General features: G+C 37.8%; 3 protein-coding genes across 3 annotated transcripts; 2 read left to right on the forward strand and 1 right to left on the reverse strand.

The window, feature by feature from the left end:
• Window positions 1-17,021: 17,021 nt before the first annotated feature.
• LOC139732209 (uncharacterized) lies at window positions 17,022-24,769 on the forward strand. Its single transcript, XM_071643087.1, has 2 exons — window positions 17,022-17,814; window positions 22,408-24,769. Exons 1-2 carry the CDS (start codon window positions 17,743-17,745, stop codon window positions 24,427-24,429), a joined length of 2,094 nt encoding a protein of 697 aa, XP_071499188.1. The 5' UTR covers window positions 17,022-17,742; the 3' UTR covers window positions 24,430-24,769.
• A 2,851-nt stretch (window positions 24,770-27,620) lies between these two features.
• LOC139732210 (uncharacterized) lies at window positions 27,621-37,389 on the reverse strand. The gene is made up of 2 exons (XM_071643088.1): window positions 36,473-37,389; window positions 27,621-31,055 (listed from the first exon to the last, which is right to left on the reverse strand). The coding sequence occupies exons 1-2, from the start codon at window positions 37,301-37,303 to the stop codon at window positions 30,729-30,731; spliced, it is 1,158 nt and encodes a 385-aa protein (XP_071499189.1). The 5' UTR covers window positions 37,304-37,389; the 3' UTR covers window positions 27,621-30,728.
• An 11,870-nt stretch (window positions 37,390-49,259) lies between these two features.
• LOC139732219 (piggyBac transposable element-derived protein 3-like) lies at window positions 49,260-50,183 on the forward strand. Its single transcript, XM_071643096.1, has one exon. It carries the CDS (start codon window positions 49,260-49,262, stop codon window positions 50,181-50,183), a length of 924 nt encoding a protein of 307 aa, XP_071499197.1.
• The last annotated feature ends 1,467 nt before the right edge of the window (window positions 50,184-51,650 follow it).

Below are 51,650 nucleotides of genomic sequence, written 5' to 3' on the forward strand. Positions count from 1 at the left end.
TGTTTTTGTTTTTTTACAAAATTAGTCAGCATCCAAAGTAATGATATCTTATCTTGTTTCATGTTAATGAGAAAATGACTAGTATTTTTTTTTCTGGTGTCGGTAAAGTAGTCAACTGTATGAAAGATGAGCTCTTAAAAAATAGAAAAACCAGCAACATACTTCTTTACTTGTTATTCCAATCTTTTACCATAGAATAGTATACCGGTATTATGATATAGATATTTTTTTAGATCATCATGATTGTGTCATTCATTTTCATGTGCATGTTTGTGTAATGATTTTTGTACTTCATAACTCACTTTTCCTACTGCGCCTTGAGCACGTTAGTCATGTGGAATTGGCACATTAAATGTATACTGTATTATTATTATCATTATTACCGATGAACTCTATATGGATGAAATGTTAATGTTCGATTTGATTTCTGTCACAGTTCATGCTCTTTTTGGAAGTGTAGTTACAAAGGTGAGGGGATGTTTTAGAGAATATGCCTACCATTCACTCTCCTACTCAAACCTACTAGATCTATGTATGTAAAGTATAATGTAATCCACAAACAGCCCATAATAAACTCACCCACATACTGTACTCCCAGCTATGGAAAAACAAGAGTAGCATTTTCACTCTCCACAACATGTGTTTTATATTATGCATGGGGAAGAAATTAATGGCAGTTTTGCATCCTCTTAGAAAAAACAAACAAACAAAAACAAAAACTACACAAACAAAAACAAAAACTACACACACACACACACACACACACACACGATGTCAGTTTGGATTTCAAATTCATACATCTGCATTACACCATCAAATCTACGCTTTCAGAAATCTGGATAGCATTTTAACAGACAGTCGATTTCCAAGTGAACCACACAACTGTTGGGTAAAGTGATTACCAAAAGCCAACTGAGGTCGGTTTTATCTTAAGCAAGTTTTGTGGAATTGCACTAAATCTTTTCTTCGAAATTTAACCACCGAATGAAAACATTAGTTAACAGGAATTTTAACCAACTTATGTCGGTAAATGACAAACATCACTCGAAATACACATCAAACAATGTACATACACTATTACAAACCACACATGTCAAATTTAGCACTTGAGACACTAATTCAGGACAATTGTTCCAACATACAATCTCATTTGATGTGATCTAATTTGGCAGTCTGTTACACAAATAAAGTACAGTGGTATACTGTTAACATTTGCGAAGGGAAGTAATATAGCACATTCACATGTAAAATGAAAATTCACAAGATCTGACACTGTATGAGCAACTTTGTAAATCTGAATGGATAGACACGAGTTGTCAAAACAATACAGTAATGGTAGTATGGTACTGGATTTATGAATGATTGAAGTACATGTATGATAATTAACACCAATGTAATTTGTATCTTGGACCAATTTTCTATAAGCACATTATTCTCATCTCCTACATCTGAAAAAAAGAAGAATTAATTCAGTGCAAATTCATAGCAGAAATGCATACTTTACAACATGAAACATATCAGTTGTTTACATTTCACTTTCAAACCTCATAAGGACCAATCTATCTAAGTAATTAGAAACAAAAAGTACTTGTATTACATGTACATGGGTCTAGGGCAATTACCCCCTGGGCAATTACCCCGGACCCTTCCCCTGGTTCTAATCCTAATCCTGAACCTAATCCTAACCCTAACCCAAACTCCTAACCCTTGACCTAATCCTAACCCTAATCTTTACTCTTACCTTACCACTAACCAGTATTTAGCCAGGGGGTAATTGCCCTCTGGGGCAATTGCTCGGATACGCGTGTACATACATGTAGGACAGGAAAAATATAGGACAGAATAGGATTGAGAGAAAAGAGCAGTACAGAGTTCATCAAATGAAGTGAGCAAGAAAGAGCGGATACATAGGTATGGATGAGGCTTGAGATTTACAATGATATGGACATGTATTGAAGTTACAAACACAAACATAAGCAAATCGGGATAAGCAAAGGAATATACAACAAAAATGGGCACCTAGGTGCTTACATGGTTCAATTTAGCTAGTCAGATAACAAAATCAAGTAGCAAACAGAATAGCAACATATTACGCATATAATGCAATGACCCGTTATGAGTTATCTGACATCAAATACTAATTTAATGCAAGGAAAGTACAAACTGAGTGTTCAAAATTGTACATGTAATGAAAATAATATTCGATGCCATGTCAACTTTATAGATTTGGGTTTCCAAGATAAACCTGAAGCTTTCAAAAATCTGTAGTAACATGCTTCAGGTACACTATAAAGTGCTTGTTCTACTGCTAATTATTTTACTCATTGCAATGCAGCATAATACAATATTGCATCCATACTCCAAAATCAAATACACACATGTGACAGGTACTATGTAGGTGCATAGTGAAAAGGTGGAATTTCATCACATTTTTGAATATGTAGTATGTTGGCTACTGGCCTACCTGGGAGCAATGCACAGAATTCTTGTGTTGTGGGCCTGTAAATGTATATGCTATCACATTTCTCCTGAGTCGAGTTCTAACTGCGAAGTGATACACAATAGCCTGCCTTATATGATAATCATGAAGAACTTGATCACTTCTTACGAGCATAGATGAAATTGCTTGGGGGTACATCTTCACTACTCAAGTGATACATGAAGGATGCCAGTTGAAGACAATTATATCTTGCGTTTTCAAATTACCATTCACATTATAAAGATTGAAAGTAGTTTGATCCACAATATTTTGGTTAAATTTTCTATAGATTTTTTTTCCATTACCATGGAAACACATTAATTACATACCACATTACCTGTAATAGTGGCCACATATGCCAAGTTCTAGGTCAACTCCTCAAAAAAGCAAGAGAGTTGTTGTAACTTGGGTTGGAGCCAGGTGCAAGCATGGTTAGCAACAATAGTGTTGACAGATATTTGGGTCAGGTGAGGTCATTTAGAACTAGTTTCCATGGTGATGTCACAGTTTGGTGCTCTATACATCCCTTGTCAACTTGTACACACTATGTGTGGGCGTGGTGTGTAATAATGGTATTAGCAGCTTTTTACATATTCCATACTTGTCTACATTATCATAAGTAAAACTAACTCCTTGAAAAGTGAATACATGTTTCAAAGAAGCATTGACCACTAATAGTATCAATATAGATGTACCTTATCATTCATACATGGTACAGGTGTATAGTCAAAATACAACAATATCCATCATATGGCAAATGGCTTGTAAAATAACATGGCCACTGTTATGAGGAGACCACAATTAAAGGTCAGTGCCTATTTCCCTATAACATTGTACTTCTCAAGCAAATGCTGTTTATTATGCAGACTTGATACAGGAAGGGTGGAGATAATAAATAAATGGTTGCATTATGGTTGACTCAGCAAATTTAGAAAATAAGGGATGGATGCCAAAGTTTCAAATCCTCCTTGTTTGTACAGGAGTCCCTTTTAAAATGGTCTCACTGCCATGCAATGTGGCCAGCAGTTGCGATTTAGAACTAAGATCAACTTAAAGACAAGATCAGCTGCACTCACAATGCCTTGAGGACTGTGCCCTGTGCTCCACAACTGCAGATACATGTACCTGAAAAGGGTATAATTTGCTTTCTCCAATAAGGAGGATGAAGGGCTGTGACCGCGGATGTTCTGTGTCGACCACGTATGAGCAGTTAAAACAGTCCTTCCTGGAAGCATGAAAAAGGCAAGCATATATGGAAACAGCGTGTAAACATTTTGAAGACATATTGATGTGCACTATTTTCTTATGCCCTTATACACATGATATTTCCAGTAATTTTGTATCATATATTTACTAGCAACTCCAGCAAACTAGAAGCAAGAATGACCAAGATCAGAAGGTCATTCTTCAAAGCTGAAGATCTACTATGCACATACAGGAGTGAGTCAAACATGATATCTGGAAACAGGGGGCAAAATTGTATCAGAAGGGAATGGGGAGGTAGTACAGGCCTGTAAGAAAGCTACAGATCACAACAGAACAATTCACACAATTCTGGCCTTCATGGTGCTATCTGTTTGTTTGTTTGTTTTTTCCCCATGTCTACCTTAATCACACACCAGAACTATCTTTGCAAAGAGGTGTAACTTTGTCTAAAGTCAATTTTTTTGACCAACCCCCCCCCCCAAAAAAAAAATAAATAAATAAATAAAAGTGACACACAATTGTACATTCAAAGTTACATTTGACTTGCATTTTCATGTCCTCCGAAACTGATTAAATTGGTACCAGTACGGGCCAACTACTAGACCTAGGCACCTATGGTACACTATAATAATATTATACACTATTGAAATGATTGATTGGTCCACGCTGCATATTGTGATACATATACCTGTCAAATGTATGGGATGTTGCCATATACATTATAAAGAAAGAGAAGAATCTACATACATGTACATTTCCTTGGAATGAAGGGGCAGGGTAAAGATTATAAGATGTGCCTTCACAGAAATTTCACTCTTAAGTTAAGTTCACTCTTTAGTTCTAGGTGACATACAAAATATGTACCTGTGTTGTACATTAGAATTATCTGGTACGGTACAATACATGTACCATCACTTCCAAAAAAAAAAAGTTTTTTTTTCCTCCCACAGGAGTAAGGTCAAGTTCTGAACAATGGTTATGGTATAAATGTACCTGGAATGTCAATCTTTTGAATAATGCACTTTCAGTAAATCCTGAAAGCTGAAACTCACAGCTTTCCAGTCAATGAGTGAGCTTGCATCAAAGCCTGGTCAGAGATGCAGCCTCCTTTGCATGGTCTTTCCGCATTCGCTGAATAGGAGGGAAGCAGATTCAATAACTGTTTACCTGAGGGTAAGTAATATTCATACAAGTGAGGTGTTATACAAATGATGTGTTATACAATGCATTATTACGTTATTTCCTTATATGAATAGGGGGAACTTTTTACTCAGCACAAAGAAAATGTAATATAAATGGGTCTCTTTTAAAAAGCACCTTAGCCCTTCACTCCAATAACCAACAACACATGCAGGAATTGATTGCCTGAACTTTTGGTATCTGATTTTTGCTCTTAAATTGCTCATTTTGCAGTACAGTGTAAGTGCTACTAAAATGCCAAGTGCTTATATCAATGAAACTATTCATGAAAATATACATTTGGTATTGCTACCAACACGAATTAACGCACTGAATTACCTGCAGAACACAATACAGAGGTTCATCTTTCCTACCGAGGAACACAAAGGACTGGCACAGCCTCCTAGAAGAAGTAGTGGCTGCTTCAACCCTTGATACAATATGTCAAGGGTCAGCAATTAACCAACCACTGCATCACTGGGAATTTTTGTGATTGACGGTACCACCTATCGGCACCCTATGAATTTGCAGCTCGTTTATTCCAAAAGTATAAAACAAATTTGCCTAAGTTTTTCCTCAAATAAGCTGTAAATACTGCAGTTTCAAATCTCGTGACTGTTCTGTTGATTCTGAATCTCCGTTGTAAAATTAAGCAATTTTTCTTCGCGTGGCTGAAAAAAGGGTACCTCACGATCTGCACCCCTTCCCTCCATAGGTAATACATGTGAATTTCATAGTCTGCGTTGTTACTGAGTGGATATGTAATTGAAACATGTTTAGTTTGTTTTGTTGGCTTGATTTTCGTTTCTTTGTTACTGTTTTCATAGCTATAAAATGGCACTTAATCCCACGCGTACCTTTTTGTTCTATACGCAAACAGCCATGATACGCAGGGTGTCGATGTACCCTGCCGATAGCTGTAGACCGGGGGCCCAGAAGATTTATTCAGCTGAAAAGGGTCACACTTTTTAATGGTCTCATCATATAGGGATGTGTCCAAGGGTCAATAAAATGCATTGCTGGCAAGTCACATCCTGTACCGTAAGCCTAGGGACCACAAAAAGGGACCCCGAAAAATGGATTTATTCAGCCGAAGGGGGTCACGGACAAAAGTTGGTGGATATTGTTCCTTTGGGTGTACTTATCATGAAAACAGCAATGCCAGCTATTTTATCCTGTACGGGGCCCCAGACAGTAGCCCCAAAGGGCCCCAGAAATATGGTGTTATTCAGTTGAAAAGGGTCATAGTTGTTTTTCTTTTACAATCGAAGTAGGCCTTAGTTTACATCATAGATACCCAAAACATCAAAGCCAGTTAGGTTTTCCCAGCCAATTTCGCACTTTTGTTGGTTCATTAATTTTGAGAGAAGGTTCGAATTCGTAAAATGGGTATTCAAATTGGCTGGTACCCTACGTTCATTCAAATTCGCCTTGACTTGCCGAAAAGTGTATTTCAGTCATTAAATTTCGCAAAAGACAGTCAAATTCCAAACGTGTTCATTCAAATTCAAATCATGCTATTTCTTTGTTTCAGATCTTTTTAACATGTCTTTCTATGTGTGTTTTCGTTTCATCTATAAATCACTGTTATAAAGCAGTAAAAGTGTCATATTTCTTATCTAGTATAACTGGATTTGGTTGTTCTGTAACCAGATTGGTAACGCTCCTTCTCTTTCAAATACATGTCATTATAGGCCTATACGTGTACCAGTAATGCAGCTTAACTTTTTTTTATAGTAATGACAGCACAATATATACAGACGTATATCTCTAGAAGACATACAAAGAATTATTAAAAAAAAAAACATTTGAGGATCATAACCTTGACTTCTTGTAACTGGCCGACCGCTCGTAATAAAGCGCTCGTAACGGCCAGATAATTTGTGGCTTCTTACTTCTTTGGATTCAAAAAGCACGTTAAAAAATGGTGTCAAAGTCTCTTAAACGAATACGATAACATGAAATGCTATGATGCTTACAAAACAATAACTACGACGAAAGAAAATAAGGAAAGAGGCCAAGCATGAACATATCTGTTTAATTGACTGCAGAACATGTTAAATTAGATGGCCAGAAATCAATTTGAATGAACGAGCGCAGCATGCAATCACGTGACTATATCATTATGAATTTATGAATGAACGGATAGTGGAATGGTACTTGTCTTATATATGGATTTCAGTTGAAAAAGTGTTATTTAGAATAAGGTTAGAGGTAATGTGAATGTTTCAAAATAAATTTGAATGAAGAGATTAATATGACATTGAACTACCATGTCATCTAGGCGAAATTTTTGCTAAATTTAATTCAACATTAAAGAATTCGATTAAAAGAGGTGCGATATTGGCCCGGATGCAGGGCCCTTGACAGGTATAGCCCCAAGGTATTCCCACCCCATATGAATTAATTGTTTAAATATTTCTGGGGCCCTTTGGGGCTACTGTCTGGGGCCCCGTACAGGCTAAAATAGCTGGCATTGCTGTTTTCATGATAAGTACACCCAAAGGAACAATATCCACCAACTTTTGTCCGTGACCCCCTTCGGCTGAATAAATCCATTTTTCGGGGTCCCTTTTTGTGGTCCCTAGGCTTACGGTACAGGATGTGACTTGCCAGCAATTCATTTTATTGACCCTTGGCCACATCCTTACATGATGAGACCATCAAAAAGTGTGACCCTTTTCAGCTGAATAAATGCTCTGGGCCCCCGGTCTACTGGTACCCTTACCACACATTGAAGAAACCGTCCAAGTCTATTGATTGTGGGAAATGTGGGCATGTTTGGAAAGGCAAGACAAGATAATGCACATGCTTAACAGCTACAGTACAGTTACAGTTAAAGTGATTTTAAAACATTACCCTTAACTAGGTCAGACTCAGCCTGAGAGGATTTGATTCACTTTCTAACAAGACAAATCAGTCCTACTTCACTGCCTGTCTGATGATGCGAGACTGAACGCGAGTAAATTCAAGTAGATCGGCTTTGTCATGCCAATGTCAATGGACAAAGTTGTGGTTATGTGTACGCATTTATACCAGTGCTGTGACAGTATGGCAGTACAAAAAAAAAAAGACTACGTAGTACGTGACCTAGATCTAGGCCTGTATAGAGGCAGAGTCAATACCCAGAACATACCTTTTAGGGCCTAACGCGCGTTAGGTCTAGAAACTCGAGACTAGAGTCTAGAACTATGTCTAACGTTAACAGTCAGAGTATCAGGCCTAGAGGCTAGGTGTTTCTGTTGTTGTTTTTATTTGGATCTATTTGCCGTTTACCATTGATCATTTTTTCCCTGTATTAATTTACGCCAAAATTTTACTTATGAATTACTTTAGAAACTTCTTCGAATTCCAAAATTTTCCCTAGGCAGGGCCTGCATTATTTTAATTTTATTAGAAATAATTCAAAAATACCAGGCTGTACTCTATGATATCAAATATAGACTATCTAACGTTAGAGCGTCTAGTCTACTAAGAAGCATATTATAAATAGGTTGTATACGTCTACACCTTACGTAACCTTTTTTTTTTCTAATGAGGATGTTACTACTGTTAGGCCATACCGCCTGCCTGTATACAATTGACCATATTGTGGTCCATTTATCATATGAGAAGTCCTCCCCATTTATGGACCCATACATTACTGGTCATTAGTAGGTGTGGGATTATTTTTAGTCGGACAGTAGGAGTGCTCCTACTGGACCTAGTAGTTCTAGATCTACTCTAGAGTAGACTTCAAGGCTTCAGCACCACGTTGGCAGAATACTATATCAGACATAGATAGGCATATATGGGACTGTGATATTGATAGACTGCTTTCTTTCGCTGGCGTGTCTGCGTCTATGGCAAAATACGTGCAAGAGAGTGACCGCTGTCAAGGGTCGAAACAAATGGCAAAACCTCGAGAAAACCAAACGAGCAACTTACCATTTAGCCCGATTTCATCACCAATGGTCTCCAATTCGAAATTTTCCTCAGGAGTGTTTTTGTGAACATAATTGAGTTTATTGTACAAAAGTTATCTTTTCTGGACGTCTTCGTTCCGCACCTTTTGGCCGGCAAAAGAGAGGAACGTATTTTTTTGATCAGAGTGAAATGGTTTTATCAGAGTGAAATGGTTTTATCAGAGTGAAATGGTTTTCTGCAGTGAAATGGTTTCGTCAGAGTGATATGGTACGCCAAAGTGAAATGATTTTTGTAACGGAAAAATGAAATGATTTATTTTTTTCTTGAAAAGTGAAATGAATTTTGTGAAAAGTCAAATGTTTTTGGTTAAAAAGTGAAATACATTTTGTAAAGAGTGAAATGAATTTTTATTTGAAAGTGAAATGTATTTTTGTGGAAAGTGAAATGTATTTTTATGGAAAGTGAAATGTATTTTTGTGAAAAGTGAAATGAATTTTTATTTAAAAGGGAAATGCATTTTTGTGAAATGTGATATGAATTCCTATTTGAAAGTGAAATGTATATTTGTGAAAACTAAAATGAATTTTTATTTAAAAGTGAAATGTATTTTTGTAAAAAGTGAAATAAATGTTGGTGAGTGAAATGTATTTGTTAAAAGTGAAATGAATATTGGCTGGAGTGAAATGAATTTTGTATTGTTTCCCTAATGGCGTTCCATAGTGGAGATTGTTGCAATATTGCTGTTACACGTTATATCGTTGTCTCTTGTCTCAATAGAAGAAACATAATGTTATTATGTATATGATACGTATTGTGTTACGACAGAAGAGAAGACATCTCAAGTCTCATGGGGACCGCCAACCGCCAGTATATAGGGCAAATACTAGGTTGCCAAGGGCAACTCTAGGAAGGATGAATGTATGATGTCGGCTTCCTCGTCTCATGACACTTTTGTAATCCTGTTTATTTGCTGCTGTTTGTGACCGAGTTTGTATGTTTGTTTGTTTGTTTGGATGTGTGTGTCTGTCATTGTCCCATCGTTTTAGTTGTACCTCTTTCTCTTATCCCTCCTGCATCTTTATGTCCACTCCTTCATGTATAATATATGCACATAAGTAAAGACCCTTTTCGCTGTTTTTTTTTCCCCTCAGGGAACTTGCTTTTTGTACACGTTCTGTTTTTGTGCAAGTTCCCTCCATATCCATATCCCCCATATTTCTGTAATATCCGTAATTCTGTTCAAAGGGTCTTATCAACAACTGGAAGACGTTTGTGTTCTATAGTTTTTACCAAGAGACTGGTCAAACTCTTTAACTCTCACAGGAAAATCATAATGCTTCAAAACCTTGTACATGATCATGTTGCCGACAATATTGGCACAGTAAATAACGAATACATACAAGATATTTTGGGTAGCACGATAAGACAGTAGAATCAAGCTCTTATAAATTTGTGTAATAAGCAATAATACACATGGAAATGCAAAGTGTAAATATTTGATTTATAAACCGACTCCTATTCGGAGCACCAGTTTTCTACAAAACCAAAAACTCATGTGGGATGCTTCGGGTGAGGCTGCGATAGGGGAACTCAGGGAAAGATGTAATTACCTTGTGAATTACCTGGCTCCTTTTCTTTACAGTACACTAGTGAGTGACTGCTAAAGCCAGGCATCTGCTTCTTAGCGAGTTCAAAGCCTCCCTTGTCTTCACAGAGCATTGGTAGACAAGATCCATTTACAGCACTTGGATGTATGACGTCACCTGCCCTCGATTGTTCTACATAAAGGCGATTGATAAAGAGATAAAGCAAAAAGCTTAAACTGAACTGCGTGTCTTCCTTATATTAAAGTTTTCTTGACAATCGCTCCATTTGAATGATCACAATCACACACTGTCATGACGTGAAGGCCTACGTCTACTATTCAGAGGCATAACACTTCATTACAGAGAACGAAAGACAATATTTTTCCTTATTCTAAAAATCGTCAAAATTATTTAGATATATGGCATAACTAAGAACTACATTTCCAGTGTTCCTGAAAAAAACAACAAGGAAACAAGCAAATTTTTGTGCATCACGCATGAAGAGTGAACTCTTCAGATCAAGGATATTAGAAATTGAACGCACTGTTACATAATATGATTATTCAGAGCATAATTTAAAAGTGACAGAAGAGGACAACAATGTATCCTTTTAAAAGTAATAATACAAAATAATCTAACTAATAGTTATTTATCTAATAATATTATGTATCTAATAATGTTATGCTATGTACAATCAATAATGAACTTGCAGTTGCTCCTGTAGATTTCATGAAAGGCCTAGGCAAAAGGTCATTAAAGGTGCAGTTTACCATTCGAAGCAGTGATTTTAAAAATGTTAAAATGTTAAAAAGTTATAATTAGATACATATGTGTAGGCCGGTTGTATCACAAAACATCTTGCCATATAACAATGTTGCAGTGAAACCTAAAATATAAGGAGATATCACAATTCTTTTTGTCAGTAAACCATAACTGTAGATGCTTCAGTCTAAAAACATTTTTATTACAACTATTGTTCACATTTTGATTATTTAACAATACTTAGCATTGATTACCTAATTAGAATCTTTACGTTGGTTGTATCTATTTTTACATTTTAAAACTATTTTGAAGCACTGGCGTTTGGTTTTTGTTATATCTGCTTATGGTTAATAATGCCTTTAACTAAGCTAATGGCGTATGGAGCCGTCTATGTACACGTACATGTTGCAAGGACATTGAAGAATGTAATTCTTAGAATATGGACATACCTGTTATGAATACGATGACTACAAGTTTCACTATTGTCGACGTCATCTTGCAAATATTGGTGGGCTCTTTTGTCGAATCCCCCAAGTCATAGAGATAAAACAGTTAAGAAAGATTAAGAAAAACCTCGACAAATGATATATACGAAGTGCTTAATTGTCAATGATCACTCTATAACGTGAAATCACTATCAAGAAAACTTTTAGATACAAGGTGAACAGACAAAGCAAAACCAGCAAAACCATGATGATGCTATCGCAAAGAGAGAGAGAGGGGGGGGGGGGGGGGGAGAGAAAGATTTGGTAGGTTTTCAGAGAGTTACAGAGAGTGGAAGATTACTGAATGTACATAAATGAGTAAAACACAAATCGACATATAATCTATGCAAGAACAGTCAGTGACGAACGGGTAATAAAACCATATGACATTGAGAAAGATTGAAGTCACTCATGAAAGCGCGAAAGAGGTAAACCGGCACTGGACGAGATAAAATCGGAATGAAAATAACATGGAATTGGGAGAGGATAGTTATGACCAAGTCGAACACATATAAGAATCGAAACATTTGTGACCCGCGACAACGGTTTCATACGAAAGACCATTAGTGCCAAGGAGAAAAAAAAAACTACTATTTCTACTAATCTGTTTAAACAGATTATAATCTGTAATAACAGATTACGGTATTTCTACTAATCTGTTTAAACAGATTACATTACTTCAACTAATCTGTTTAAACAGATTATAATCTGTTATAACAGATTACGGTATTTCTACTAATCTGTTTAAACAGATTACGGCATTTCTTCTAATCTGTTTAAACAGATTACATTACTTCAACTAATCTGTTTAAACAGATTATAATCTGTTATAACAGATTACGGTATTTCTACTAATCTGTTTAAACAGATTACGGTATTTCTTCTAATCTGTTTAAACAGATTATAATCTGTTATAACAGATTACGGTATTTCTACTAATCTGTTTAAACAGATTACGGTATTTCTTCTAATCTGTTTAAACAGATTACATTATTTCAACTAATCTGTTTAAACAGATTATAATCTGTTATAACAGATTACGGTATTTCTACTAATCTGTTTAAACAGATTACGGTATTTCTTCTAATCTGTTTAAACAGATTATAATCTGTTATAACAGATTACGGTATTTCTACTAATCTGTTTAAACAGATTACGGTATTTCTTCTAATCTGTTTAAACAGATTACATTACTTCAACTAATCTGTTTAAACAGATTATAATCTGTTATAACAGATTACGGTATTTCTACTAATCTGTTTAAACAGATTACGGTATTTCTTCTAATCTGTTTAAACAGATTATAATCTGTAATAACAGATTACGGTAATTCTACTAATCTGTTTAAACAGATTATAGTAATTCAACTAATCTGTTCAAACAGATTATAATCTGTTATAACAGATTACGGTATTTCTTCTAATCTGTTTAAACAGATTACGGTATTTCTACTAATCTGTTTAAACAGATTACAGTAATTCAACTAATTTGTTTAAACAGATTATAATCTGTTATAACAGATTACAGTATTTCTACTAATCTGTTTAAACAGATTATAATCTGTAAAAACAGATTACGGATCCTAGTTTTGTCACTTCCCCTGCGCTGCATGCGCGTTTTATAGTGGCTGTGATCACGTCACCCGCACATTTAGCTGGCGAGGGGCATGCCCGTGGCATAGCTCATGTCTTGTGAGAACTTGGACTGGACAGCTTGCCCTGAGTTTCGGGTAGGACATCATCGGAAGATTCGTAGTCTGTCATATCGTAGATATGCCTGCTTTTCATTGTGTAAGATTACTCCCCCCAATTAATCAATGATTGAATGATAACAATAATATTGGCATTATCGTGGTTTCTCTCACCACGCATTTCATACTCCATTCATTACCGTTCATTTCGTCGCTGCTGGTGATTAACTCCCACCGCTTTGCACACAGTGAAGACGTGCGCGCTCGTGAGTGGTGACAGAAACCACGATCTTACACTAACAGTTAAAGTTTGATATATCTTAATTCTTATCTAATGCAGGCGTAGAAATAGACCTAGATCGATCTAGTCTAGATTCTAGACCTAGATGATCTGAAGTTAGTCCTAACGTTAGTTCCCTAAACTTTACGTTAGTCCTAAAGTTAGTTCCCTAAACTTTAGCCTTTAGTTTTAGGGGACTAACATTGGGACTAACTAGGACTGTAGCTCTAGAATTTAGACTAGATCTAACAACTGTTGGGTCTATGTCTACGTCTGAATTAGATAAGAATCAAGATAGGGGACTGGGGTCTAACACTATCAGTGACACTAGTAACAGCAACTCAGATGTAGATCTAAATAGACTAGACTAAATAGACTAGTCTAAATTAGACCTAGAGACCTAGGCTGGGGTCTAACTTCATTACATCTGGACCTAATCAGAAAAAAATCTGTCAGGTTGGATGAGTCTTTGAACATTTTATTTTTAAGCTCTCTTCGAGAAGAATACGGCGAAGCCAGATGTAGAATCTAGTCTCAGTGGAGCAGATATAGAAAGTGGTCTAGGGTCTATTAACGTTAGTCTGTAAATCTAATAGTTAGAGTCTAGGTCTATTACTTTTAGATCTATACTGTAGACTATCGCCGAATGAAATCACCCTAGTCTAGGCCAGGGTCTAGTTCTATATTGATTTGTGTGTGTGTGTGTGTGTGTGTGTGTGTGTGTGTGTGTGTTTATAAGCTGACTGTATATAGACCTAACTTAGTCCGATTGCAAGACACCCCTTATGGAATAGGGCCGCCTAGGGCCAGTAGGGGGTCTCATGACTCTGGATGGTCTCTGCTGCTAGTGCTATTTTGTGCAAACGTTAATTATCAGATCGCACTGGGTCTGGGAACTGCATATTATTTCATTTATTCTTAAGTTAAACTGCAAAACAAAATCCCTAAAACCTTACTAAACGAGTTTTATTAGGCCTACTCTTTAAAAAAAAAGCAACAACAACAACAACAGCAAATGGATCACTCAGTTTTGTTGCTCCTCTTGACTTGAGATAAGAGAATAGGAACAGCAACAAAAACAACAAAATAACTTTGATTTTTTAGCGATATTTCCATCAAACTGGATAAAGTGCCCGTCATTCGACCGCAAATAATAACTTCACATTTTCACACGCAAGGGCACTTAAGTATCAAAAAACACATGCAAATCAACACATCACATCATTGGTGCCGGAAGCGGGGGGGGGGGGGGGGGGGGGGACAGGAAGAGGAAGAAAAAGGAGAAGAGTTGGAAAGAAAATGTTGTATTAATGTACACTGTAACTTAGAAAAATGTGTTATTTTTTTTGCTCGCTCCCTTTGCTTGCTCACAAAATGAAAGATTATATGTGTAATTTATGCCAGTGCTCGTAACCAGCTCATTCACTTCGCTCCCTCGCTTTCAAATTTCTTTGAAAATTTTTACGCGTCGTATCGCCCCCTGTGTATGCCACTGAGCCCCCTCCCCTTCAAAAAAGGGAGCCCCCTGGGATGTTTGCCCCCCCCCCCCCCCCCCCCCCAATCCAGAATTGCTTCCGGCGCGCCTGCATTACACACAGAGAAAAAGTCACTGACGGTGATCTAAGTTCAGTAGTGAAATTCCAAAACAATGTCAACATTTAAAAATCTAGCTTCCATCGTCAATATGGGGGCTTAGGCACAATATTTCCAGGCCAAAGCATGTGGTGCTTAAGTCTGGTCTTTGAGAACCGGTCGGCTAAAACGTGCTAGGACTTATATTATTATTAAGGGTTAATGAATGGAGCAGCTAATAATAATATATTATGCATGGGGTTTGACATTATGGTCTTCAAACGTAGTAATAGTTTGTATATGTATCACGGGTAAATTGCATTTAGGCAAAGTTTCATTTTGTCTTAAGTGATAACCACTTAGGCTACTTATCAATTAGTCTACTGACCAGTTAGTCTAAAGTCTAAAGTACATTTGGTGTAATGGCCATTTGGTCTAAACTCTATGACCATTTGGTCTAATGACCATTCAGTCTAACGTCTAATTGGTCTGTCCATTCAATCAAGTCTAACACCACTTAGTCTGTTTGCCAGTTGGTCTAGTCACCAGCTTGTCTAATATTTGATTCGTCTAATCATCATTCTGTCTATTATTCATTTTTAGCTCACCTGAGCCAAAGGCTCTTAAAAGTGAACTATTGCGATCGCCCTTCGTCCGGCGTCCGTCGTGCGTCGTCCGTCGTGTGTAAACTTTTTACATTTTCATCTTCTTCTTGAAAACCCTAGGACCGATTTTCATCAAACTTGGCAGGTAGCATCCCTAGGGGGTTAGGAACTTAATTTCTTAAAATGGGCACCATGCCCCACCCAGGGGGCCCCCAGGGGGGCCCAAACCCCCCAAATTAAAGAAATCTGTAAAAATCTTCTTCTCTAGAACCAGAAGTGATAGAGCTAAGTTAATACTATGAGTTAGTACATTGATGACTGTAGTTTCAAGTTTGTTCATGACAGAATCAGGGGTGCCCCCCTTGGGACCCAGGGGAGGGGGTGGGGAGGGGTCCTAATGGGGCCTAAATTGTACATTTTCATCTTCTTCTTGAGAACCCCATGACCAATTTTCACCAAACTTGGCAGGTAGCATCCCAACGGTTAGGATCTCAATTTGTTAAAATGGGCACCATACCCAACCCAGGGGCCCCCAGGGGGGCCCAAACCCCCAAATGAAGGAATCTTTAAAAAAATCTTCTGTAGAATCAGAAGTTATAGAGCTAAGATAATACTATAAGTGAGTACATTAATGACTGTAGTTTCAAGTTTGTTCATAGCAGATCCAGGGGTGCCCCTCTTTGGGGACGAGGGGGGTGGGGGGTTGGGAAGGTCCAAATGGGGGCCTGAATTGTACATTTTCATCTTCTTCCTGAAAACCTCATGATGGATTTCGTCAAACTTGGCAGGTAGCATCCCTAGGGGGTCAGGATCTCAATTTATCAAAATGGGCACCATGCCCCACCCAGAGGGCCCCAGGGGGCCCCAATCCCCCAAATTAAGGAATCTTAAAAAAATTTGGGCCCTTATTGTACATTTTCATCTTCTACTTGAGAATGCCTGGTCAAATTTTAGTAGAGCTGTGAATAATTTAGATTAGTGACTGCGTGAAAGGTAAACTTGCGATACTCAGGTGAGCGCTAGACCCGCGGGTCTCTTGTAAGTTTCTAATTACCTTTATGTCTAATTCACATTTGAGCTAAACCCACTTTGGCTAATATCCACTTAGGCAACTTATCACTCTGTTGAATAGGCCTAACCATTTAGGCAAAGTTTCATTATGGGGGGTTGAGTGATGCCGAATATCCTCGGCCACGGAGTAAAGGACTGAGCAGGGAAAGGGTTTGGGAGGTTCCAACATGAAGGATAGACTAAATAAGCGGGGGGGGGGGGGGGGATGTAGGACCTGTTTTTTTTGCTGCCAGTTAACCACAAAAAATGTTTTCAAACAATACCACAGAGGTACATCCTCATTACTTGAATGAAAACTTTAGGCGATTTGAACCTTTACTCAGAGTATGAACCATATTTCGTTTTTTTATTTTGCGAGCAAGTGAGGCAAGCCAGCTGAAAATTCCACCTTCTAGCTATAAAAAAAAAAATGTTACTTGTCCTCAAAGTACACTCAAGCAATGTAGATAGCTATATAGACATATCTGTACTTAGTTTCTCTTGACATAACAGCTGTCATCCACACAACACTTGTTCACCTTAGTTTGTGTTTATTATTGTGTTTATCTATATCTGAACTTAATTTCTTTTGACATAGCAGCTGTCATCCACAGAACACTTGTTCACCTTAGTTTGTGTTCATTTATCATCCATTTGGTGTCTATTTTTGTCATTTCTTGATTGTACAGAGTCGATGAAGGCCAGGGGCCGAAAGCTTGTATAAAATAAAGAAAGGAATTAAGCGCTACGTCAGTTCCCTTATCTCATTCTTTCGCATATATATTACTTTGATTTCGAAATACACATTTCTGTGTGATTTGGTAGAATAACTTGGCAACATAGGCCTACATGTATAATCATCTAATTTTTACAAGCACCTCCATGATTATTAGATTAATGTCTAATTAACACTTTTTTGTTGTTTATTGTAGGTTTATCAAGATGGATTTGTGTGCATTTATGGAGGAAAGAGGCATGGACAGAAGTGTTATAGAACGGATGAGAGAAGAAAAGGTGAGATCAATTTTTGAAATAGTTGGGGGGGGGGGGGGCACTGTCATTACAAGTTGGACACCATGCTCGTACATGAACTTTCAAAATGGACCCTAAACAAGTAATTAGACTTCATCTCAGAATACCCAAACAAGTATTAATTTTGTCAGGTTTTTCCCACTCTAAACAAGTAAATTAGCTGTTGTAAAAGTATACCCTTTTCCCCGATTTTGTCAAGTTTGATATCCTTTTCACTGTATGCGCATACATCATCTGTGAAACACAACCCCTTTTATGTTCTTTTCTGTACGAGCATGGTGTCCGCCTTGTAATGGAAGTGCCCCCCCCCCCCCCCCCCGGGGGGGGGGGGGGGGGGGGGGGGGGATAGTGTCCTAAGGCTTGTATAGGGGCAGTTATTATGAGAGTGGTATGATATATCTTATCCATGAAATAAACATGAAACATTTGCATTTGTATAGCCAGGGCTCCACACTAACTCTTTTGGTTAGAGGTCCAGACATCCCAGGCTCCCCTTGTATTGGGCTCTGTATTGAAATTGTTCACTTTTGGGCTTCCAGACCTGAATTTTAGGCGCCCATGTGTTCCGGGTGCCTGCTGATATCAAGCCGTGGTATAGCTAAGGAAATCGTAAAGCATAAAGGTAAAGCTTTTTATGCCTCCGCCACGAAGTGGTGCCGGAGGCATTATGTTTTCGGGTTGTCCGTCCGTCCGTCCGTCCGTCCGTACATCCGTCCACATTCGTTTACGTGAGAACTTGAGTAATTGTATCCCCCGAACAGAGTTCGGAGGATACTATGGATTTGGCCTCGTTGTGCCGCCGTCTCCGCCGCAGAGATTTTCTTGTGAGCGCTCTACCGGCTGCAGTTCTTTTCGGATCATCTTCAAATTTGGCATATAGGTGTATCATGGTAAAACAAAGAAGCCTATTGTTTTTGGTGGTGGCGCCCTTGCTTGTTCCGTCTTTATACATGAAAAGGTAAATTTTTCAGGGTCTGCTTTTGTGCACAATACTGGCCATGTTTCTTATCCGATTTTTTTCAAATTTGGTATGTAAATGTGTCATAGTCAAGTCTACACACCTATAGGGCTCACACCCATAAATATTTCCCCATAGGGATGTGTGTTAAAAATCAAATTTCAAAAAATTCTGTAAAACAGCTGGGAGAAATGAGGTGTTTCAGCTTCACTAACCTGGATAAGTTAGATATACCCTTTCATCCATCAAATTCTCAGGGTGGATAATTCAGTTCAAATTCTGTCCAGGGGTCCGCAAAGCCAGACTACGAGTTCTTATCACTCAAAAAATCACCCATTTTCCGTACACGTACCCAATGAAATATAGTCCCCTCAAATTCCACCAGAAAATCTTTCATCTTCCAACCAAAATGCAACTTGTAGAGGAATTCATACTCAATATCTACAGCTATTCAGTTTTTTGCCAAACTACATCATTGATTTTTAATCAATTTTTTTCTTCATTTATTTTGGTATCTTTGGTACGAATTTGTGAAGGGGCCTGGGGCATTCCCTTGTATTTACGGGTGTGAGCCCTATAGTGGAGGTCATATTTCTCATTTGACTTTTAAACATCATAAATGTGTTTTTGATGAGATTTGCACCTACATCATATGGGAAATTACACATTCAAGGGTCATAAAGCTTCTCAAAGGGACATTTTTGAAACTCATGCCCTTTTGAGGTTTTTAAAAAAAAATAAAACTGTAGTGTGGATCAGTTCTTCATAAGATGAATACCTAGAGGCAGGCAGTAATCTTTGATTATGGGGGTGTCATCATCACATTATTGCCTACAAAATACTTGAAAAGACTCTGTTTTGTCAAACAGACTAACTTTATGAATTTTGACCTGTTTCAGTGGTAGCCAAACAAAGAAATACATTAAAATAACACAGTCATTCAAAGTTGTGTGATACTGATGCCTGCTATGTACAAAGATCTATCTATATAACAACAACATCATAAGAAAACAAATTGTAGCCAAACAGAGTTGGGGGGGGGGGGGGGGGTAGAGGAGAGAGGTGGGGGGGGGGGGGGGGGGGGTAGGAAGGGGAAGGGGGGAGGGAGGAAGAGATCTGACACAATAGATCAACATAAACCAGCAGAACTATAGGGCTCACACCCATAAATATTTCCCCATAGGGATGTGTGTTAAAAATCAAATTTCAAAAAATTCTGTAAAACAGCTGGGAGAAATGAGGTGTTTCAGCTTCACTAACCTGGATAAGTTAGATATACCCTTTCATCCATCAAATTCTCAGGGTGGATAATTCAGTTCAAATTCTGTCCAGGGGTCCGCAAAGCCAGACTACGAGTTCTTATCACTCAAAAAATCACCCATTTTCCGTACACGTACCCAATGAAATATAGTCCCCTCAAATTCCACCAGAAAATCTTTCATCTTCCAACCAAAATGCAACTTGTAGAGGAATTCATACTCAATATCTACAGCTATTCAGTTTTTTGCCAAACTACATCATTGATTTTTAATCAATTTTTTTCTTCATTTATTTTGGTATCTTTGGTACGAATTTGTGAAGGGGCCTGGGGCATTCCCTTGTATTTACGGGTGTGAGCCCTATACCTATTGGTAATGCTGCCCCCACTGTTCTACCTTTTACAGGGTCAAAGGTCACCCTGATCAGGTCAGAATTTGGAAAAGTGCTTATTTATGCAATAACTTGATTATTACTCAATGGATTTTATTTAGACTTGCTAAGGAGGCGTGTGGGTGGTCATTCTACATGTAGGACACAACAGTTTGTGGTGAGGGCGCCCTCAGTGTTCCGACTTGGATGCCATATCACATTTCTTATGTGTGTTCTATCAGCCACATTTCTTGTCCGATTTTCTTCAAATTTGGCATGTAGGTGCATTATGGTGAAATGAAGACACCTATTGTTTTTAGTGGTGGCGCCCTCGCTTGTTCCGTCTCTATACACCAAAAGGTAAATATTTCAGGGTCTGCTTGTGTGCGCGATCCTGACTGTGTTTCTTGACCGATTTTTTTTCAAATTTGGTATGTACATGTAAATGTGTCATAGTCAATTCTACACACCTATACCTATTGGTAATGCTGCCCCCACTGTTCTGCTTTTACAGGGACAAAGGTCACCCTGTTCAGGTCAAAATTTGCAAAAGTGCTTATTTATGCAATAACTTGATTATTACCCAATGGATTTTATTCAGACTTGTAAAGGAGGTGTATGGGTGGTCATTCAACATGTAGGACACAACAGTTTGTGGTGAGGGCGCCCTCAGTGTTCCGACTTGGATGCCAGATCACATTTCTTGTATGTGCTCTATCAGCCACATTTCTTGTCCGATTTTCTTCAAATTTGGCAAGAAGGTGCATTATGGTGCATTATGAAGAAATGAGGACAATATGGATTTGGCCTCGTTGCGCCGCCGCGTCCGCCGCAGAGATTTTCTTGTGAGCGCTCTGCTGGCTGCAGTTCTTCTTAGATCATCTTCAAATTTGGCATGAAGGTGTATTATGGTAAAACAAAGACGCCTTGTAGGAAGCGGGTCCGGCAGCAGCTCCTAGACCACATATACACCAGAGACTGTGTTGTACTGCAATCAGGGGTACTACACACCTACTACAGTGATCACGACCCAGTGTATTTGAAGACTCCTACTAATAACCTGTAGTGGCACAAGGTAAATTCTGTGACAACAACTGAAAAATACCCAAAGTGCAAACATTGGTTCCCAGTTGCCACATTATTCAACAGTTTAGCCTAAAAAAATCATCCAAATGGGGTATGGGGGGTGGGTTCGGGGGATACATGTGCTCGATCGGGTCCCCCGGCCGAGTGCTCTAGTTTTGGCTGGATTTTTACCAAACCTGGTCCAAGTATAAATTATGATGGGGCAATTACTTGATTAGATTTTGGGTGAAATCGGCTAATGGCCAAAGGTCAAAGTTCAAAGTCAAATCATGAAATTTATCCGTCAATGCAATAACTTAAGACTGGAAAGAACAAATTTCCCCAAACCTGGTCCAAAATGATGAAGTGTGATAGGGTAATCACTTGATTAGATATTGAGTGAACTAGGCCAGAGGTCAAATTTCAGAGGTCTAGTGAAATGCTCAAATTTCACCCATTTTCCATATGTTTAAAGTGGCTCCGTGTACTGTCCTGAAACTTGGCATATAATCACCAGATAATGATTATTTGCCCACTACATTAACTTGTGGTCTCACATTGGCAGTATGTACTGCACCTTATGGGAGAAAAAATGTGATACTGCGGAGGCATACCAGTCGCCCTAGCGACATTTCTGGTTTGATGTTTCAATTTTATAATATGTTTCTTTGAATACATAGTTTGAATGCATTTCTTGAGACAGTGTGTAGTTATTAACCGGTATACATGCAGCAATCAAGTAAATATAAAAGACAGCACTCGACAAATCTTGCCCACCTTTGTCAGTGACGTTCATTTTGCACATGGTTAACATGGAATGCTTCTACGTTTTGGCCTTTCCTCAATTAGCCTTGTGCTCTTTTTTGCTGAAAAAAAATTAACTCTTTTTCATATGTATTCTCTCACCTTCTTGTTATTTACAGATTGATGCTTCCATTCTGCTATTGATGGATGAGGATGAGCTCAAGAAGTTTGTGCCACTATTGGGGGATAGACTAGCACTGCGCAAATTTTCAGAAGAAAGCACTCAGAAAGTGTCTACCAGCTCATCAAAGTCTTCCAAAAAAGACTCGCTTCTTTGTAAACTTAGACAGAAATTGGGGATGAAAAGAGATAGGGAGGTTGCTGAAAATAGTAGTGGGTATGAAGATTCTGCAAGTTGTTCCTATGGGAGAGCTCATAAAATGCTAGGGAACAAAAATGCTGAAAGATTGGACAGAAGAATAGATGTCGGATGGATGGACTTTGATCATATGTTAGGCAGATACAGGCAGGTACGTAAGACGAACGGAGGAGGCATCAGATCTCTGTCTGTGTCTAAGCTATGCAAGCCTGCTGAACTGCTACAAATTGTAGAAGACCTCTTCTTCCCGGATGGCATTTCAGCTAAAGGGGAAAAAGAAAACTTTGAATGCTCCTTGGTGGACTTTCGACAGCAGCCTCTTGAAGGAGATGTTGGACAACTCTACAGCAGATCAAAAATGCCAACCCTTAGGTTTTACCTGCGCACAGTGTCCAAAGTACAGGAGCATGGCAAATCTAAGGGCAAGTCAAAGGGCAAGTCAAAGGTCAAGAAGAGGAGGACGGTTCATGTGAGGGATCATGGATATGATACAAGTAGTAGTGAAGCTGATTTGCCTGAAATTTCGCTAAATTCTGGTGAACATTCTACAAGCACCCACTCTTCATCTTCATCTGTATGTTGTCTGGAAGATGACATCACCAAGTCCAGCACCTTATTTTCGGGATTGAAGGAACTTGCAGACTCACCAACTATTTCATTTGGGCCATCGCACTCTACTCCGGTGCAGGAACAGCTCGATGTCACGATTAGGGACCCAGTTAACTCATTGCCAGCTGAACAGATATTGGCTGAAGTCATTACTGATGAGCCAACTGTATATGTAGAGCTGGTTGAAGAACAGACAAATGACTTTCCAACTAACCAAACACAATTTGAAGTTCTCCTCATTCGAAGAAGTTGTTTAATAACAGATATGATGAATGCTTTTTCGGACGAAAGCATACTGAAGGCTAATATTGTTGTCCATATGATTCTACAAAATGGGGATCTAGAGAAGGGCCAGGGTAACGGAGTATATAAGGATGCTATAACCCAATTTTGGGACGAGGTGTATGAACAGATGACAAGTGGAGACTCTTCAAGGATACCTGTCTTGAGACATGATTATGGGGAGAAGGAATGGCAGGCACTAGGACGCATCATCACAAAAGGCTGGTTGGACCACAAGTACTTTCCCATCAGGTTGGCACAAGACTTTATGGTTAATGCAATCTGGGGATCCACGTTCTGTAATGGTGACATGGTGGAGGCCTTCCTAAGTTTGCTCCCAGAATCAGAAAAGGAAGTCGTGAAATCAGCACTTAGCAATTTCCCCGAAGACAATGAAGAGCTCATTGACATCCTGAGTGGCTATGATTGTCGAAAGGTACCAACAAACGAAAACTTCAGCTGCCTCCTTTCAGAGTTGGGCCATAAGGAAATCATCCAAAAGCCAATGTACATTGCTGACTGCATGAGACCAGTCCTTCAAAACCTTCAGAATGAGCTGACCCAGGAAAGCTTAAGTGAAATATATGCTTCACTGTATCCGACATCGAAAAAAGTGATTGACAAGTTGGAGTTCTCAAGGGATCTCTCACCCAATGAGCAGGCGGTATCAACGTACCTGAAGAAGTACTTGCGGTCACTAAACCAAGGCATGCTGAGAAGATTTCTTAGGTTCTGTACAGGATTAGATATTCTCTCTAACTCAGATATCAGGGTTACATTCTGTTCCTTGGATGGTCTCCAGAGGAGGCCCATTGGCCACACTTGTGGTAACGTGATAGAATTGCCATCCACCTATGATAACTACGTAGAGTTTAGACAGGAGTTTAATCACATTCTACATAGTGGTCTATGGGTTATGGATGCTCTTTAAATACTTTTCAAGGAAAGGAGCTATACTCAAGAATGTTGTGCAGAATTACAAACTGCTAGGTTGAATGTGGAAGAGAGTCACATAATCTTGAATGAAATACTCTTTTTATTGTTTCACAAAACCTATCACTGGGTAATATTTGTTTTATAAGGTTTGAATATGATTGACTTTTTTTATCAGACTGCATGGTCATTGTTGATTAAACAGGGTATATTCATATCAGACTCCTTTTTAGGGTTATGGTTACAATTATTTTACCTTTGTCACGGTAATCTGACAGCTCTTCTGTGCTCGGAGACGAAGTGGGGACTATAATTTTACGTGTGACCTGAGAAAGAAGCAGAATCGTATGTATATGGTAATAAAGGCTTTGGAATGATATGTATTTTCAAAGCCTTTGTAGGTTTCATCTTATGGTGATTGAACATACCATTGTTCAAGATCAGCAGTTGTGTATTTGGTTTGTGTTGAGGGTTTTGACTGTAACAGTTTGCCAAAGTTAATGTTATAGTGGTTATTTTAAAGGAAGGTTTTACTACCATTTAGGGGTCGAAGTTAAAAGATCAATGCTCATTTTTAATGAAAATATCTACATGTTTATACTGGGTCTAAGTATTACCTCAGAAATGGACTTTAATCTAAGTATCATGGAATGATAAATTACTGGTAAACTTTATTATTTGATCCAAGATTCAAAGTCAAAGGTCACAAAAGTCAATTTACACCAAAAAAAAAAATGACACGTTTGGGGGCTATTTCAGTATTGGTGTAATTGCTAGGAATGGCAAGGCTGTTGGCAACATAATTGTTTGTGCAGGTACAGTGTTTTCACAGATGGCGGAGGCCTATGTATCTGTAGTTTTTAATGTACATGTATGACTGTGCACAATTCAACCATAGGAGGGGTTGTCAATAGGATATCTTGAAATATTATTGATTTATATGCCATTGTTTCATATTTCATGTTTCAAGGGGAATGGTATGTATACGATTTAGTAACAAAGGCTTTGGAATGATGTGTATTTTTCGAAAGGTTTCGTAGGTTTGATCTTATGGTGATTGCACATACCATTGTTTAAAATCGGCACTCTAGTTGCGTATTTGGTTTGTGTTGATGTTTATATTTTTATCTAAGGTTTTGGCTGTAACAGTTTGCCATAGTTAATGTTATAGTGGTTATTTTAGAGGAAGGTTTTATTACCATATAGGGATCAAAGTTAAAAGATCAATGCTCATTTTAATGAAAAGTTTTACAGTTTTATACTGGGTCTAAGTACTACCTCAGAAATGGACTTTGCTTTAAGTATCATAGAATGATATATTACTGGTAAACTTTATTCTTTGATCCAAGATTCAAAATCAAAGGTCACAGAAGTCAATTTACACCAATAGATATGACACATTTTGGGGTTATTTCAGTATTGGTGTAATTGTTAGGGATGGCAAGGTTCTTGGCAACACATACAGTTGGCAGCAAAATTAATCAACCCCCTCACGTTTTATACATTATCAACACTATAAAATTGTGTTGGAATTAAGAAACAGTTTTCCAGTTATCATAAAACCTATCACATTGTATATCAATAGAAAGGATAATGTATTGCCTTTACTTTCCACCCGTTATGTAATTGTGATCACCCATGCATGAAGAAATATGATCCTTTATGTAAAATAATGTATATTTTCTTACCTTTGTGTGATTATTGAAGCGTAACTTGCAAACCACCAATGATCACAAATGATTTTGTATGTTTTCTGAGAGATGTGACAATTACCCTTTAATTTAATACACAATTCTAGTATCTGCAGTTGTTTCTATTTCTTTCATGAAGAAATAAAAAATAAAATTTTGATGAAAATATAATCTGTGTACAAAAGTCAACCGGGGCAACAAAAATGAAACAGTTTTTCTTTGAAAAATGTCTATAAATATAGTAATACTACCAAAATATTTGAAATTAGACATCAAATTATACAATATCATGTCAGCTTTCAAGAAAATGACTTATGAGCCTATATTCAAGGGCTGGCTTGCAAGTAACGCTCCAATAATCACACAAATCCAAGAAAATGTACATAAGTTTGCAAAATATATCATTTTTTCACGCATGAATGATCTCAATTGGATAGCATGTGGAAAACAAAGATTATGTTTCCCTTACATATGCAGAGATGCCAACCGTTACGGAATATGCATGATGTGTATTTCCATATGAATTCAAGGCTTTCATCACCAGTTCATTGATGTTAGTATGGTCATTGTTGTTACGCATCTTTCACTATTGTTCAGCAGTTGAGCTATTCATATTTTAATTTTGACCTCATGCATATTACGTAATGGTTGGCATCTCTGCATACGACATACAATTCACTGCGTTTTATGATGTCTTGTTATGAATATTTCATACTTTACAGCACAATTTGTAGTGCTATTTTATGCCCAAAATGTGAAAGGGGTTGAATATTTTGCTGCCAACTGTATGTACGTGCAGTACAGTGTTTTCGCAGGAAGGCGAAGGCCTATGTATCTGTAGTTTTTAATGTACATGCATGACTGTGCACAATTCAACCATAGGAGGGGTTGTCAATAGGATATCTTGAAAAATTATGATTTATATGCCAATGTCTTATATTTCATGTTTCAAGCAGAATGGTACGTGCCTATGTATACGATTTGGTAATAAAGGCTTTGGAATGATGTGTATTTTTCGAAAGGTTTCGTAGGTTTGATCTTATGGTGATTGCACATACCATTGTTTAAAATCAGCACTCTAGTTGCGTATTTGGTATGTGTTGATGTTTATATTTTTATCTAAGGTTTTGGCTGTAACAGTTTGCCATAGTTAATGTTATATTGGTTGTTTTAGAGGAAGGTTTTATTACCATATAGGCTGCCAACTCTATGTACGTGCAGGTACAGTGTTTTCGCAGAAGGCGGAGGCCTATGTATCTGTAGTTTTTAATGTACATGTATGACTGTGCACAATTCAACCATAGAGGGGTTGTCAATAGGATATCTTGAAAAATTAATGATTTATATGCCAATGTCTTATATTTCATGTTTCAAGCAGAATGGTACGTGCCTATGTATACGATTTGGTAATAAAGGCTTTGGAATGATGTGTATTTTTCGAAAGGTTTCGTAGGTTTGATCTATGGTGATTGCACATACCATTGTTTAAAATCAGCACTCTAGTTGCGTATTTGGTATGTGTTGATGTTTATATTTTTATCTAAGGTTTTGGCTGTAACAGTTTGCCATAGTTAATGTTATATTGGTTGTTTTAGAGGAAGGTTTTATTACCATATAGGCTGCCAACTCTATGTACGTGCAGGTACAGTGTTTTCGCAGAAGGCGGAGGCCTATGTATCTGTAGTTTTTAATGTACATGTATGACTGTGCACAATTCAACCATAGGAGGGGTTGTCAATAGGATATCTTGAAAAATTAATGATTTATATGCCAATGTCTTATATTTCATGTTTCAAGCAGAATGGTACGTGCCTATGTATACGATTTGGTAATAAAGGCTTTGGAATGATGTGTATTTTTTGAAAGGTTTCGTAGGTTTGATCTTATGGTGATTGCACATACCATTGTTTAAAATCAGCACTCTAGTTGCGTATTTGGTATGTGTTGATGTTTATTATCTAAGGTTTTGGCTGTAACAGTTTGCCATAGTTAATGTTATATTGGTTGTTTTAGAGGAAGGTTTTATTACCATATAGGCTGCCAACTCTATGTACGTGCAGGTACAGTGTTTTCGCAGAAGGCGGAGGCCTATGTATCTGTAGTTTTTAATGTACATGTATGACTGTGCACAATTCAACCATAGAAGGGTTGTCAATAGGATATCTTGAAAATTAATGATTTATATGCCAATGTCTCAGTATCAAAAGAATAATCTAAAATACAAAAAAGTCTAATGATCCAGTCATCCATTGTTAAAGTAATGATATAATTTTTTATGTGGTAACTTTGCAAACACACATAAAGAATCATTTCACACAGACTCTTTGCATACTTTACCATCAGAGCGAGGATTTATTTAATATGATGATGGTCAAAGATTTGAAAATATCTGATATGGCTGAGCAACAGTTAGCTGTGTAGCTACAGTAACATGGTCTATCCACACTGTGCAATTCAATTAGTTTTACTGATATAATGTCATAGAGGTTAAAAGGTATGGTCTTGAAAATATAAATATGGCTAATGGAAAGCAATAAAACACTCGAACAGCATGGTTATAAGGCATTTATAAACCCCGAAGAGGATATTTTGTGAACACATGGTCTGACTATTCTGTGTTATTTAATTGTTTGGTTATTTACAGTCAGAAAAAAAACATGAGGGCCTTACATTATATTTTACATTGCTCAAAAAGGTGTGTAAATAGTTGACACACAGTATGCAAGTTACATGTACGTACGTTATTGTATAGTCATATAATATTTGTGTAGCAATTACTGTTCAGGGCGTATATATTCAAGACCAGTGCTTTTAAAGGAAAATTAGAAGCAGCAACACTCATATGATTAAAGGACATGATTCATCCTCAACAAGTCATTACCATCTTTTAGTGTCCTTTGTTGTTTCAGTAGGGTTGTACCAACCATTTCCCACAATATTAGTGTAAGCGGTAAAATGTGTTCATAAAACATCTACATGTAGTTTATACAGTGGAAACTCGGTAAAAAGAGATCTGATATAACAAAACTCCTGATAAAAAAGATGTAAAAATTCGGTCCCAGCTCTCTATAACTTATTGTTTAATAAACCTGCTATATAAACTAGATTACTGCTGTAACAAGGTACATGTATTTTTGATGGTCCCTAGCACCTCGTTATACTGAGTTTCCATTGTATACACATGTATTTAAAGCAGAAAAATAAAAAACAATTAATAATATTTCTCCGGGACTGTCTTATATAAGTTTGGGTGAGATATGAGGACTCAAATATAAGCATATGTACATGAACTTGCCACAATCAAAACACTTCAAATAAAACATTTTCATTCAGCTTGTTATGTCATTAACTGTCGTTCATATTTAACACCGAATAAACAAGAACACTCCCGTCTCAGTAAAGTATATTTTTATTGTAAGACAGTAGCCTTTGAAAGAAATTAATTCAAGAACTCAGGATAATGAACAAATAGCATTACCGTAAAAAACGTAAGCATCAGTTTGGCATTGTGATATGATATCACTTTTTATCAAAGTTATTATAAAGTCCTTTATACAAATATAGGAACACTTATTGCTACCCTCTGTTATTCATGAAGAAATAGAAATATGGATAATACTAAACACAACAAAAAATGTTTACCCCCAAATGAAAGTAGCATAACTTTTGAACGGTGTTTAGTAACAAAATTTGCAGATAGTCTTAATAAACTCTTCTCAAAGCATGTGTGCAAAAATGAGCATGATTTTAATTGTAACGCCTGAATGGTCACACATGAAACAAAAAAATACCACTTTTTTAAAATCACATATGAATCCATTTTGGGGATAAAAACTGAACAAATAATGGGTAAAACCTATACTTGGATGGATGTGTATTAGTGTCTTTTTGTTATGTTATCAATTATCACACTCTATCCTACTAATCTAGGCACTTTTTACGATCCGATTGCAAAATTGACTTTTTTTTTTTGGCGAAAAATGCACTTCCCAATATTTTCACGAAAATCAAGCTTAACCCACCAAAAGGCGTTAAAAAGAGTTGCTTTCCTTGAAAATATGTCCATCCATGCGCAAAACTAATGGTCAGATGAATAGGAGTCTGAAGATTGGTATAAAAGCAAAATTTTTACTTTTATTGTACACGAGAACCATAATTTTAATAATTTTTGGTACATATGGTGCTCGTAAAAATACCCTTGTGACTTTTAAAAAGTGACATTTTTTCTTGACCATTGTTCATTCATGAATATAGGATTATGCTGATTTTTACACATACGATAACAATATAGTTGATTAATATCACCTGCAAATTTTGTTACTTGACACTTCCCCGTTAAAAAGTTATGTCACTTTCCTTAGGGGGTAAAAACTTTTTTGTTGTGTTTATATGCAGATCATTTTAAGCAATGTGGTGAATATGTGAATTAAAAATAACCGGATCAGATGCTTCAGTCTTCTAGTCTTCTTTGAAGAGAGAAAAGATGTCATTATGGGGAAAGATATGAATAAGTCTTGGTTGCTGATCCAAGCACTGTAGAAAAATATCTACTTGTGTTTTTCATCTAATATCAAAATACACATGCAATTAATGCAAAATACTCTGATTAAATCATCCTCAGCAAGTGCATTCTCAAAGTATGATATAGGTTCAGTCCTTCTTCGCTATTCTGCGGTACAGGTAGTTGTTCTTCAGTCATCAGGATCGAGCAAAGGTCAAATATGTCTCTGTCACAAGGGTACTGACTTTTGAAAGTACATTCTTCCTCGCATACTTCAACCTCATCGTTTTCCAACGGGACAAGAAAATCCTGTGTTCCATACACCTGGGGTGTCCTGTACATCACGTTGGGGCGACCAAATGGTCCACACTGGTTCCTTGATTGGCTGATTCTATGAGCGTTCCATTCCTTAGCAACCTTGTCCAGTTCTTCCTGTTCCATATACAAAGAAGAAGAAAATAATAAATATTAGTATTATATATAAATATTTGATAAAAATATACTTTTTCATTTCTTTAAGGATTTATCGCTAACATATTTTAAGAGATTTCAGCTGACAAGTATCGTCAGTTATGGAGTGGGTTATCCATGGTGAAGTACTGAGAAAATATCAAAACCCTCCAATGGCGTAGGTAGGATTTCATTTCAGGGGGGCGGTAAGGATGAGCACGCGAAGCGTGCAAATTACATACCGCGCGCGCCCTAGGGGGAGGTTGCGGGGGGGGGGGGGGGTTAACTCTCGCGTTTTTATATTAAGCAACGTAATGATAATAATCATAATCACAATAATAATAATAATAATAATAATAATTATAATAATGATAACAACAACTGGATTTTATGGCGTCTTTTCCAGATAGACCAGGAGCTGGCTGCTGGTCAATTTACCCCATCAAGCCCAAAAGGTTTGACCCCTCAAAGTTACTGGGGCCACCCCCCTCATTACAAAACTGGGCGTCAGCCTGATACCTGAGGGCGGGGTCGTCCCCAGGGACCCCCCCAAAATGGCCCCCGGCGGGTGTAATTTACCCCATGGAGCCCATGGACCAAACCTGGTCTAAAAGAATGGCCTAGGGGTGTACATAATAAAAATATAAAAACTGACAAAATATCTGGTCGGGAAAGGGGTTGCCAGACCCTCCCCCCCTGGGCCCCCCCCCCCCCCCCCCCCCCCTGGCGGGTGTAATTTACCCCACGCAGCCCATGCACCAAACTTGGTCCAATGAAAGTATTATGGGTGTACACAATGAAAATATAAAAACTGACACGATATCTGGTTGGGAAAGGGGTTGCCAGATCCCCTCACCCCCCCCCCCCCCCACCACCGCCCATTACACCCCTTCGTGGGTTTAATTTAGCCAACAGCACCCATGGTTCAAATTTGGCTGGGGGAAAGTAGGCCCCATTATGGGTGTGCAAAAAATAAAGATAAAAGCTGACAAAATATCTCACAAAGAGTAATCAAACATATCCCCTACCTTTGCTACCCCCCCCCCCCATTTTTTAGGGTGAAGGGCCTATACGGTTTGGAGAGGTATGAATGAGTGTGTCATAAAAAGTAATGGAACTTCTTGAATTAAGATGAAGTTATGACAACAGAAGCATTGTGTGTGACATATATCCACATGCCCCATCCCACTCCCTCCCCCAAAAGAATGGAGTTATCGATATCCACACTAGAAACATACTCAGACAGTGCAGACCTTTGCCTAGCAGCTCATTTCCACCCATCCACACATGATAAAAACTGCCAAATTTCCCATATAAAAGCCTTTTGCTTTTAAATGCCATCAACTTCCAGCTGTGTGGTAGTGCATTATACCTTGAGCACATGCCTTTACCTTATAGTGTGCATGTATGCAAACCTCAAATTCATGCAGCTTGAACTCCCAATTCCATTGATCTTATCTGCCGTAAGATAAAAATCATCAAAATTTCATAAAGATTCCCGGATCACTACCAAAATTTATATTTATCATCTGTTTTTAAATGTAATTGTGTTATTATCATCTTTTTATACAAGTTTCATCCAAATGTGTTCTCAACCTTTCAAGTTGTTTTGCATGCAAACAATACTGTAATGCAGACAATACTATATATAAGTAACATAAAACCTCAAGTGGCAGAAATAATCACAACTGTATCCAACATCCTACAGTTCAACTGTGTTACCATGCATGTGGAGCAAGCTCATGTACAACAGTACAAGAAACTGTATACCTGTGATACAAAATTTTACATGCAGTGAGTGCATAGGCCATAGTGTGGTTAATTGCATGCATATATTTGTATGTTGTATACATTTTACTTGTTGCATGCAATTATACATTTCGAAGATTGGCAACATGTGTATCATCAGTCTGCAAACAATAAAAAGGCGGTGTTTTCCTGACCTTGGTAAGTGAACTGGGCTTTCCTATTGTAGGTACTATACTGGTAGGCCCCTATGACAGTAGTACATGTATTTCATCACTGGATGACAATTGGTGTCAGTAACAGAGCAACAAAGAAAGGTCAAGAGTCTAGATCTTGGACTAGATCTAAGTCTCAAATATGCTATGATATGGCTAGATATCTAACGTTAGACCTATATTTCCTATACATGCTATAGCTTGTAGAGTACCTAGTACTATTTGGCGAAACCAAAATGAACTGGAACAGGGGATGGATTATCAGCGAGATGTAGTGTATTATGAGTCATAACTGAAAAACCAATAAATAGAACATCAATGTTCTCAGCCTATATAGGTTTAAGTGTCAAAAGTGTGCATTGCTTTAAATTTGCATAGAACACTTAAACCCTGAATTTGTTAAAGTCACTGCACTTCCTATCATTCATAGCTAGAGTCAAAAAGGCAGAATTATACTACATTTCAATTTCTCTATCTAATAGACAACTTTGACTTTAGGATTAGAAATAGCCTTATTAATAGCTATATGTATCATAAGTGTTGAAGATGCAGATGTTCCAGTGAATGAATACTTGCAGAATTGGGTATGAAGATTAGGCAAATAATCTGAAACTCTCTTTGAATATAGCAAAAGAAATAACAAACTGCCTGACTAAAGTTGCAAATATTGTGATATCAATAACAGTCTAACAGTACATGCAGCATGTCTACCATGCTAGAAACATGGACAGAGAGCCTTAATGAAGAGCTGTGACCAAATGAAGCCTCAAATTGCTTAAATTGCAAATCAAAACCATTGGTAGTAAGATAATATTTTAAACACCTGCAAAAATATAGGAATCTGTACCAAAGGTCATTAACTTACACCTCTGTTAGAACCAAAGCTATAATTGTGCATTGCTACAGTATTTATGCTCAACTCTGAGTTTGTTTACACTGATGTATGAGGCGAAAGTACATATAAGCTTGCTTCACTTCAGTTGTTTGTTTTCTATACCTTGTGCAGCTCTCATAGTTTACAGGTATAAACCTCTGTTGGTTGTCAATGAGTCTGCACAAAGACTACTACATGCACCACACTGGCACTGCAGCCTCTTCTGGGAGAGGCTACAACACAGGGACAGTTTGTTATTTCTTTTGCTATATTAAAAGAGAGTTTCAGATTATTTGCCTAATCTTCACACCCAATTCTGCAAGTATTCATTCACTGAAACATCTGCATCTTCAACACTTTACACATATAGCTATTAATAAGGCTATTTCTAATCCTAAAGTCAAAGTTGTCTATTAGATAGAGAAATTGAAATGTAGTATAATTTTGCCTTTTTGACTCTAGCTATGAATGATAGGAAGTGCAGTGACTTTAACAAATTCAGGGTTTAAGTGTTCTATGCAAATTTAAAGCAATGCACACCTTTGACACTTAAACCTATATAGGCTGAGAACATTGATGTTCTATTTATTGGTTTTTCAGTTATGACTCATGATACACTACATCTCGCTGATATAAATCCATCCCCTGTTCCAGTTCATTTGGTTTCCCCAAATACATGTAGTACTAGGTATACTCTACAAGCTATAGCATGTATAGGAAATATAGGTCTAACGTTAGATATCTAGCCATATCATAGCATATTTGAGACTTAGATCTAGTCCAAGATCTAGACTCTTGACCTTTCTTTGTTTGCTCTGTTACTGACACCAATTGTCATCCAGTGATGAAATACATGTACTACTGTCATAGGGGCCTACCAGTATAGTACCTACAATAGGAAAGCCCATCAGTTCACTTACCAAGGTCAGGAAAACACCGCCTTTTTATTGTTTGCAGACTGATGATACACATGTTGCCAATCTTCGAAATGTATAATTGCATGCAACAAGTAAAATGTATACAACATACAAATATATGCATGCAATTAACCACACTATGGCCTATGCACCCACTGCATGTACAATTTTGTATCACAGGTATACAGTTTCTTGTACTGTTGTACATGAGCTTGCTCCACATGCATGGTAACACAGTTGAACTGTAGGATGTTGGATACAGTTGTGATTATTTCTGCCACTTGAGGTTTTATGTTACTTATATATAGTATTGTCTGCATTACAGTATTGTTTGTATGCAAAACAACTTGAAAGGTTGAGAACACATTTGGATGAAACTTGTATAAAAAGATGATAATAACACAATTACATTTTAAAAACAGATGATAAATATAAATTTTGGTAGTGATCCGGGAATCTTTATGAAATTTTGATGATTTTTATCTTACGGCAGATAAGATCAATGGAATTGGGAGTTCAAGCTGCATGAATTTGAGGTTTGCATACATGCACACTAAAGGTAAAGGCATGTGCTCTAATAATGCACTACCACACAGCTGGAAGTTGATGGCATCTAAAAGCAAAAGGCTTTTATATGGGAAATTTGGCAGTTTTTAGCATGGGATTGTGTGGATGGGTGGAAATGAGCTGCTTGGCAAAGGTCTGCACTGTCTGAGTATGTTTCTAGTGTAGATATCGATAACTCCATTCTTTTGGGGGAGGGAGTGGGATGGGGCATGTGGATATATGTCACACACAATGCTTCTGTTGTCATAACTTCATCTTAATTCAAGAAGTTCCATTTATTACTTTTTATGACACACTCATTCATACCTCTCCAAACCGTATAGGCCCTTCACACTAAAAAATGGGGGGGGGGGGGGGGGGGGGGTAGCAAAGGTAGGGGATATGTTTGATTACTCTTTGTGAGATATTTTGTCAGCTTTTATCTTTATTTTTTGCACACCCATAATGGGGCCTACTTTCCCCCAGCCAAATTTGATCCATGGGTGCTGTTGGCTAAATTAAACCCACGAAGGGGTGTAATGGGCGGTGGTGGTGGGGGGGGGGGGGGGGGGGGGGGGGGGGGGGGTGAGGGGATCTGGCAACCCCTTTCCCAACCAGATATCGTGTCAGTTTTTATATTTTCATTGTGTACACCCATAGTACTTTCATTGGACCAAGTTTGGTGCATGGGCTGCATGGGGTAAATTACACCCGCCAGGGGGGGCCCAGGGGGGAGTTTTGTAATGAGGGGGGTGGCCCCAGTAACTTTGAGGGGTCAAACCTTTTGGGCTTGATGGGGTAAATTGACCAGCAGCCAGCTCCTGGTCTAAGAGGATACAAGGCGCTATTTTCCAGCTATCCCGTGACATAAGATTGATTGTGATTGGTTTAAAAAGGGGCCCTTTTCAAATTTTATGTTTAGTGCACAATGTTGGTAAAAGTTGAGCCATGAAATATAAATTTATTTTATTTTGTTATTTTGGGATGAATGCAGAACATACCTCCATCCAAATATTAAAGGCTTAAGTGAGCTATTGGGATCGCTCGACCTCGACCAACACTTCTAGAGCTGGTTAACAGCATGAACACATATCAATTTACCTGAATTAGATTCATGAAACAAAACTGCAGCAGTGACTTGTCCAGGTGATCTCCAGTAAAGTGACCTTGATCTTTCACTTGTCCAAACATGTTCAGCCAGAACTGTATAGAGTGCTTTCTAAGGACGCCCCACCAACTCTCTATTCTTTGGTTATGCTGGCTCGTTCCTTGCATAAAACTCTTTTCAGACGCAAGTGGGTCGTCACCATTTCTGCGCAGAAATTGTTGCATTTGGCGGACAGTGTTATTCTCTGTTCCAAAATCTGATCGAATGACACGAGGACATCCCATCTCTTTCCTAACCGTTTGCATGTAGTATCCAGCTATTACTCTGGGATTACTGTTTGTCGTGTAAGCTTCTAGCCAAACTACCTTCCTTGAATAGCCATCTACACATCCATTAATGCAGATTCCAAAAGGTTTCAATTTGTCATAGGAGTCTAGATGCCATATAAAGTTTGGTCCCCGTCCTCGATATAAACGCCTTCGTAGCCTTCTACGTGATCGGTATTCAAGACCTATTGGGTCTAACACTCCGAGTAGATGCCGAACAGTTTCTTTGTCAATGTTGATACCATTTTGGATGCATTTCAGGTGCATCCATCGATAACCATGTAAGCTCCCTGAACTCTGAAGTTCCTGTAGAATAAAGCAAGCTACATCTAACTCATCAGTATGGTTTTTACGACGATAAAGACCAAGGTCTCGCAACTTTCTGTTCAGTGTTCGTTTGCTTATCGCTACATTGTGATTGAACAAAAGAGAAGCAATGATTTCGTTGTAGTTATATCCTAAATTAAAGTAATTCCGAACCAAGCCTGCACATTCCATTCAACCACAAGAAGTTCTTCTTCCAAAGGATCGTGAGATACATTGAAAATGTAAAAAGGTATAGCTATAATGCAGCTCCAGATGTCCTGTCCTGCACGCTTGACCGGCCATAATAATGGTTATGTATTTGTAACAACGTGATTTTCGTTAATAGAACGTAACATGCAGACTACGGTAATCTGTAATAACAGATTATAATCTGTTATTACAGATTATAATCTGTTTAAAACAGATTAGAAGAAATACCGTAATCTGTTTAAACAGATTAGAAGAAATACTGTAATCTGTTTAAACAGATTATGGTATTTCTTCTAATCTGTTATTACAGATTATAATCTGTTATAACAGATTAGTAGAATTACCGTAATCTGTTATAACAGATTATAATCTGTTTAAACAGATTAGAAGAAATACCGTAATCTGTTTAAACAGATTAGTAGAAATACCGTAATCTGTTATAACAGATTATAATCTGTTTAAACAGATTAGAAGAAATACCGTAATCTGTTTAAACAGATTAGAAGAAATACTGTAATCTGTTTAAACAGATTATGGTATTTCTTCTAATCTGTTATTACAGATTATAATCTGTTTAAACAGATTAGAAGAAATACCGTAATCTGTTTAAACAGATTAGTAGAAATACCGTAATCTGTTATAACAGATTATAATCTGTTTAAACAGATTAGTTGAAGTAATGTAATCTGTTATTACAGATTATAATCTGTTATAACAGATTAGTAGAATTACCGTAATCTGTTATTACAGATTATAATCTGTTTAAACAGATTAGAAGAAATACCGTAATCTGTTTAAACAGATTAGTAGAAATACCGTAATCTGTTATAACAGATTATAATCTGTTTAAACAGATTAGTTGAAGTAATGTAATCTGTTTAAACAGATTAGAAGAAATACCGTAATCTGTTTAAACAGATTAGTAGAAATACCGTAATCTGTTATAACAGATTATAATCTGTTTAAACAGATTAGTTGAAGTAATGTAATCTGTTTAAACAGATTAGTAGAAATACCGTAATCTGTTATTACAGATTATAATCTGTTTAAACAGATTAGTAGAAATAGTAGTTTTTTTTTTCTCCGTGGCACTAATGGTCTTTCGTAGAAATTTGAACGAGAAGGTATGTCAAGGTGTTCATGGCAACATCACAAAATGGTTGAGGGAGATCAAATCAGTTGCTACTGAAGACCATAAGGCATTACGGCGACTGAAGAAATATGAAACATCAGGAAAAGAAACAAATTGGTGACACAGGTCTTATTCGTTTAAAAACAAAAAAGTCAAGAGTAACTCACAAGGTAACAATATGGACAGGAACGGCTGTCAAAAGAAAACTGCGCAGATGTACATTGTAGGTACAGAATTGAATTCCTTCATCAAGTTACTAAGAAAAGAACACTGTAATGGATTAAGGTTTAAAGGATTAATGTCACTTATATTAAAGGCAAAGACATACCCAGTTACTTCAAATTGTCTGTCAGCAAAGTTGACCCTACCAAGTCAAATGAATGGAATTTTCCAGAAAGGCATTCAGCTTTAATAATGAAAAGGAGAGGGATAACTGTTATAAAGAGCTCGCCACATCCTCCTCAATCTCAGGGAAAGGTAGAATACTCACATACATGAAGAAGTCTAAAGCAAAAGCAATTACTGTGACCCAGAGACCAACCTGGACCCTGACTTTTTGGACCGGTGGTGCCGACTCAGGACGGGGGCAATGCCTGGAAGCTTGCCCTGGGGATACACCCCAAACATGCCTTCACCTATACCGACCAGTAAAGTTGACCCCACCAAGTCAAATGAACAGAATTATTCCGAAAGGTGTCCAGTTTAATGAAAAGGAGAGTAATGACTCCTATAAAGAGGGGGGGGGGGGGGGGGGGGGGAGGGTACTCAATTACTGTGACCCAGAGACCTACCCGGACCCTGACTTTGTGGACCGGGTGGTGCCGACTCAGGACGGGGGCAATGCCTGGAAGCTTGCCCTGGGGATACACCCCAAACATGTCTTCACCTATACCAACCAGTAAAGTTGACCCTACCAAGTCAAATGAACAGAATTTTTCGGAAAGGTGTCCAGTTTAATGAAAAAGAGAGGGATGACTCCTATAAAGGGGGGGGGGGGGGGGGGCACTCAATTACTGTGACCCAGAGACCTACCTGGACCCTGACTTTGTGGACCGGGTGGTGCCGACTCAGGACGGGGGCAATGCCTGGAAGCTTGCCCTGGGGATACACCCCAAACATGCCTTCACCTATACCGACCAGTAAAGTTGACCCTACCAAGTCAAATGAACAGAATTTTTCGGAAAGGTGTCCAGTTTAATGAAAAGGAGAGGGATGACTCCTATAAAGAGGGGGGGGGGGGGGGGGTACTCAATTACTGTGACCCAGAGACGTACCTGGACCCTGACTTTGTGGACCGGGTGGTGACGACTCAGGACGGGGGCAATGCCTGGAAGCTTGCCCTGGGGATACACCCCAAACATGCCTTCACCTATACCGACCAGTAAAGTTGACCCTACCAAGTCAAATGAACAGAATTTTTCGGAAAGGTGTCCAGTTTAATGAAAAGGAGAGGGATGACTCCTAGAAAGAGCTCTCCATACTCAATCTCAGGGGAAGGTAGAATGCTCACGTAGAAGTCTAATAAAAAAATGTTGGTTTGATCTGGTATCATGCGAGGATAAAGGTCTTAAATGAGTGCATCATCTCCCGCTTTATGCAAAACTCATGAAAGGAGAGCTAAAAGAAGTTCTATTCTGGAACAGCCCATTTGAATTTTTTTTATGGCTGACATAGAAACTTGAACGAGAAGGTATGTCAAGGTGTTCATGGCAACATCACAAAATGGTTGAGGGAGATCAAATCAGTTGCTACTGAAGACCATAAGGCATTACGGCGACTGAAGAAATATGAAACATCAGGAAAAGAAACAAATTGGTGACACAGGTCTTATTCGTTTAAAAACAAAAAAGTCAAGAGTAACTCACAAGGTAACAATATGGACAGGAACGGCTGTCAAAAGAAAACTGCGCAGATGTACATTGTAGGTACAGAATTGAATTCCTTCATCAAGTTACTAAGAAAAGAACACTGTAATGGATTAAGGTTTAAAGGATTAATGTCACTTATATTAAAGGCAAAGACATACCCAGTTACTTCAAATTGTCTGTCAGCAAAGTTGACCCTACCAAGTCAAATGAATGGAATTTTCCAGAAAGGCATTCAGCTTTAATAATGAAAAGGAGAGGGATAACTGTTATAAAGAGCTCGCCACATCCTCCTCAATCTCAGGGAAAGGTAGAATACTCACATACATGTAGAAGTCTAAAGCAAAAGCAATTACTGTGACCCAGAGACCTACCTGGACCCTGACTTTTTGGACCGGTGGTGCCGACTCAGGACGGGGGCAATGCCTGGAAGCTTGCCCTGGGGATACACCCCAAACATGCCTTCACCTATACCGACCAGTAAAGTTGACCCTACCAAGTCAAATGAACAGAATTTTTCGGAAATGTGTCCAGTTTAATGAAAAGGAGAGAGGGATGACTCCTATAAAGAGCTCTCCATACTCAATCTCAGGGGAAGGTAGAATGCTCACGTAGAAGTCTAAGGCAAAAAATGTTGGTTTGATCTGGTATCATGCGAGGATAAAGGTCTTAAATGAGTGCATCATCTCCCGCTTTACGCAAAACTCATGAAAGGAGAGCTAAAAGAAGTTCTATTCTGGAACAGCCCATTCGAATTTTTTTATGGCTGACATAGAAACTTGAACGAGAAGGTATGTCAAGGTGTTCATGGCAACATCACAAAATGGTTGAGGGAGATCAAATCAGTTGCTACTGAAGACCATAAGGCATTACAGCGACTGAAGAACTATGAAACATCAGGAAAAGTAACAAATTGGTGACACAGGTCTTATTCGTTTAAAAACAAAAAAGTCAAGAGTAACTCACAAGGTAACAATATGCACAGGAATGGCATGTCGTATGCACAGGAACGGCATGTCGTATTGACATGCGGCCGTCGGTGAGAGCAGACGCATAACTTTCATTCCCCAGCCACCGCCTTACACCGTCTGGAGACAGCACATTTACTCTTTAGTTTTCTTTGTTTTCTTCGCTTATTTTGCACCAACCTCATTTACCACATTTAAGTTACTGGTACGAACCTGGACTACTGGTCTCACGCCAATTTTTTCAGCAAATTCTGTTTCTACTAATTAAGCACAATTATGCCCATGTCGACCAGAACAACGGTGCCACGCCCATCTGCATGCAAGCAGCTGAGCCGCGATCCTGCTACTGCAGCAGCAGGGGAAGCTTCCCCAGGCCAGACGGCGGTTGTGGAAACTGCCCCGTTAACCCTGGAAGACTTGCAACGCAATCTCACGCAGTTTTCCGCGAGAATTTTTGGAAAACTAGACCAACTTTCTGATGACGTCAATGCCATGAACAAGAAATTTGATGAGCTGGAGTCAAGCGTCAAGTTTAACTCTGCCAAAATAACCGAAATGGAAATGGAGGAGCTACCCAAAATGAAAGCAATGCTCGACGAGAAAATTGAAAAGCTGGAGGAGAAGCTGATTCTTCTGGAAATCCACAACCGGAAATCCAATCTCCTGTTCTATGGAATTGAATCTCAGCAAGGTGAGGATATACTATCTACTCCACTCTTAGGTCTACCTTCATCAATCTTGGAATAGAGAAACGCGTAGCCGACGGCACTGTCATCGCCAACGCTCACCGCCTGCTGAGGTGCAACGCTACCGTCGAAGGTCCTGTGCCTATTATCGCGAGATTTTGCTACATGCATGAACGCGACCTTGTACTAGGTGCCTACGAGAACCAACAGCGACAACCACAGCGCGGTATCACTGATGGTGCTCCAACTCAACCGCGTCCGCGAATCTCGGTGCGAACCGATCTGCCGCCCACCCTCAAGGCCAGACGAGGAACCCTCTCGAGTGTCGCGTACAAAATGCGAAAAGACACGGGTCTTTCAACCAAAATCGCCGTCCAAGGTGCCAGAGTAATCCTTCAGTGGAAAGAAAAAGGCTCGTCGAAATGGAATCTCTACACTGACTGACCAGAACGCCAGATCATGATTCTCGTGTAAGATTGTTCTTATGCCCTTATTTCACTCATTTTTTGCTCTGATATCTCCTCTTTACGCATTAATTCTGTATGTAAGTTGGTTCCCTTTCAAGTAATTTAACGTGTCTGAATGGAAAGAAATGAAAATGCCTTCTGTACATTATCACGTAGAGGAATGGTTCAAGATTTTTAAGTGCATAATAGGTCTATTAATATGTCATTATTGACATAGGTATAATTTACACTGGTTCATTTTTGCTTAAAATCAGCATAACCATATATTGTGTGGATTTGTTTATAGAATTGAATGTTATTTTCTTAAATATATTTCATAAAACTGCAAAATTATAGTATTCATGTCACTTCTTTCTCGAGCGCAGTGCGCAAAAAATTTTGTTTGTGTATCAAGATATTACTTCTTGTCTTTTCGTTTGTTTGTTTGTACCAAAACTCATGTGTTATGCATTGAGACCTAAAAAGAACGAAAATATTTCTCCCTTTTATCACTAAGCTGAACCAGCCGATTACATAACATCCGAATGATTAAAAAAAAAAAATCATACATAAACTAAAATATTTCGTATGGAATATTGATGGAGGATTTCTATTTCCGCCTTTTTTTAATGTCCTTGTTTCATTCCCCTGATAACAAGCAATGAAGTTTCGTATCTACCGCAACTTTGTTTGCTGATTTTTTGTTGTTATAGCTGATTTATATAATAACATAACAAAGAGTGACACAGATAATAATGCTGCTCAACTGAGAGTAGTATGTAGAATTTGTCTACTATTTAATAGTATAATTTTCACATTGGATTTATTCAGCATATCTTGACGCATGCTTGATATGACAACTTTTTCCGGACTTTTTTTCTTCTCTCTCCTTCAATACCTTTACTCCCAGTCATACGACTGTTTTTGCTTGAAATGATAGTGCATATTATTTTTTCCCCCATCTTTTCTTGTTTTATGTGTGTTTTCAACTTAATGTACTCACACATACTGATTTCGATGTTAGAGTCTGCTGTATCTTGCGACCCTCCAGACTATCGCGTTCTTTTCTAGGCAGATCCTGACGTACCGCGAACATCTGATGACGAACGAATGTTCGGAATGTATTTGTTATGCAAAGGTATGTAGATAGCATTCCCGAGAGTAAGACTTTCTCCTTCAAGACCTTTATTCCCCGTCATATAGCTGACCCTGCCTGAAGTTACAGTGCATATCTTTTTTTTTCTCCATCCTTTCTCTTGTGTGAGTGTGTGTTTTCTACTTACCGTCCTCATACATCAAACATGATTTTGATACTCATTAGAGTCTGCTGTACCATGCAACCTTATACAATAGACCATCGCGTTCTTTTCTAGGCAGACCCTGGTTACGTATACCGGACTTCCGATGGGAAACGAATGTTCGGAATGTTTTTATCATGTAAAGTTATGCAAATAATTTTCCTTGAGTAAGACCCGCCTTGTATTTTTGTAGTCTGTTCATGATTCACAGTATTCTCTTACCACCATTTTTGTTTTGACGTTCATTGTAGTTTAATCATTATACGGTTACCCCACATACTGACTCTCACTTGCGTATAGGCATTATGCTTTACTCGAGTCACTTCTTTTATGTGACACTCAATACCCCAATGAGATAAAATCTGCAATTATTATGTCATGTGATACGAATCAAATTTTTTTCTTGCTTTTTTTTCATCCATCATGTTTGGCTCTTCTTAGTTTCTCGTAGAGTAAGCTTCGTATTCTTATACCAGTAACCGAAACATGACGTTTTATTATTCCATTGATTTAACCATTCTACCATTGTTACACATAGTTTTGTCGTAGGAAATATAGAGCTTTAAATTAGGCGGTAGCCTAATTTGTGCCATAAATTGTGAACTTCATAAAAGAATTTAGTGACATTTCTGTTGATTTATCTCACTGAATAGTTTATTCCAGCATTTATGGCATCTTTCGTCCGCAATTGAAAAAAATATATGCAATTTTCTGTATTAAGATATTATCTGCCCTGCTTTGGCAAGGGGAAGCGAGTCACAAAAGTGACATTTCTCGTAAAAGAGCTAAATGTGTCTATTATTTACACTGATGTCAATGGACTAACATGATGTCTTATCTAACATATCCCCTAGTAGGATGAGTGTTTCTGCACGAAATTTGGCCTGGAAGAAGAACTCATTATATGAATTATGAAAACATCAATAACTTTGTTCTTCTCTCTCATCGTTATTGACCCTTCTAGCCCAATTCATTCTGCATTCTTTTACTCCCAGTTCCCTTCCTCCGCAATGATCCTCTATTTATTCAAGTCTTTACACAACCCATGCACACTGTTATGTGCATCGATTATTTCCTGCGCCTTGTCACATTCCGTCTGCCATGTCTGCTCGCTATTCTCCCATTGCATAATAACCTGGCCTTCCTTCATTACAGCGCTACTGTTTATGCAGGTTCATATCTTAGACAATTTCATCTTTCGTTATGGCTGATCTCTCGAATGCACCCTTTCATTCCGTGCCAAATGACGATTTTTTTTTAATTGTATAGGCTCACAACATCCGAATCTGACTCAGTTGATGAGACACCAGTAACACAAACAACTCCTTATGACAACTTCGTTGCCGATAATCTTAATTCAGCAGTAAATGATCTGCCTTATGATCTTAGTAATGATTTAAATCTGAACATGTCATGTAATTACATAACAGTTAATCAATTCAAAGATATGTATTTTAATTTCTCTAAAGACACGTTTTCTCTGTTGCATTTTAACATAAGAAGTTTGAATAAACATTTTGATGAGTTCAAATTCTTATTAGAATCCGATGCTAGCCAATCACTTTCTATCATTGGACTTAGCGAAACCTGGTTGACTTCCACTACGGAAGATTCCTTTGCAATTGACGGATACAATATGTATGTCAGTAATAGATCGGACAGAAGTGGAGGCGGTGTTGCATTTTATGTATCAAGTATTTACAAATGTATTGTTCACAACAACATTTGTAGAATGGACAACACTGTTGAATCTCTTTTTGTAGAAATTTCTATCCCAGGATGTAGGAATGTGTTATTGGGTATAATATACAGACCTCCTAATTCGAATACTTTAGATTTTGTGACTTATCTTTCAGACCTGGTAAAAAACCCAGTTTTTAGAAATAAGGATTGCTTTCTACTTGGTGATTATAATATTGATTTGCTGAAATCTGGAAATGATTATATCTCAAGCGAGTTTCTTGAGACACTTTTGTCTTCATCCTTTCTGCCACTCATTACTAAACCGACTCGTGTCACGGATCACTCTGCTACTTTAATTGACAATCTGTTTTGCAATATCTTACCTCTTCCCGATTCTTTTATAATTCTCTCAGATGTGACCGACCATTTCCCAGTCATGACTCATTTTACTTTGAAAACTTTGGCTAATGATGCTAAACCTTCGGCTCCTTTATGCAAACGTAGAGTCTCATGTGAAAAGTTAGCCAGTTTTGATGCCGCTCTTGATAATGCTGATTGGTCACGAGTTTATGAAAATGATGATGTTAATCTGTCTTTTGATAATTTTATGGAAATATTTAATTTTCTTTTGGATGATATTATTCCAAAGCAAAAAAGTAAAATGGATAATTATAAAAAGACGCCTAGGTTACCGTGGATTTCAAAATCAATTCTTCGTTCAATTAATAGAAAAAAATGATTGTATTATAAATATAAAATGGAAAAAACTGAATGATCAAAGAACAGATATACAATATATAAAAACACATTAACTAGGATTTTACGTGTGGAAAAGAAAAGGTATTATTCTCAGCAGTTGTCGAAATTTAAGTTTGATATTAAAAATACCTGGAAAGTTTTAAAGCAGGCAATGAATATTCCGAATAAAAAAGCAGAAATAGATGAAATAAAGTGGGATGATGAAATAATTGATGACCCTATTGATATTGCAAATGTTTTTAATTCTTATTTTTCAAAAATAGGTGAAACGCTTGCTCATGGTATTCCGGCTACAGAACATAATTTTACTGAATTCATAGGCCAGTGTAACCCCAACTCTATTTTTTTAACTCCAACAAATAGATATGAGATTATGGATATTGTATCCTCTTCAAAAAACAAACATAGCTCCGGTTATGATGATATAGATAATTGTATCCTTAAGGGTGTTATATCATCAGTTGCAGATCCCTTGGCTCACATTTTTAATCTGTCAATTTCTAATGGTATGTTTCCTGATAAACTGAAATTGGCTAAAGTAATTCCAATATTTAAAAAAGATAATAATCTGGATGTCAGTAATTATCGTCCAATCACTTTATTATCTTCATTATCGAAAGTTTTAGAAAAAATAATATACACCAGAATTACCAAATTTTTAAATGTGCACAAAATATTCACAAATTCCCAGTTTGGTTTCCGAGAAAAACATAGTACCATCCATGCAGTTCTTCATTTTATTGATAAAGTCGTTAATGCAACTGACAATCATTCTCATTTAATTAGTATATTCTTGGACTTCTCCAAGGCCTTCGATACAATTAATCGCAACATTTTACTCCACAAGTTATCGCACTACGGAATACATGGGAAGGCCTTGGAGTGGTTTAAGACTTATTTAGCTGACAGAAAACAGTTTGTTTCAATTAAAGATAATAATTAAGTTATAAGAGATATAAAGTGTGGTGTTCCACAGGGAAGTCTTTTAGGGCCACTGCTATTCATAATATATATCAATGATTTTTCCTCTGTTTCAGAGGTACTTTCCTTTATACACTATGCTGATGACACCAGTGTTTTTCTTGCTCATAATGATATCAATGTTCTTGTTCAACAAGTTAATACAGAATTGAAAAAAGTGACCAACTGGGTAAGAGCTAATAAGTTGTCATTGAATGTTCAAAAAACAAAATATATGCTTTTCAGCAATACTGTTGATTCTTTGAATTCAGAAATAGTTCTGGATGATTGTAATTTAGAAAGTGTGTCATTTTTCAAATTTCTTGGTATTTTTGTAGATAATAAACTTTCTTGGAAAATACATATTGATCATATTTGCAAAATCACTTCTCGTAATATAGGTGCTATGAACAGACTAAAATTTTATATTCCTGAAAAGACATTACTTGTGTTATACTCCTCTTTGATACTCCCTTACCTTCATTATGGAATTTTAGCTGGGGGCAATACTTATCAGACGCTGCTGAATAGAGTGTTATTACTGCAAAAGCTTTATGCAAAACTCATGAAAGGAGAGCTAAAAGAAGTTCTATTCTGGAACAGCCCATTCGAATTTTTTTATGGCTGACAGAGAAAATTGAGCAAGAAGGTATGTCATGGTGTTCATGGCAACATCACAAAATGGTTGAGGGAGATCAAATCAGTTGCTACTGAAGACCATAAGGCATTACAGCGACTGAAGAACTATGAAACATCAGGAAAAGTAACAAATTGGTGACACAGGTCTTATTCGTTTAAAAACAAAAAAGTCAAGAGTAACTCACAAGGTAACAATATGGACAGGAACGGCTGTCAAAAGAAAACTGCGCAGATGTACATTGTAGGTACAGAATTGAATTCCTTCATCAAGTTACTAAGAAAAGAACACTGTAATGGATTAAGGTTTAAAGGATTAATGTCACTTATATTAAAGGCAAAGACATACCCAGTTACTTCAAATTGTCTGTCAGCAAAGTTGACCCTACCAAGTCAAATGAATGGAATTTTCCAGAAAGGCATTCAGCTTTAATAATGAAAAGGAGAGGGATAACTGTTATAAAGAGCTCGCCACATCCTCCTCAATCTCAGGGAAAGGTAGAACGCTCACATACATGTAGAAATCTAAAGCAAAACATGCTGTTTGATCTACACTGTAGTATCATGCGAGGATAAAGGTCTCAATCGGGTGCATCAAAATTCATGAATGGTGAACCAAAAGAAGATCTAAACTGGCACAGCCCATTCGAACTTTTTTGACAGTTGACAGAGAAAATTTAGAGAGAAGATATGCCAGGATATTCATGGCAACATCAGAAAATGGTTGAGAGAGATCAAATCAGTTGCCACTGAAGACTATAAGGCATCACGACGACTGAAGAACTATGAAATATCAGGAAAAGATACAAAATGTGCCTACTTACAGAATTGGTGACACAGTTCTTATTCGTTTAAAAACAAAAAAGTTGCAAGTTTCTCACAAGGTAACAACATGCAAAGGAACGGTTTTCAAAAGAAAACTGCGCAGAAGCAGGTATAAAATTTCATTCCTTCATCCAGTTACTGAGAAAAGAACACTGAAATGGATGTCTCTAGCTGATATGACAGCAGACACTCTTGCTAAACAAAGAAAAAGGGGAGGGAGAATGGCACGCGTCAAAGGATGATGAGACGCCAGCATTTCAGAAAGTAACATCATGATCTGACACATACCGACAGGACAAATGCCATTAAATGTAATTTGGGATTAGAAATCACATAATGACCCTCAAGGTGATGGCAACTGCCAATTTAGAGCTTATCGGTACGCGAATCAAAAAGGAAGACATTTCTTGCCTTTGACAGATGAGGAGCTCATCGGCTTCATAGGCATCAATTTCTGTATGGGTTATCACCATCTTCCATCATGGCGAGACTTCCGGTCGTGTGATGAAGATCTTCATGTGGATGTCGCGGCACGTACAATGCTAAGAAAACGGTTTGGAGACATCCTCTCTAATCTGTACATAAACAATAACCTAGACATGCCAGAGGAGAACATAGACCGCATGTTCAAACTCTGACCACTAGTTGATGGTATAGAGAGATTTGCTTATCTCTACAACATGGATCGAAAGCAGAGCATCAATGAGAGCATGATTCTGTTCAAAGGAAGATCAACACTAAAGCAGTACAACCCGATGAAGCCTATCAAGAGGGGATACAAGATCTGGGCCAGAGCAGATAACTCAGGTTATATAGGGCAATTTGAAGTCTACCAGGGGAAAGGAGGCAATGCAGATGTTCAGCTGTACCCAGATAACTATGGTTATGGTGAGAAAGTCATCCACACGTTCACCAGACCCCTTACAGGGAAGAACTACACCGTCTTTTTTGACAATCACTTTTCTTCTGTTCGTCTGATGGAGGACCTGAAAGAGGACAAAGTGTTGGCTTGTGGAACCATCAGAACTACATGTACGTGCAACCTGCCTGACCTTACTGATGACAAACAACTTAAGGAAAGAGGGGAGTTTGACTATCGCATAAGCGAGAAAGACATCAGAGTCTTCAAGTGGAAGGACAATAAACTAATCCATGTCATCTCAAACTATCACGGTACTGAAGAAACCACTGTCCGAAGGACCATGAAGGATGGCACCAAGAAAGAGGTCAAGTGCCCAATTGCGATTGCCGACTACAATGAAAACATGGGGGGTGTAGACAAGGCAGATATGCTCCGCACTCTTGACGGGGTAAATCGAAAATCAATGAAGTGGTGGCATCGGATTTTCTGGGGTATTCTTGACATCGCTTTTGTCAATGCGTATGTTGTGTATCAATCTATGTTTGGTAAGATGCCCCTCATAAAGTTCAGACGAAAAGTCACAATGGGTCTCCTAACCCTGGCAAAGCCAATGCCATCAGCACCAAAGAGGGGAAGGCCTTCATCTCCAGGTGCTGCCCAACCGCCTCCAACCAAACTTGTGAAAAGGCGCAAAACCAGGTTCAGTGTCCCGGATGATGTGAGAATGCAAAATCCTGCATAGAGTATGTCACATAAAGTGAGCATGACAATGCAGGTTTAATTCTAACACATTAAACGAATAATTGTTCTTATAATACAATAGCAAAGCTATGTGTAACTTTTTGATCATGTCATGTTAAAGGGTAGTACATGACAGTATTTTATGGTACACTGTACTGAGTTTACAATTAAATCAGCTTCAGACAAAACACATGAAAACCACTTAATAATCAAACCAATGGGAATGGACCAGATAATTGAATATTTTACACAATTATTTTCCTTTCAACAAGATGATAGCACTTAAAGATAAACTTGCTTCATATTCCATATCACTGATATGTAATTATAAAGATTCTCAAATCGCAACTACATGTACATCCCTAGTAAGCGCGCTTATTCAGTCTTGAGTTGCATTTGGTATACTTCTTAGATATCAGTTGCAATTTTCAGTTTGTATCATGATCATGGCAGCTGTTACTAATTTCAGCACATTTGTTATTATGTCTTTTACAAGTTTACTATGATTAAAGTCTTTGCTATGTAAACTATGTGAAGCTATGATGTAAACCATGTTTATTCAACGTATGTTACATAAGACATGCGCAGCTGCAGCAGCATGCCATGCAGTATAGAAGTTTTTATCATTGCACAAGTATATACTTGTTTGCAAATTTACCATACTCTCAAATTTTACATATTTTAAGGGGAAAATATGTTTCTATATTGAGTTTATTGATTAAAAATAATACAATTTCATAAAATTGCAGCATTGGAATCTGTTTATCATGAATGCATTTGTATTTGAATGTATGAGAGAGTGGGAAAGAAACGGGACTTAAAAGTCCCAGTGACCATAACAGCCGTGCTTCATAGCCTGTCGGGACTCAAAAGTCCCGTCACTAATTAACAGTGTTAATTAATCAATGAAACAATCAAACATGTTTTTCAAGCATTTTTTGTAATATTTGACCAATGAAAAACCTTTAAAAAAGGTTAGGACTGAAATGAGAAATTAACTCTTCTTTTGGTCATGAAAGGTTAAGGTGACGAAATAACACTTCAAGCTGCAGCTGAGATCTTCATGACCCAGATTTTGATAGCTTCACCACTTGATGGGGCTCCGACTCCCTTACGCCCTGATGGTAGTACCTTTTTCACGTTGGACAATATGTTACGTGGAGTCCAACAAAATAATATTTCAGATCCACAGTAAGCGAATGGTTAGAGGATGCCTTCGAAGGTAAAGCCATATTTACACAAGACCACGTCACTGTCTCTAATACAACCATTCTATGCCTCTCACTGCTCTACTGACATTTATGTAGCTTTCTCTATGAACACCATACAATTTAAAATCCTGTCTTTTGCCATAATTTACTTGATCGAACTGTTTCTAACTGTTCCTAATCTTAGTCAAATTCACCAGTAGTGCTCTCTGGCAATCAGAATCACATACATTACGTAGTTCTGTTTCTACTCTTAGTCA

This window comes from Diadema antillarum, unplaced genomic scaffold (assembly GCF_040938485.1).
Source record: "Diadema antillarum isolate AM-2024a unplaced genomic scaffold, OU_Dant_1.0 seq00000406_RagTag, whole genome shotgun sequence".
Classification (NCBI taxonomy): Eukaryota; Metazoa; Echinodermata; class Echinoidea; order Diadematoida; family Diadematidae; genus Diadema; species Diadema antillarum.

What these genes read in the sequence shown, in the direction of transcription:
- LOC139732209 (XM_071643087.1), top strand. Translation starts at nt 17,743, where the DNA reads ATGGATTTGTGTGCATTTATGGAGGAAAGAGGCATGGACAGAAGTGTT. An exon ending in AACGGATGAGAGAAGAAAAG is followed by an intron (nt 17,815 to 22,407) that starts GTGAGATCAATT and finishes TGTTATTTACAG; the next exon opens with ATTGATGCTTCCATTCTGCT.
- LOC139732210 (XM_071643088.1), bottom strand. Translation starts at nt 37,303, where the DNA reads ATGGAATGTGCAGGCTTGGTTCGGAATTACTTTAATTTAGGATATAAC. An exon ending in GTTTCATGAATCTAATTCAG is followed by an intron (nt 31,056 to 36,472) that starts GTAAATTGATAT and finishes TATATGGAACAG; the next exon opens with GAAGAACTGGACAAGGTTGC.
- LOC139732219 (XM_071643096.1), top strand. Translation starts at nt 49,260, where the DNA reads ATGGATCGAAAGCAGAGCATCAATGAGAGCATGATTCTGTTCAAAGGA.